The sequence below is a fragment of the Mustelus asterias genome, chromosome 2 (assembly GCF_964213995.1).
Source record: "Mustelus asterias chromosome 2, sMusAst1.hap1.1, whole genome shotgun sequence".
NCBI lineage: Eukaryota > Metazoa > Chordata > Chondrichthyes > Carcharhiniformes > Triakidae > Mustelus > Mustelus asterias.
This window is the reverse complement of record NC_135802.1, coordinates 6,195,095-6,254,805: the sequence shown is the minus strand read 5'-3', so window position 1 is coordinate 6,254,805 and position 59,711 is coordinate 6,195,095. Positions and strand designations below refer to the sequence as shown.

Sequence of the window (59,711 nt, the reverse complement as noted above, 5' to 3'; positions counted from 1 at the left end):
GCAGGCGTTACCACCACAGTCGGACCAGCCATGATCTTATTAAATGGTGGAGCAGGTTCAAAGGGTCAAGTCTCCCACTCCTATTTATTATGATTGTATCAAAACAGAAAATGCTGGAAATATTTAACAAGTCAGGCACCATCTTTGGAAAGAGAAACAGAGCTACATTCCCTTGAAACATTTTATTACATTAAGGTCATTATATAAATATAATTTGATCACATTTCAGGTCAATCAACCTCCAATGTTAACACTATTTCTCTCTCCACTGATGCTGCCTGACCAGCTGAATATTTCCAGCAATTTCTGCTTTCATAGAATCTACAGTGCAGAAGGAGGTCATTTGGCCTATCGAGTCGGCACCGACAACAATCCTACCCAGGTCCTTTCCCCGTAATCCCACATATTTACCCTTCTAATCCCTCTGACACTAAGGGGCAATTAAGCATGGCCAGTCAACCTAACCGGGCCATCTTTGGACTATGGGCGGAAACCGGAGCACCCGGAGGAAACGAACGCAGATACAGGGAGAATGTGCAAACTCCACACCGACAGTGACCCGAGGCCGGAATTGAACCCAGATCCCTGGTGCTGTGAGGCAGCAGTGCTAACCACTGTGCCACTGTGTCAATTCAGATCTCCAGTATCTGCAGTATTTTGCTTTTCTATTTAGCCTATACTGGTTAACCTTTCACCCACCTTATTTTAATTTGTGTTCACCCAGATCATAAAAATCTAATAACTTTTATCTTAATACTTTAAATATTTTAATTAAATAATAATTTTCCAGCGCCACCGTGCTGTAAAAAGGCCCAATTGTACCAGTGGGCCTATACTCATTCCCCAAATCCACCCTTTCCAACCCACTTTCTTTCACACTATCACCATATCCTTTTCCTCTCCCAATTCATCCCAAAGGTGTCTTTGCTATTCACATTTATTAATGAAATGACAACTCATTAAAACATAAAGACCAATACAGGCATTAAGAATCAGGTAATAGTACATTTGGACACGCCTTAATTGTATTAACTGGACGCTAAGTTAACCAAGATAAAAAGGGTGGGGTTGTGAGAAATCTCATGTATTATTAAACAATTATTTCACAAATATTGTCTTAAAGGCTGCACTTTACTCCCTGTTACTGAGCTCACCCTGCCTATTAGTTTCTTCTGGATGTTTGAGTTCACTGAGAGAGGTACAACATAATTGTTGTACCTACTGTGCAGAAGGAGGCCATTCAGCCCATTGAGTCTACACTGACCACAATCCCACCCAGGCCCTATCCCCATAACTCCATGCATTTACCCTAGATTATCCCCCTGACACTAAGGGGCAATTTAGCATGGCCAAATCCATCCAATGAGCATATCCTTGGACTGTGGGAGAAAACCGGAACACCCGGAGGAAACCCATGCAGACACGGGGAAAATGTGCATAGATGGCGACCCAAGCTGGGAATCGAACCCGGGTCCCTGGTGCTGTGAGGCAGCAATGCTAACCACTGTGCCACCATACTGCCCCCTCAAATACCCTTAAATGATCTAGAAGAAGGAGTAACTGGGGTGATCAGTAAGTTTGCGGACGACACAAAACTGGCAGGACTTGCAGATAGTGAGGAACATTGTCAGAGGCTACAGAAGGATATAGATAGGCTGGAAATTTGGGCAAGGAAATGGCAGATGGAGTTCAATCCTGATAAATGCGAAGTGATGCATTTTGGTGGGAATAATGTAGGGAGGAGCTACACGATAAATGGAAGAACCATAAAGGGTGTAGAGACGCAGAGGGACCTGGGTGTGCAAGTCCACAGATCTTTGAAGGTGACGTCACAGGTGGAGAAGGTGGTGAAGAAGGCATATGGCATGCTTGCCTTTATAGGACGGGGCATAGAGTATAAGAGTTGGGGTCTGATGTTGCAGATGTATAGAACGTTGGTTCGGCCGCATTTGGAATACTGCGTCCAGTTCTGGTCGCCACACTACCAGAAGGACGTGGAGGCTTTGGAGAGAGTACAGAGGAGGTTTACCAGGATGTTGCCTGGTATGGAGGGGCTTGGTTATGAGGAGAGATTGGGGAAACTGGGGTTGTTCTCCTTGGAAAGACGGAGGATGAGGGGAGACTTAATAGAGGTGTATAAAATTATGAAAGGCATAGATAGGGTGAACGGTGGGAAGCTTTTCCCCGGGTCGGTGGTGACGTTCACGAGGGGTCATAGGTTCAAGGTGAAGGGGGGGAGGTTTAACACAGATATCAGAAGGACATATTTCACACAGAGGGTCGTGGGGGCCTGGAATGTGTTGCCGGGCAAGGTGGTGGAGGCGGACACACTGGGAACGTTTAAGACTTATCTAGACAGCTATATGAACGGAGTGGGAATGGAGGGATACAAAAGAGTGGTCTAGTCTGGACCAGGGAGCGGCGCGGGCTAATTGTTCCTTGTTTCTCGTTTCAAGGCTTCATTCTATGATCATCTTGCTGGTGCCAGTACAGAGCGAGACTGCGGATAGTTGGGAACCTGTCTCGGGGGCAGGGAATTCATATGGTGTTCGTGGAAGTGGAAATGACTAGGGTTGGGAAGCATTTCCCGATCAGGGCCATTGTGATCTCCTGGTCTCGTTTCGATCGCCTCAGGGGGTCGGAGAGGAATTTCCCAGATTTTTTTTCCCCATATTGGCCCTGGGGTTTTTCACTCTGGGTTTTCGCCTCTCCCTGGAGATCACATGGTCTGGAATGGGGGGGTGGGGGTGAGTTAATAGGTTGTAATGAACAAAGCATCGTAGCTGTGAGGGACAGCTCGGTGGATAGGATATTGGTATGTAGATAGGCTGGAAAATTGGGCGGGGATCCTGGATTCAGGATTCAATCCTGGACCGGGGAGCGGCGCGGGCTTGGAGGGCCGAAGGGCCTGCTCCTGTGCTGTATTGTTCTTTGTTCTTAAACAACTCATGTAAAAGACAGCACTTCCAAGTGCGCAGTTCTGGAGCACCAGCCTAGGTTTTGTATTCAACAACTATCATCACTCAAAGAAAAGGGTGCTACCAACTGAGCTAACACCAAGTTCCAGCCCGGTTTGTGATGCAATTTCATACTTACTGTGTATTATATATTTTATGTACCAACGTATTGCTACTAACTGCTGGAGGGCCTATTAGCAAAAATGACATATTTTGCCATTTTTCTCTGAATATATTCATTGGAGTTTAGAAGAGTGAGGGGGATCTCATAGAATCTTAGTACATTCTAACAGGTTTAAACAGGGTACACTCAGAAAGAATATTCCGAATGGTGGGGGAGTCCAGAACTAGGGGTCATAGTTTGAGGATAAGGGGTAAACCTTTTAGAACTGAGGTGAAGGGAAATTTCTTCACCCAGAGGGTGGTGAATGTGTGGAATTCACTCTCACAGAAAGCAGTTGAGGCCAAAACATTGTCTAATTTCAAGAAGAAATTAGATATAGCTCTTGGGGCTAAAGGGATCAAGGGATATGGGGGGAATGAGGGATCAGGATATTGAATTTGATGATCAGCCATGATCAAAATGAATGGCTTAGCAGGCTCATAGAGCCAAATGGCCTCCTCCTGCTTCTATTTTCTATGATTCTATGCTTCTATAAATTTCTTCATTCAGAGAGTGGTGAACCTGTGGAATTCTCAACCACATAAGGCTGTGGAGGCCTACTCCTGCTTCTAGTTTCTATGTTTCCATGTTTTGTACTGTCCTCAAATAGTGAAGTTCTCGTCAGTATTGCATCACTGACTGTGCAGTACTTACTCAGTACTGATCTTCTGGTCGTGGAACACTCCTCATTACTGCCACTCTGACAAGAGCAGCACTCCCTCGGCACTGCCTCACAGACAGTGCAGTGCTCCCTCAATACAGTGCCACTCCAACATTAATGGGTGTTCCTACAACACAGGGACAGCAGTTCAACAATAAATGTAGAAGCCAGTAGAACCCACATCCCATTAATGAATAAGAAAGAAACAAGCCACTTAGCCAGTCACAGTAAGACTTCAAGCAGAAAGCCGATGATAGCAGAAATGGTCAGGGAATAAATGAAATCATTTCTCGAACACTTGTCCCAAATCCCAGACCATACATTCTACAATTTATTCTCCTATTCCACACATTCTCCTCCATGAATGATACTGTAGTTCCCTTCAACTGTCCTCTCCTGGTGCCGTAACTCTGGGGTAAGGCTGTGGATTCAAGGGCCACTTAAAGCCTGAGTGCAGTGCTGAGAGTATACTGCATTGTCAGATGTCACATTTTCAGTACCATTCACAACTCCACAGATACTGAAGCAGTCTGTGTCAATATGCAGCAAGACATTGACAACATTCAGGCTTGGAATGATAAGTGACAAGTAAGATTAATGCTACACAAGTGGCAGGCAATGACCATCTCCCACAGAAGAGAATCTAACCATTGCTCCTTGACATTACCATTGCTGAATCCCCCATTATCAATATCCTGGGGGTTACCACTGAACAGAAATTGAATTGGACTAGCCATATAAATACAGTGGCTACAAGAGCAGGTCAGAGGCTGGGAATCCTGTGGCGAGTAACTCACCTCCTGACTCTCCAAAGCCTGTTAACAGGGCTCTCCGCTCGCCTGGATGAGTGCAGCTCCAGCAACATTCAAGATGCTCAGCACCATCCAGCCGAAAACAGTCTGCTTGATTGGTACCTCACCCCACCTTAAACATCTAATCCCTCCACCACCGATTCATGGTGGCAGCAGTGTGCACCACCTGCAAGATGCACTGTAGCAACTCATCAAGACTACTTCAACAGCACCCTCTAAGCTTTCAACTTCGACCACCTAGAAGGACAAAGGCAGCAGATGCATGGGAACACCGCCACCCGCCAGTTCCCCTCCTGACTTGGAAATGTATCGCTGTTCCTTCACTGTTACTGAGTTAAAACTCCTTTCCCAGCACCACTGGGGGTGTTTCTACACCACAGAGACTGCAGCAGTACAAGAAGGCAGCTCACCATCACCTTCTTAAGGGGCAATTAGGGATGGGCAACAAATGCTGATCTTGCCGGCGACATCCACATCCCATGATAGAATTTTTAAAATGCCTGTTCAGTTAGAACCATAGAACCATAGAAAATTACAGCTCAGAAATAGGCCTTTTGGCCCTTCTTGTCTGTGACTAACCATTTTTTGCCTAGTCCCACTGACCTGCACTTGGACCATATCCCTCCACACCCCTCTCATCCATGAACCCGTCCAAGTTTTTCTTAAATGTTAAAAGTGACCCCGCATTTACCACTTTATCCGGCAGCTCATTCCACACTCCCACCACTCTCTGCGTGAAGAAGCCCCCCACTAATATTCCCTTTAAACTTTTCTCCTTTCACCCTTAACCCATGCCCTCTGGTTTTTTTCTCCCCTAGCCTCAGCGGAAAAAGCCTGCTTGCATTCACTCTATCTATACCAATCAAAATCTTATACACCTCTATCAAATCTCCCCTCAATCTTCTGCGCTCCAGGGAATAAAGTCCCAACCTATTCAATCTCTCTCTGTAACTCAGCTTCTCAAGTCCCGGCAACATCCTTGTGAACCTTCTCTGCACTCTTTCAACCTTATTTACATCCTTCCTGTAACTAGGTGACCAAAACTGTACTCAATACTCCAAATTCGGCCTCACCAATGCCTTATATAACCTTACCATAACACTCCAACTTTTATACTCGATATTCCAATTTATAAAGGCCAATGTACCAAAGGCACTCTTTACGACCCTATCCACCTGTGACGTCACTTTTAGGGAATTCTGTACCTGTATTCCCAGATCCCTCTGTTCAACTGCACTCTTCAGAGTCCTACCATTTACCCTGTACGTTCTACTTTGGTTTGTCCTTCCAAAGTGCAATATCTCACACTTGTCTGCGTTAAATTCCATTTGCCATTTTTCAGCCCATTTTTCTAGTTGGTCCAAATCCCTCTGCAAGCTTTGAAAACCTTCCTCACTGTCCACGACACCTCCAATCTTTGTATCATCAGCAAACTTGCTGATCCAATTTACCACATTATCATCCAGATCATTGATATAGATGACAAACAACAATGGACCCAACACCGATCCCTGCGGCACACCACTAGTCACAGGCCTCCACTCAGAGAAGCAATCCTCCACAACCACAACCAGTTGAATGCAAAATATCTCCATAGAGGATTTGATTTGATATTCAGTATTCAGAATTCAGCAGAGTTTTATCTATATGCTGGCCAACAATCCTCCCTGAATCAGTTAATATAGAATGGATTAACTAATTATGTATGCCCTTTTTTCTGCGTCTGCAAAATGATGACTGCATTTTCCGACATAACACCCATGATTACACTGCAGAAGACTCTCAGTACTGACCCTCCAACAGTGCAGCACTCTCTCATTAATGACCCTCCAACTGTGCAGCACTCCCTCATTAATGACCCCTGATAGTGCAGCACTCCCACAGTACTGCCCTCAAGCAATGCAGTTCTTCTTTCGGACTCACCCTCTGACAGTGCGGCACTCCCTCAGTACTGACCTTCTAATAGTGCAGTATTCCTTCTTTACTGACCCTCCAATAGTACAGCACCTCCTCAGTGCTGATCCATCAAGAATATTGCTCCCTCAGTACAAAGAACAAAGGATAGGAACAGGTCCTGCCGCCCACCAAGCCTGCATTGACACATGACACCTTTCTAAACTGAAGACCTTTTGCCTCTACATGGTCATTATCCCTCTATTCCCTGCTTATTCATATATCTGTCAAGATATCTCCTAAACATCGCTATTGTATCTGTACCTCAGTACTGACCTTCTGACGCAGAGCTCCCTCAGCACTGACCCTCTGACAGTGCGGTACTCCCTCAGTACTGACCCTCTGTCAGTGCGGCATTCCCTCAGTACTGACCCTCTGACAGTGCGGCACTCCCTCAGTACTGACCCTCTGACAGTGCAGCAATCCCTCAGTACTGACCCTCTGACAGTGCGGCACTCCCTCAGTACTGACCCTCTGTCAGTGCGGCACTCCCTCAGTACTGACCCTCTCACAGTGCAGCACTCCCTCAGTACTGACCATCTGACAGTGCAGCACTCCCTCAGTACTGACCCTCAGACAGTGCGGCACTCCCTCAGTACTGACCCTCTGACACTGCAGCACTCCCTCAGTACTGACCATCTGACAGTGCAGCACTCCCTCAGTACTGACCCTCAGACAGTGCAGCACTCCCTCAGTACTGACCCTCTGACAGTGCAGCACCCCCTCAGTACTGACCCTGTGACAGTGCAGCATGCTCTCAGTATTGACCCTCTGACAGTGTAGCACGCCCTCAGTACTGACCCTCAGACAGTGAAGCACGCCGCCCTCAGTACTGACCCTCTGACAGTGCGGCACTCCCTCAGTACTGACCCTCTGACAGTGCGGCACTCCCTCAGTACTGACCCTCTGACAGTGCGGCACTCCCTCAGCACTGACCCTCTGACAGTGCGGCACTCCCTCAGTACTGACCCTCTGACAGTGCGGCACTCCCTCAGTACTGACCCTCTGACAGTGCGGCACTCCCTCAGTACTGACCCTCTGACAGTGCGGCACTCCCTCAGTACTGACCCTCTGACAGTGCGGCACTCCCTCAGTACTGACACTCAGACAGTGAAGCACGCCGCCCTCAGTACTGACCCTCTGACAGTGCAGCACTCCCTCAGTACTGACCCTCTGACAGTGCGGCACTCCCTCAGTACTGACCCTCTGACAGTGCGGCAGTCCCTCAGCACTGACCCTCTGACAGTGCGGCACTCCCTCAGTACTGACCCTCTGACAGTGCAGCACTCCCTCAGCACTGACCCTCTGACAGTGCGGCACTCCCTCAGTACTGACCCTCTGACAGTGCGGCACTCCCTCAGTACTGACCCTCTGACTGCGTGGCACTCCGTCAGTACTGACCATCTGACAGTGCGGCACTCCCTCAGCACTGACCCTCTGACAGTGCGGCATGCACTCAGTACTGACCGTCTGACAGTGCAGCACTCCCTCAGTAATGACCCTCTGACAGTGCAGCACGCCCTCAGCACTGACCGTCTGACAGTGCAGCAGTCCCTCAGTACTGACTCTCTGACAGTGCGGCACTCCCTCAGTACTGACCCTCTGACAGTGCGGCACTCCCTCAGTACTGACCCTCTGACAGTGCGGCACGCCCTCAGTACTGTCCCTCTGACAGTGCAGCACTCCCTCAGTAATGACCCTCAGACAGTGAAGCACTCCCTCAGTAATGACCCTCAGACAGTGAAGCACTCCCTCAGCACTGACCCTCTGACAGTGCAGCACTCCCTCAGTAATGACCCTCAGACAGTGAAGCATGCCGCCCTCAGTACAGACCATCTGATAGTGCGGCATGCCTTCAGTACTGTCCCTCTGACAGTGCGGCACTCCCTCAGTACTGACCCTCTGACAGTGCGGCACTCCCTCAGTACTGACCCTCTGACAGTGCGGCACTCCCTCAGTACTGACCCTCTGACAGTGCGGCACTCCCTCAGTACTGACCCTCTGACAGTGAAGCACGCCGCCCTCAGTACTGACCCTCTGACAGTGCGGCACTCCCTCTGTACTGACCCTCTGACAGTGCGGCACTCCCTCAGTACTGACCCTCTGACAGTGCGGCACTCCCTCTGTACTGACCTTCTGACAGTGTAGCTATGAGCTGCACTATGAGCTAGCTCCTATGCTGCTCTGTGGTGGGACAGTTCCTGGACCCATTATGTTCTGAGATAAGACAGAAGTGAAGTTGGACATTGAAATATGATGAGAGTATAAGAAGGGAATATATTTATACAATGTGGTGTTTGTATAAACACCAACACCACCGTTGGGACTGAGAAGCCAGTCTGTATCCTGCCTGTCTCTGTATCCTGTGGTTTCTCTCTGCAGCAACTGCTTGCAAAATATTAGAAAGTTTCCTCTTGTGAAACTTTCTGTTACTAATCCTGCTCATAATCAGATTTCTACATCTACAATTTTTCGAAACAGGACTGATAATAACTGCTTTTGTTTGATATTGATATTTCCGTGTTTCAGGGTGAGGTATGGTGGAGTGGCACAGGGTGGAGGTTAAACAACACACTTTCTCTGAACGTGATTCCCCCATATTCTCTGAAACTTTGTGTCTGAGGAAGAAAATAACCATCCCCTTAAGGAGAAGGTGCCCCTTTAAGAGAAGCTGCTCCACGATTGGATGGTATAAATAACACAAGCCCAATCCGTATGCTTTTTATTGAAGAGTCCTGTGTATTTGCATTGATGTGTTGAGGTGATGGGAGTTTGTTTAATGGGCTTAGGTTTGATCCCTTGCATCTGAGTGAGGAGAACATTTTGGACAGGATACTGTTACTGTTCAGCACTGACCTGGAGAGTACAGCACTGCAGGTGAGAAGAGTAAAGTACTCTCACAAAGTTGTCTACTTGCTTCCTAAGTTGCTGGCTCATTAGTAAAGGTGCAACATGTCTGCTGGATGCCTTCATTAGACAAGGTCACTGACCAGGGGCATAACCATAAAACCCTAGCTGACCTGCTGAAGGGTGTTATTAGGAAACACTTGTTTCCCAAGAATATAAATGGGAACTGCAACTCCCTTCCTCAGAGACTGAAGTCAGTTAAAAATGAATTCGGATTGATAGAGTTTTACAAAAGCAAAGTACTATAAAGCTAAAATACCAACAACATTGAATATACCTCAGGCAATGTCAGTTAATGTTTAAGAATGATTTTTTGATTTTCTTTTTGTTCAGTGCTTGTAAGTTTTTTTTTAGAGGATGATGGGTTGCTTGTTGCTGGGGGAGATAGTGGAAGCAGATACAATAATGACTTTCAAGGGGCGTCTGGACAAATACATGACTAGGATGAGAATGGAGGGATATAGTCCCCGGAAGGGTAGGGGGTATTAGTTAAGTCGGACAGCATGGTCGGTGCAGGCTTGGAGAGCCGAAGGGCCTGTTCCTGTGCTGTAATTTTCTTTGTTTAGTAAGGGGTATGGAGCCAAGTTTGCACAGTGCTGGCTTAGGATTGTTACTGAAGCAAAATGCTGGAACTCACTGTCTAACAGCACTATTATGGGAGCGCTTTTGCCATCTGGACTGCAGTGGTTCTAGAAAGCCTTTACTTTCCCAATATGTAATGAGGGATGGGCTTCTGATATGCATGATCTATTTTACCTACAGAGACTGTAGTCTGTCTTCAAACTGGTTTATTAACACTAAAGTTTCAGTGGTACATCCTGAGCATTTTTGAAGTCCTGGGGTTTACTGTGTTAAATTGTTCTGTCTGTTAAGGCAGTGTGTGATACGGATGCAAGTAAATTTAATATTGGGAAGTTTATTTTCCTAGGTTGATCCATAGGATGTGGGTGTCACTGGCTGGGCCAGCATTATTGCCTATTCCTAATTGCCCTTGGATTAAGTCCATTTCAGAGGGCATTTTAAGGGTCAACCATATTAAGACCATAAGACATAGGAGCGGAAGTAAGGCCATTCGGCCCATCGAGTCCACTCCACCATTCAATCATGGTTGATTTCAACTCCATTTACCCGCTCTCTCCCCATAGCCCTTAATTCCTCGAGAAATCAAGAATTTATCAATTTCTGTCTTGAAGACACTCAACGTCTCTGCCTCCACAGCCCTCTGTGGCAATGAATTCCACAGACCTACCACTCTCTGGCTGAAGAAATTTCTCCTCATCTCTGTTCTAAAGTGACTCCCTTTTATTCTAAGGCTGTGCCCCCGCGTCCTAGTCTCCCCTGCTAATGGAAACAACTTCCCTACGTCCATCCTATCTAAGCTGTTCATTATCTTGTAAGTTTCTATTAGATCTCCCCTCAACCTCCTAAACTCCAATGAATATAATCCCACGATAGAACATAGAACAGTACAGCACAGAACAGGCCCTTCGGCCCACGATGTTGTGCCGAGCTTTATCTGAAACCAAGATCAAGCTATCCCACTCCCTATCATCCTGGTATGCTCCATGTGCCTATCCAATAACCGCTTAAATGTTCCTAAAGTGTCTGACTCCACTATCACTGCAGGCAGTCCATTCCACACCCCAACCACTCTCTGCGTAAAGAACCTACCTCTGATATCCGTCCTGTATCTCCCACCACGAACCCTATAGTTATGCCCCCTTGTAATAGCTCCATCCACCCGAGGAAATAGTCTTTGAACGTTCACTCTATCTACCCCCTTCATCATTTTATACACCTCTATTAAGTCTCCCCTCAGCCTCCTCCGCTCCAGAGAGAACAGCCCTAGCTCCCTCAACCTTTCCTCATATGACCTACCCTCCAAACCAGGCAGCATCCTGGTAAATCTCCTCTGCACTCTTTCCAGCGCTTCCACATCCTTCTTATAGTGAGGTGACCAGAACTGCACACAATATTCCAAATGTGGTCTCACCAAGGTCCTGTACAGTTGCAGCATAACCCCACGGCTCTTAAACTCCAACCCCCTGTTAATCCTCAGACGTTCATCGTATGTCAGGCCTACCATTCCTGGGATCATCCGTGTGAATCTCCGCTGGACCCGCTCCAGTGCCAGTATGTCCTTCCTGAGGTGTAGAACATAGAACATAGAACATTACAGCGCAGAACAGGCCCTTCGGCCCACGATGTTGCACCGACCAGTTAAAAAAAAAACTGTGACCCTCCAACCTAAACCAATTTCTTTTCGTCCATGAACCTATCTACGGATCTCTTAAACGCCCCCAAACTAGGCGCATTTACTACTGATGCTGGCAGGGCATTCCAATCCCTCACCACCCTCTGGGTAAAGAACCTACCCCTGACATCGGTTCTATAACTACCCCCCCTCAATTTAAAGCCATGCCCCCTCGTGCTGGATATCTCCATCAGAGGAAAAAGGCTATCACTATCCACCCTATCTAAACCTCTAATCATCTTATATGTTTCAATAAGATCCCCTCTTAGCCGCCGCCTTTCCAGCGAAAACAATCCCAAATCCCTCAGCCTCTCCTCATAGGATCTCCCCTCCATACCAGGCAACATCCTGGTAAACCTCCTCTGCACCCTCTCCAAAGCCTCCACATCCTTCCTGTAATGTGGGGACCAGAACTGCACACAGTACTCCAAGTGCGGCCGCACCAGAGTTGTGTACAGTTGCAACATAACGCTACGACTCCTAAATTCAATCCCCCTACCAATAAACGCCAAGACACCATATGCCTTCTTAACAACCTTATCTACTTGATTCCCAACTTTCAGGGATCTATGCACACATACACCTAGATCCCTCTGCTCCTCCACACTATTCAAAGTCCTCCCGTTAGCCCTATACTCAACACATCTGTTATTCCTACCAAAGTGAATTACCTCACACTTCTCCGCATTAAACTCCATCCGCCACCTCTCGGCCCAACTTTGCAACCTGTCTAAGTCTTCCTGCAAACTACGACACCCTTCCTCACTGTCTACCACACCACCGACTTTGGTGTCATCAGCAAATTTGCTAATCCACCCAACTATACCCTCATCCAGATCATTAATAAATATTACAAACAGCAGTGGCCCCAAAACAGATCCCTGAGGTACACCACTTGTAACCGCACTCCATGATGAATATTTACTATCAACCACCACCCTCTGTTTCCTATCCGCTAGCCAATTCCTGATCCAATTTCCTAGATCACCCCCAATCCCATACATCTGCATTTTCTGCAGAAGCCTACCATGGTGAACCTTATCAAACGCCTTACTAAAATCCATATATACCACGTCCACTGCCTTGCCCCCATCCACCTCCTTGGTCACTTTCTCAAAAAACTCAATAAGGTTAGTAAGGCACGACCTACCTGCCACAAAACCATGCTGACTATCACCTATCAATTCATTACTCTCCAAATAACTATAAATCCTATCCCTTATAATTTTTTCCAACATCTTGCCGACAACAGAAGTGAGACTCACCGGTCTATAATTCCCGGGGAAGTCTCTGTTCCCCTTCTTAAACAATGGGACAACATTCGCTAACCTCCAATCTTCTGGTACTATACCAGAGGCCAACGACGACCTGAAGATCAGAGCCAGAGGCTCTGCAATCACTTCTCTTGCCTCCCAGAGAATCCTTGGATAAATCCCATCCGGACCAGGGGATTTATCTATTTTCAGACCCTCCAGAATATCCTGCACATCCTCCTTATCAACTGTAATACTGTCTATTCTACTCCCCTGCAACCCAGTGTCCTCCTCAGCTATATTCATGTCCCCTTGCGTGAACACCGAAGAGAAATATTGGTTCAATGCTTCACCAATCTCCTCCGGTTCCACACATAACTTCCCTCTGCCATCTATAACTGGCCCTAAACTTGCCCTAACCAACCTTCTGTTCTTGACATACCTATAGAACGCCTTAGGATTCTCTTTAACCCTATCCGCCAAAGTCTTCTCATGTCCCCTTTTAGCCCTTCTAAGCTCGCTCTTCAACTCCCTCTTAGCCAATCTAAAGCTTTCTAGTGCACTACCCGAGTGCTCACGTCTCATCCGAACATAAGCCTCCTTTTTCTTTTTAACCAACAAAGAAACTTTTTTGGTGCACCACGGTTCCCTAGCCCTACCAATTCCTCCTTGCCTGACAGGGACATACCTATCACAGACTCGCAGTAGCTGCTCCTTGAAAAAACTCCACATGTCGGACGTTCCCAGTCCCTGTAATCTCCTAGTCCAACCTATGTTTCCTAATTCTCTCCTAATAGCCTCATAATTACCCTTCCCCCAGCTAAAACCACTGGCCCGAGGTTCATGCCTATCCCTTTCCATCACTAAGGTGAACGTAACCGAATTGTGGTCACTATCACCAAAATGCACACCAACTTCCAAGTCTAGCACCTGGTCTGGCTCATTTCCCAGCACCAGATCCAATATAGCCTCACCTCTAGTTGGCCTGTCTACATACTGAGTCAAAAAACCTTCCTGCACGCTTTGAACAAAAACTGACCCCTCTAACGAGCTAGAGCTATAACAATTCCAGTCAATATTAGTCAAGTTAAAATCCCCCATAACAATTGCCCTATTACTTTCACTCCTAAGCAGGATTGACTCCGCAATCCTTTCCTCAACCTCTCTAGAACTTTTAGGAGGTCTATAAAAGACTCCCAACAGGGTGACCTCTCCTCTCCTATTTCTAATCTCCGCCCATACTACCTCAACAGATAAGTCCTCATCAAACCTCCTCTCTGACACTGTGATACAATCTCTGACCAATAATGCTACCCCCTCCCCCTCTTCTACCTCCTTCCCTACTTCGACTAAAACATTTGAACCCCGGGACCTGCAGCATCCATTCCTGCCCCTGCTCTATCCATGTCTCTGAAATAGCCACAACATCGAAGTCCCAGGTACTGATCCACGCTGCAAGTTCACCCACTTTATTGCGAATACTCCTGGCATTGAAGTATACACATTTTAAACCCTGCTCCACCCCACCTCTGCAATGCCGTGCATTGCAGTCCCCATCCATGCATCCCTCACTTTCAGCCCCACTACTCAGGATCCCTCCCCCCCCCCCCCCCGAATCAGGGGCCCAAAATTGCTCACAGTACTCCAAATGGGGCCTAACCAGTGCTTTATAAAGCCTCAGAAGTACATCCCTGCTTTTGTATTCCAAGCCTCTTGAGATAAATGACAACATTACATTTGCTTTCTTAATTACGGACTCAACCTGCAAGTTTACCTTTAGAGAATCCTGGACTAGGACTCCCAAGTCCCTTTGCACTTTAGCATTATGAATTTTGTCACCGTTTAGAAAATAGTCCATGCCTCTATTCTTTTTTCCAAAGTGCAAGACCTCGCACTTGCCCACGTTGAATTTCATCAGCCACTTCTTGGACCACTCTCCTAAACTGTCTAAATCTTTCTGCAGCCTCCCCACCTCCTCAATACTACCTGCCCCTCCACCTATCTTTGTATCATCGGCAAACTTGGCCAGAATGCCCCCAGTCCCGTCATCTAGATCGTTAATGTATAAAGAGAACAGCTGTGGCCCCAACACTGAACCCTGCGGGACACCACTTGTCACCGGTTGCCATTCTGAGAAAGAACCTTTTATCCCAACTCTCTGCCTTCTGTCTGACAGCCAATCGTCAATCCATGTTAGTACCTTGCCTCGAATACCATGGGCCCTTATTTTACTCAGCAGCCTCCCGTGAGGCACCTTGTCAAAGGCCTTTTGGAAGTCAAGATAGATAACATCCATTGGCTCTCCTTGGTCTAACCTATTTGTTATCTCTTCAAAGAACTCTAACAGGTTTGTCAGGCACGACCTCCCCTTACTAAATCCATGCTGACTTGTCCTAATCCGACCCTGCACTTCCAAGAATTTAGAAATCTCATCCTTAACGATGGATTCTAGAATTTTGCCAACAACTGAGGTTAGGCTAATTGGCCTATAATTTTCCATCTTTTTTCTTGTTCCCTTCTTGAACAGTGGGGTTACAACAGCGATTTTCCAATCCTCTGGGACTTTCCCTGACTCCAGTGACTTTTGAAAGATCATAACTAACGCCTCCACTATTTCTTCAGCTATCTCCTTTAGAACTCTAGGATGTAGCCCATCTGGGCCCGGAGATTTATCAATTTTCAGACCTTTTAGTTTCTCTAGCACTTTCTCCTTTGTGATGGCAACCATATTCAACTCTGCCCCCTGACTTTCCTGAATTGTTGGGATATTACTCGTGTCTTCTACTGTGAAGACTGACGCAAAGTACTTATTAAGTTCCTCAGCTATTTCCTTGTCTCCCATCACTAGATTACCAGCGTCATTTTGGAGCGGCCCAATGTCTACTTTTGCCTCCCGTTTGTTTTTAATGTATTTAAAGAAACTTTTACTATCATTCCTAATGTTACTGGCTCGCCTACCTTCATATTTGATCCTCTCCTTCCTTATTTCTCTCTTTGTTATCCTCTGTTTGTTTTTATAGCCTTCCCAATCTTCTGACTTCCCACTACTCTTTGCCACATTATAGGCTCTCTCTTTTGCCTTGATGCATTCCCTGACTTCCTTTGTCAGCCATGGCTGCCTAATCCCCCCTCTGATAACCTTTCTTTTGTTTGGGATGAACCTCTGCACTGTGTCCTCAATTACTCCCAGAAACTCCTGCCATTGCTGTTCTACTGTCTTTCCCACTAGGCTCTGCTTCCAGTCGATTTTTGTCAGTTCCTCCCTCATGCGCCTGTAATTACCTTTATTTAACTGTAGAACCTTCACATCTGATTCTGCCTTCCTTCTTTCAAATTGCAGACTGAATTCTACCATATTATGATCACTGCTTCCTAAGTGTTCCCTTACTTTAAGATCTTTTATCACGTCTGGCTCATTACATAACACTAAGTCCAGAATAGCCTGTTCCCTCGTGGGCTCCATCACAAGCTGTTCCAAAAAGCCATCCTGTAAACATTCAATGAATTCCCTTTCTTTGGGTCCACTGGCAACATTATTTACCCAGTCCACCTGCATATTGAAATCCCCCATGATCACTGTGACCTTGCCTTTCTGACATGCCCTTTCTATTTCGTGGTGCATTTTGTGCCCCTGGTCCTGACCACTGTCAGGAGGCCTGTACATAACTCCCATTATGGTTTTTTTGCCTTTGTGGTTCCTCAACTCTACCCACACAGACTCCACATCGTCTGACCCTATGTCGTTTAGTGCTATTGATTTAATTTCATTTCTAATTAACAAGGCAACCCCGCCCCCTCTACCCACCCCTCTGTCTTTTCGATAGGTTGTGAATCCCTGGATGTTTAACTGCCAGTCCTGAACCCCCTGCAACCACGTCTCTGTGATGCCTACCACATCATACCTGCCAGTCACAATCTGGGCCACAAGCTCATCTACCTTGTTCCGGACACTGCGGGCATTTAAATATAGCACCTTTAATTCCCTATTGACCGTCCCTTTTTGTTTTCGTAGTGTGGTGGACCTTGGTTTACTGAGCCTTTCCAGACACTGTCATATTTTGTGAGATGGGGACTATCGTAACCTCTCCTGAGCGCTGTCTTTTCGTGATTTTTTGTAATCCTAAGCAGCTACGCTTCCCACTGATTCCTTCACCTCTTGGTTCCCTGACTTTCCCTTCCCCCCCAATCTCTAGTTTATTGCTGTGGGTCTGGAGTCATAAGTAGGCCAGACTGGTGAAGGATGGCAGGTTTCCTTCCCTCAGTACAAAAGGAAGTACTCTGGCCCAGTACAGAGCCAGATGGGTTTTTATGACCATTGACTGGTTTTATGGTCTTCAGATTTTTTTTAAAAAATTGAATTCAAATGTTGCCATGGTGGGATTCAAACCCGGCTTTCTAGAGCATACCTTGGGTTTCTGGATTGCTAGTCCAGTGAAAACACCATTTTGCCACTACCTCCCCTGTAATCCCAGTGGTGGGTTGGGGATGTAAACTCTGGCTTTGTTTAGCAATCCATTGGATGCTGTTTGTGGGGAATATGTTGGAGCGCTGTGAAGCAGCAGTGCTTGCCACTGTGCCATCCCAAGGAAAGACTTGCATTTGTATAGCTGCATTCCATACCTGGGGGTGCTGGTCTCTAGCCGGCACACTCCCAATGTCCATTGCAGCTTATTAAGTAGCATTCTGAAGTAATTATTTTAGGATTTGTATTTAAGAAAGATGAGGGAAAACCATGGAATTCTGGAGCAGTCAGTGTAACACTGGCTGGTCAAAAAATGACTGGAGTCTAAGGTCGAGGATAGTAACTGATAAATCAGAATCCCTCCAGTGCAGATGTAGGCCATTTGGTCCATTGAGCCCTCACTGTTAACAATCCCACCCAGGCCTTGTCACGTCTGATGAACCTGTGGGAGGATATTTCTCTTGGATGTAACTTTTATCATGGGGATCTATGTTGGGGGTCATTAACTTTTTAACTATGTATTAATCAATGGAGAGTCTGAGAAACATGTTCAAAGTGCTCAGAATAGATTGAGTAAAAATCTAGCAGATGAATTGTTAATTTGAGCAAATGTAAGGTCCCAAAAAAAGCATGGACTTTACTACTTTTTAAAAATTGAGAAACCAGAAGGTGTGAAAGTTCAAACAGACTTGGGGCTCCATCTCACTGAGTCAGCAGTTGCTGGGCCAAAATCCTGGAATTCCTTGAGGACAGCCTCAAACGGGATCTTGGGTTCATGTCCCACTCGACATGGACACCGCTCGACAATCACCAGGCAGGAGTGTTCTCTTCCTGTGGGGGAGCACTTCAGCAGTCACAGACATTCAGCCTCTGATCTTCTGGTAAGCGTTCTCCAAGGCGACCTTCACGACAACGCAGAATTGCCGAGCAGAAACTGATAGCCAAGTTCCGCACACATGAGGACGGCCTCAACCGGGATCTTGGGTTCATGTCACACTATCTGTAACCCCCATGACTTGCCTGGGCTTGCAAAATCTCACTAACTGTCCTGTCTGGAGACAATACTCATCTCTTTAACCTGTGCTTAATCCTCTCTCCACTCTCATTGTCTGCACCTGGTAAGGACTTGATTACCTGTTAAGACACTCATCCAACCATTATCTTGTAATTGAGTCACCTGGACTCTCAACGTCAGCTCTTTTCTCTCCTTGCAGATGCTGCCAGACCTGTTGAGATTTTCCAGCATTTTCTCTTTTGGTCGTCTATATATGCTCTGGAGGAATTAGATTCACAAACACTCACCTGATGAAGGGGCAGCGCTCCAAAAGCTCATGCTCCCATATAAACTTGTTGGACTTTACCCTGGTGTTGTGAGCCTTCTTACTGTGCCCACCCAGGCCAACGCCGGCATCTCCACATCATCCCTCCCCAACGGCATTGTGGGTCAACTCATAACACATGGACTGCAGTGATTTAGGAAGGCAGCTCACCACACCTTCTCAAGGGCAACTAGGGATGGGCAATAAATACTGGCCAGGCAGCGACGCTGATGTCCCACGAATGAATAAAAAATGTTATGAAGTACTAACACTGGTCAGAAAGGTGAATGAAGTGCTTACCTTTAACTTGGACTAGAATACAGGGGAATAAAGTCATGTTTGAACTTCACAAAGCCCTGGCTGGACCACACATAGAGTATCATAGTTTACTGCATAAAAAGAGGCTATTTGACCCATTGTTTCTGTGATCAGTTTTGGGCACGGCACCTTGAGATATACTTCGAGCGGTAGATTTACTAAGAATGAAAGTTGGATTCTCAAAGAATTGAGGAGAGATTTCACAATAGGGTTATATTGCTGCAGTTTGGGGAATCTAGGACTTGAGGATATAGTTAGACCTTGCACCAATGAGATTAGGCAACATTCCTGCACTGTTTAGAAGTATTAACTTTTCCATAAATCACAGTTGATTAATTATTTACTTTCAAATCCTGGGATTGGTGGATTTTTGTGGGTGTAATGGAAATGGGATGAAGTATTTGGAGTTATGTGATCGTAATGAATGGTGCAACAGCCCCAAGGGACTGAATGGCCTCCTATTCATCTGTTGCAAATTTGAATGCATTTTTTGTCATGTGGGTGCAATCTATTGTTAGCCCTCTAGAGGATGCTGTTCCCATTTTAATATACAATAAATGAGGTTGGTAATTAATCTTGTTTGAGTTGTTTTGATAGGGAGGGTGGGTGATGTTAGTCTGAAAGTTACATAGAAATAGGAGCAGGAGGAAGTCATTTGGCCCTTCAAGCCTACTCTGCCATTCGTTATGATCATGGCTGATCATACAATTGATTCCACCCTCCCCCATACCCTTTTATCCCCCTTTGCCCCAGGTGCTATATCTAACTGCTTCTTGAAAACATACAATGTTTTGGCCTCGACTACTTTGTGGTAGTGAATTCCACAGGCTGACCACTCTCTCTGGATGAAGACATTTCTCCTCATCGCTGCCCTAAACAGTCTACCCTGTATCCTCAGACTGTGACCCCCACCATCAGAAATATCCTTCTTGCATCTACCTTGTCTGGTCCTGTTATAGGTTTCAGAGATTCCCCCCATATTCTTGATTCCAGTGAATCTAGTCCTAACCGACTCAATCTCCTCGCGTCTGTCCCACCATCCCAGGAATTAGTTTAGTAAACCTTCGCTGCACTCCCTCTAGAGCAAGAACATCTTTCCTTAGATAAGGAGACCAAAACTACACACACTATTTCAAGTGTGGCTGCACCAAGGCCCTGTATAATTGCATCAGACATCCCTGCTCCTGTACTCGAATCCTCTCGCTATGAAGGCCAATATACCATTTGCATTTTTTGTTTAACCATCTGCGCACTTGTCTTCAGTGACTGGTGTACAAGGACACTCGGGTCTTGTTACACATTCCCCTCTCCTAATTTATGGTAATTCAGATCAAAATTCCTGTTTTTTTTCTACCAAAGTGGATAACCTCACAATCCACATTCATTTGCCCACACACTCAGCCTGTCCAAATCACACTGAAGGGTCTCTGTATCCTCCTTGCAGCTCATCCTCCCACCCAGCTTTGTATCATCTGCAAACTTTGAATAGCTGGGGTCTCGGCACTGATCCCTGAGCTACCCCACACTTGGGACCAAACTCATCCTGTGGTGCATGTCTTTATCTCAACAATACTTATGTTTTCAAGGAAAACCAGCCACCTTTCCCCACATGATGTCCACTCCAGATTTGAGAAGCACACTCTTCACCCACTTACTTGTGGCCATGTTTGGGATGGGGTCATGGGTCGCAGTGAACTCCTTATGGGTGGAGCTTCCAGTGGTGACAAAGATCCTTCCTGAAGGTGAGTCCCAGAGAATGAACGGTAATTTATACTTATCTAACATTCCTGATGATTCAAAGTGCAATCAACAGGTGAATAACTTGGAGATGTATGAATTTAAAAGATTCCAGGTTTGATTTCTCAGGTTTCCTATGAGTTAGCTAACCGTGGCCTGAGTGGTGTAACTGTGGGTAAAAGTAAACTCTTCCACCATGCCCCTGCAGTTGAATAGCTCATTATTGTGATGTCTCATCCTGTCTGCTGCCTAGTCTTGTGTGTGAGGGATTTCCCATATTAGACTGGAAGGAATCATAACTTGGCAAAGAACCAATGCTTTTGCTTTAGCTGGGTTGGGGATAGGAATCTGAAACTAGGTGTACATTGACATTCCTTTGTCAATGCCAATGCAACATTGGGGTCTGGTTTTATTATTCTTCCGACTCCTCGGGTTGTTCACCACATCTCTGGGCATTACACAAGTCCCACTCCGTCTACAATGATACTCCAAGGCTATACTGTTGGAGGTGCTGTCATTCAGTAGAGACATTCAGTCTGCTTGCTTGGGTGAGCATTAGAGCCAGGAGAAGTTCTCTCCACTGTCCTGGTCGATATTTATTCCTTGGCCAACATCCCTAAAATCAGATTGTCTGATGGGGTTTTTTTTTCAGTCTGTTTAAGAACTTGCCATGAACAATTTGCACACTGCACTTCCCACATCATAACATCAGCTACCCATTGGTTAGCTGTGCAGTGCTTTGGGGAGACCTGAGGCTGTGAAAGTGCAATTGAAGTTCCGAAGCTGGAAGGTGCTGCGCTGACTGTCTCTATCTGTCTGTGTTACTGATTGCTGCCCTGGATCTCTCCTGATGTTAGTCCAGCCCCTTATCTTGAAATCTCACAGCACTGAAGAAGGCCATTTGGCCCATCGTGCCTGAGCTGCTTAGATCTAAACTAGCAAAAAGACCTGCAGTATTCCTGGGATAATGTTTCCTTGTGGAATGGGGAGGGCTAGGGAGAATTGTTATTTCGGACTTCTAACTATTTAATAATCTACTGTTTTTAAATTTTCCCCATTCTCTAGGGTGGAATCTGCCAGCCTATTTGACAGTACTGATCGCCTTATCAAATGTTGGCCCCTTATCTGTCACCCTCGCTCACAAGTTCTTCCCAGGCCTGCTGAATGACCGTTGTGTTATCTATGCCATCCAAGTACTGGGTGTAATCTCCTCAATTGCCTTAGCCCTCTCCTGGGATCGGACTGTACAGATTGGTGAGGAGCAGCACAGTGTTGCCTTCTTGACCCTGGCTTTTGTTCTGGCCTTTGTCTGCTGTACCTCCAATGTTACCTTGCTGCCCTTCATGTTCAGCCTCCCACCCAAGTACCTCAGGACCTTCTTTGTAGGTCAGGGTCTCAGTGCCTTCTTCCCATGCATGGCAGCACTGGCACAGGGGGTCGGCCAGCTGGAGTGCCGCAACAGCTCAAATGCCAATGGCTCCCACTCCCTTCAGCCACACTACCTTGAGGAGAACTTCACAGCTAGCACCTTCTTCTGGTTCCTGGGGGGACTAATGTTTGTCTCCATGTTGTCCTTCATTGGACTTGACCGAAAAGGCAACAGCAAGCAACGTGAACCCAGCAGTGCCAAGGAATCGTGCCACCTGACCACTGAGAGTGAGCAGGCCCTCAAACCACCAGCTCCATTTTGCACGAAACGTAACATCTACCTGCTGATCTTGCTGGCTGTCTCCAATGCCCTAACTAATGGGGTGCTGCCATCCATACAGACTTACTCGTGCCTGCCCTATGGGAGCACCACCTTTCATCTGGCTGTGGTGCTTGGGAACCTCGCTAATCCATTGGCTTGCTTCATTGCCATGTTTGCACTCTGGAGGTGAGATCATTTTTTAGTTATAAGTTACTGTTGTATCTGTTTCCACCACTAATCCAGCTCTCTCTGCTGCATTTATTTAATATTGTAAATCTCTCATATTGGCTTTTTTGCCAGTTATCTGACTGTCTGGTTATTAATCTCCTACCAGTGAAAAGAATTTCTCATTAAGTCCATCTCAAATCTTCATTATTTTCCTTAGAGCAAAGAAGGCTAGCTCCAGCTCCAGTCTCCACATCCACTCTCTCATCCCTGGTATCTTTCTAGTAAATATCTGCAATTCAGCACCTTTATTTGGTTTATCTTTCATCTACTTTCCTGTCTGTCTTGTAGTATGAACCTAGTTGGGCCGAATGGTCTGTTTCTAGTGTGGGCTGTCTAAGTTTTTTGCACTGTGCAGTCTCTGCTCCAGTTTCCTCCCACAGTCTGAGATGGGCTGGTTAGGTGCATTGGCCATGCTAAATTCTTCCTCTATGTTCCTGAACAGGTGAGTGTGGCGATTAGGGGATTTTCACTAACTTCATTGCACTGTTAATGTAAGACTACTTGTGACTAATAAATAAATAAACTTTTTTACTGGGCTGTGGACTGTCAGCTGTTGCTTCACCTTATCTGTGACTGCAGAATCGCTGGTTCTATGTTCAACAATCTGAGCTCTGTTTTTGTTTTGTACAGATCCAGTGCTGGACTGGGAGCCCTGGCATTGCTAGGGTTGCTGTTTGGAGTCTACATTTTAACACTGGCAGCATTCAGTCCATGTCCCCCGCTGCTGGGGACGTCTATGGGAATTGCTTTGGTGGTAAGTACAGTGCAGCAGATAGATGGTACTATGGACCCCTGTTCATATCATTGCTTAAAACACTGGCAAAACTGGCTATTAAGCTGTGTGGCAGATACATCTTTCATCTGGTATTACATAGAATTTATAGGAATGAGCCACTTGACCCAATGTGTCCATGCTGGTATTGATGCTCCATGCAAGCATCCTCCTGTCCCCCCTATGTTGATAGGTTAAATATCATTCTATTCCTTTTTCCTTTCATGCATTGAAGAGGAACCTTGATTAAATGCACCCAGGCTATTTGCCTGCACTATTCCTTGTGTTTCTCCTCAATTCACTATTGGTTTATTGGTTTCTGGCTTTTACTCATGGCCCTCGGGTTCTCATCTGCCTGAAAGTTGAAGCATTTTCTCTACATCTGTGGAATTGTATCCCAATAAACCTGTTAAATTATAAAGCCATTTCTTTCAGCACATCCCAAAGTGCCTTGCAGCCAATGAGATGCTTTGGAAATATAGTCACTGCAGGAATTATGGCAGTCAATTTGCACACTCATTCCCTGAAGCAACAATGATGGGTGGCATAGTGGTTAGCACTGCTGCCTCACAGCGTTAGGGACCTGGGTTCGATTCCCGGCTCAGGTCACTGTCTGTGTCTGGAGTCTGTGTGTTCTCCCCATGTCTGCGTGGGTTTCTTCTGAGTGCTCCGGTTTCCTCCCACTTTCTGAAAGACTTGCTGGTTGGGTGCATTGGTTATATTAAATTCTCCCTCAGTGTACCCAAACAGACACCAGCGTGTGGCGACTAGGGGATTTTCACAGTAACTTCATTGCAGTGTTAATGTAAGCCAGCTTGTGACGGTAATAAACTTAAATTATCTGGCCATTCACATTTATTGTCCTGTTAGCAGAGGAATAAGCATTAGCCAGGTCACTGGGGGGTTGAGATGGGGCATGTTGTTGCATTTGGTACTGTCTATTGACTTGTGGCCATGGCATTGCCTCATTTATCCAGTTCTCTCTCTCTCGTAGGTGATTGCATGGATGCTGTTCACTGGGTTGTTCTCCTACCTGAAGGTGGTGATTGGCAGCATTCTCCATGAAGCGGGTCACTTGGCTCTGGTCTGGTGTGGCGCAACCATCCAACTGGGTTCACTGATTGGCGCCTTGGTCATGTTTCCACTGGTTAGCATCTACCAACTCTTCACATTTGCGCAGGCGTGTGTGGATACCTGTGGGCAGTGATGGTCAGAAAGACATTGCAATGGATTGAACCAACTCTGTCTCTGAATCGCAAAGACCAATTGCACTGACGGTGGAGCCTCTGGCACGTTCTCCTTGGAATGGAAAATCTGATGGTTAAACACTGTTGGAAAGAGCAATGTTTTTCCTATTCTGCATTTGGGCCTGGATGCCCCACAAACCCCTCCCCTAAAATGTTATATTCCAACCCTCTATCCTCCCAGGCTGTGTTCAGCACTGCTGTTTTATTCCAACCCCATCCTCAATCCACCTGTGAGTTAGCAGTCATTTGAAGACTGGCATTGGCTCTGTGGACATTGAGACAGGAAGGATTGAAGCCGATTGGCTCTTGCAAGCCTGCTTAAAGGGAGCTTGTCATTGTTTTTAAATGTAGACCTTGGGGTGGTATCACTTTGTTTTTTTCACTTTTCAATGTAAATGATTTATTTTAAACCATTAATACTGCTGGAGGAAGGTGCTTGATTCCGAGAAACCAGGGGAACAAAGTGATGTTCCACAACCAGGTACCTGCCCCCAGACCAGTAATAGACCACATGCTGCAGTATTAAAATGTCTGGCTTGAGGCCTTCCTGTGCTTGAGGTTAGCAGCACCTCAGCCAGTCGAGCTTCATTTCCCCAGAGCAAGGGGTTCCTGCTCACATCTGAGCATACTCCACTGGGGGGAATGGTAAGGGTGGTGATGGGTTTCCTGTAATGCATTCCAAAGTTCACTAATCTCATCTTCTAACACTTGGAAAGAGGGGAGGGTAGGTCTCCTACTCAGGAGGAAAGAGGCTGTGATGTAAGGAATGGAAGAAAGAAACCGTAACTTGAAGGCTCCGTGTTGCCTTTTCAGTGTGGATTATCTTTTTAATAAATAAATGTATTTCACTATTAAAATGCCATTTCTTCTGGTTTTGCTACAAATTGTATGCTTTCAGATGAGAAGTCAGTGGTTAGCACTGCTGCCTCACAGCACCAGGGACACAGATTCAATTCCGGCCTCGGGTCACTGTCTGTGTGGAGTCTGCACATTCTCTCCATATCTGCGTGGGTTTCCTCCAACATTCAAGATGTGCAGATTGGGTGCATTGGCCATGCTGAATTGCCCCTTAGTGTCAGGGGGACTGTCGAGGTGAATATGTGGAGCTATGGGGATCCTTGGTGGGATTATGGTGGCTGTAGGTTCGATGGGCTGAATAGAATCCCTGCAGTGCAGAAGGAGGCCATAAGCTGCCTGGATTCTTGATTCTGAAGCTATCCTCTGCTCCTATCTCCTTACTTGTGCAGATTAGAGGAAATGGGGCTCATACTTGGCTGTAATACCACCTTTGGGGTGGTTGTAGGAACATTGACAATAACTTGTTTTGGTGCAAAGCTTTTAATGTAAGAACAGTCCCCAGATGTTCCTCAGGAGCACTGTAATTTACCATGAGGTGACATTAAGACAGATGATCAAAATTTTGGTCAGAAATGGGTTTAACAAGGAGGCAAGCGGGGACAGTTAGGAAAGAAATTCCAGTGCTTCGGGCCATGGCAGTTGAAGGCATAGTCGTCACAGTGGAACAGTTAACATCAGAGCTGCTGGAAACTAGAAATCTGAGGATTGTGAATTTTAGAAGTAGAGAGGGAAAGATTTGAAAATAAAGATGGGAATTTTAACATTGTGTTGCTTAAGCAGGAGCTAATGTAGCTCAGCAAGCACAGGGCTGCTAGATAAAAGGGTCAAGAGAATGGATGTAGGGTCAAAACAACAATAGGCCCCAGTGCACCAGTCTTGGCATTCGTGGTGCTCTGCTTGTAGTCAGGATGTGAGTGCAAGGAATGGGTATTGATAGTTACTGTGAAGGCCATTGGTGGACAACCAACACCGGGCTGACTGTGGCTCATAGGACTTGGGACTACTGGCCCTTATGAAGACCCTCATTGCAATTGCACAGCCATGGCTGAGGGGAAAGTTCAGCCACCCATCATCCAGCAAGGGGTGGCCTTGGTATGTGATCTGCAAACTGAGGGGAAAGTCAATGACTGGAAACTGCATTTTTGCCTTGGTTACAGAGGGAGACCATTCTGTGGGAACTACCATTGATTGTTCAGTTGTATGAGTTCATGGTGAATGCAGCCTGCCTTGATATCTTTGATTAGAATGAGAAGAAGAAAGGCACGTCACTAATGAGCCAGCAGGGCCCCAGGAAGATCAGGTGCCAACAAAGTGTGGGCCAGATCCATGAAAATGTTTGGCATAACCGAGTGTCTACAGAACACACAGTTCATTCATGGAAATGAGAAATGAGCAAGAGACAGTGCTGCAGATGCCTTCACTTGTTATGTTGCTCAGATTTGCAACATTCTCTGTGAGGAACTTGTGGCGCATGTAATTGCAGGACATCCAATGTCAGTTACACTGAAGGTTACTGCCCCACTGAACGTTTTTACCTGCGTTCTTTCTGAGGCTCCACAGACCTCTGCAGAATCTCATTGTTGGTGACGTACAGGTACATGAGGGGAGTGACTGTTTCCTTCTTCAATGGAGACAATACATATCTTTTTAGCCTGTCTTGATGCTCTCTCCACTCCCATTGTTTTGTTTCTTAAAGACTGGATTAGCTGTAAGTATTCGCATTCCAACCATTATTCATGTAAATTGAGTCTGTGTCTTTATAAGTTCTGTTTGTGAACAGAATTCCCACTCACCTGAAGAAGGGGCTCAGAGCCTCGAAAGCTTGTGTGGCTTTTGCTACCAAATAAACCTGTTGGACTTTAACCTGGTGTTGTTAAACTTCTTACTGATCATAAAGGAAGCATAAGTCCCATTCAACCTGAATGCTGGGGTCATCTTTGTAGCCTAAGGGACATATGCCCTCTTTGGAATGTGCTTAGCACTCCACTCGCAAGTACCCTTTGCCTGTGTGGCCCAATGATCATCTCCAACACAAAAGCATCTCACCATATCCCCTTGAAATTCAATGGCAATAACATTGCAGAATCCCCCACTACCAGTATCCTGGGGTTGCCGTTGACCAGAAACTGAACTGTGGCTACAGATGCTGGGAATTCTTTGATGAGTAACTCACGTCCTGACCTCCCAATGCCTATTCACCATCTGCAAGGCGCAAGTCATGAGTGTGTTGAAATACTCTCCACTTGCCTGAATGCTCCAAAAATCCTCAAGCTTTACATCATCCAGGACAAAGTAACCTTGCTTGACACCCCATCCACCACTTTTGTTTCCAGAAAAAGTGAGAGGGCATGGGATCCAAGGGGCTGCTGCCCGGTGGATCCAGAACTGGCTTGCACAAAGGAGGCAGAGAGTGGGTATGGCTGGGTCTTTTTCTAAATGGAGGTCGGTCACCAGTGGTGTGCCCCAGGGATCTGTTCTGGGACCCTTGCTGTTTGTCATTTTCATAAATGACCTGGATGAGGAAGCGGAGGGATGGGTTGGTAAGTTTGCTGACGACACGAAGGTTGGTGGGGTTGTGGATAGTCTGGAGGGATGTCAGAAGTTACAGAGGGACATAGATAGGATGCAAGACTGGGCGGAGAAGTGGCAGATGGACTTCAACCCAGATAAATGCGTAGTCCATTTTGGTAGGTCAAATGGGATGAAGGAGTACAATATAAAGGGAAAGACTCTTAGTACTGTAGAGGATCAGAAGAACCTTGGGGTCTGGGTCCATAAGACTCTAAAATCGGCCCTGCAGGTGGAGGAGGTGGTTAAGAAGGCGTAAGGTGTGCTGGCCTTTATCAATCGAGGGATTGAGTTTAGGAGTCCGGGGATAATGATGCAGCTATATAAGACCCTCGTCAGACCCCACTTAGAGTAGTGCTCAGTTCTGGTCGCCTCACTATAGGAAGGGTGTGGAAAAGATTGAAAGGGTGCAGAGGAGATTTACAAAGATGTTGCCTGGATTGAGTGGCATGCCTTATGAGGATAGGCTGAGGGAGCTCGGTCTTTTCTCCTTGGAGAGACGAGGGATGAGAGGAGACCTAATAGAGGTGTATAAGATGTTGAGAGGCATAGATCGGGTGGACTCTCAGAGGCTTTTTCCCAGGGTGGAAATGTCTGCTACGAGAGGACACGGGTTTAAGGTGCTGGGGGGTAGGCACAGGGGAGATGTTAGGGGTAAGTTTTTCACACAGAGGGTGGTGGGCGAGTGGAATCGGCTGCCGTCAGAGATGGTGGAGGCGAACTCAATAGGGTCTTTTAAGAGACTCCTGGATGAGTACATGGAGCTTAATAGGATGGAGGGTTATAGGTAGGTCTAGAAGGTAGGGATGTGTTCGGCACAACTTGTGGGCCGAAGGGCCTGTTTGTGCTGTAGTTTTTCTATGTTTCTATGTTTAACACTCACTCCCTTTACCAATATACCATGGCAGCAGTGTGTACCATAAATACAAAACACTGCAGCAACTTGCCAAAGATTCTGTATCAGCTGTTATGATCCCTGTAGAAGGCTTCAAAAGGTTAGTCATGGCATGAATCAATTCCAGCCTCCCAGATTTCCTGGTGCCACTGCAGTTCTCCTATCGCCGCAACAGGTCCACAGCAGACGCCATCTCCCCGGCCCTGCACTCAGCCCTGGAACACCTAAATAACAAAGACACCTATGTCAGACTCCTATTCATAAACTACAGCTCAACCTTCATTATTCCATTATTAGTACAAAACTCATCTCCAAACTTCGTGGCCTGGGGCTTGACTCCTCCCCCTCTGACTGGATCCTAGACTTCCTAACCCACAGACCACAATCAGTAAGGATAGGCAACAACACCTCTTCCACGATCATCCTCAACACTGGTGCCCCACAAGGCTGTGTTCTCAGCCCCCTACTATACTCCTTGTACACCTATGACTATGTGGCCAAATTCCCCTCCAATTCGATTTTCAAGTTTGCTGACGACACCACCGTAGCGGTCGGATTTCAAACAATGATGAGACAGAGTACAGGAATGAGATAGAGAATCTGGTGAACTGGTGCGGCAACAATAATCTCTCCCTCAGTATCAACAAAACGAAGAAGATAGCCATCAACTTCAGGAAGTGTAGTGGAGGACATGCCCCTGTCTAGATCAATGGGGATGAAGTAGAAAGGGTCGAGAGCTTCAAGTTTCTAGATGTCCAGATCATCCACAACCTGTCCTGGTCCCTCTGTGCCGATGCTATAGTTAAGAAACCGCATCAATGCCTCTACTTTCTCCGGAGACTAAGGAAATTTGGCATGTCCGCTACAACTCTCACCAACTTTTACAGATACACCATAGAAAGCGTTCTTTCCGGTTATATCACAGCTTGGTATGGCTCTGTCCAAGACTGCAAGAAACTACAAAGGGTCATGAACAAAGCCCAGTCCATCACTCAAACCAGCCTCCCACCCATTGACTCTGTCTACACCTCAGAAAAGCAGCCAGCATAATCAAGGACCCCACGCACCCCGGACATTCTCTCTTCCACCTTCTTTTGTCGGGAAAAAGATACAAAAGTTTGAGGATATGTATCAATCCATTCAAAAACAGCTTCTTCCCTGCTGCCACCAGACTTTTGAATGGACCTACCTTGCATTAAGTTGATCTTTCTCTACACCCTAGCTATGACTGTAACACTACATTCTACACTCTCTCCTTTCCTTCTCTATGAACGGTATGCTTTGTCTGTATAGCGCGCAAGAAACAATACTTTTCACTGTATACCAATACATGTGACAATAAAATCAAATCGAGATCAATAACTATTAGAGAAATTAAACCTTTCACTTGATAATTGAAAGAATGACTTGTTAATATTTAATGTTTACAACCTTCACTGTAACAGCTGATTTAAAAAAAACAGTGAACCAAAAATGATTTTCTTTTTGAAGGCAACTTATATATTAAAATACAGATAATAAATCCCCCATTTAATTTTTAACAAAATCTCCCATTATGGATACACTGTCCCTTGAGTAGACGTTTCATCCTCCTCGAACCTATCTCATTCCTGTACTCCGTCTCATCATTGTTTGAGATCCGACCATTACGGTGGTGTCATCAGCAAACTTGAAAATCGAATTGGAGGGGCATTTGGCCACATAGTCATAGGTGAGCTTGACGTCCGTGGTCGGGAAGTTGTTGGAGAGGATTCTTAGAGACAGGATGTATGCGCATTTAGAATGGAACAATCCCATTAGTGACAGACAGCATGGTTTTGTAAGAGGGAGGTCGTGCCTTACAAATTTGGTGGAGTTTTTTGAGGAAGTGACAAAAACGGTTGACGAAGGAAGGGCTGTGGATGTTGTCTGTATGGATTTCAGTACGGCATTTGACAAAGTCCCACATGGCAGGCTGGTTAAAAAGGTTAAGGCTCATGGGGTACAAGGAGAAGTGGCTAGATGGGTGGAGAACTGGCTTGGCCATAGGAGACAGAGGGTAGCGGTTGAAGGGTCTTTTTCCGGCTGGAGGTCTGTGACCAGTGGTGTTCACAGTAAGAAGTTTAACAACACCAGGTTAAAGTCCAACAGGTTTATTTGGTAGCAAAAGCCACACAAGCTTTTGGAGCTGCAAGCCCCTTCTTCAGGTGAGTGGGAATTCTGTTCACAAACAGAGCATATAAAGACACAAACTCAATTTACATGAATAATGGTTGGAATGCGAATACTTACAACTAATCAAGTGGTGTTCCGCAGGGCTCTGTACTGGGACCTCTGCTATTTGTGATATATATAAATGATTTGGAAGAAGGTGTAACTGGTGTTATCAGCAAGTTTGCGGATGACACGAAGATGGCTGGACTTGCGGATAGTGATGAGCATTGTTGGGCAATACAGCAGGATATAGATAGGCTGGAAAATTGGGCGGAGAGGTGGCAGATGGAATTTAATCCAGATAAATGCGAAGTGATGCATTTTGGAAGAAATAATGTAGGGAGGAGTTATACAATAAATGGAAGAGCCATCAAGAGTATAGAAACACAGAGGGACCTAGGTGTGCAAGTCCACAAATCCTTGAAGGTGGCAACACAGGTGGAGAAGGTGGTGAAGAAGGCATATGGTATGCTTGCCTTTATAGGACGGGGTATAGAGTATAAAAGCTGGAGTCTGATGATGCAGCTGTATAGAACACTGGTTAGGCCACATTTGGAGTACTGCGTCCAGTTCTGGTCGCCGCACTACCAGAAGAACGTGGAGGCGTTAGAGAGAGTGCAGAGAAGGTTTACCAGGATGTTGCCTGGTATGGAGCGTCTTAGCTAGGAGGAGAGATTGGGTAAACTGGGGTTGTTCTCCCTGGAAAGGCGGAGAATGAGGGGGGAACTAATAGAGGTGTACAAGATTATGAAGGGGATAGATAGGCTGAACGGTGGGAAGCTTTTTCCCAGATCAGAACTGACCATCACGAGGGGTCACGGGCTCAAGGTGAGAGGAGCGAAGTATAACTCAGATATTAGAGGGATGTTTTTTACACAGAGGGTGGTGGGGGCCTGGAATGCGCTGCCAAGTAGGGTGGTGGAGGCAGACATGCTGACATCGTTTAAGACTTACCTGGATAGTCACATGAGCAGCCTGGGAATGGAGGGATACAAACGATTGGTCTAGTTGGACCAAGGAGCGGCACAGGCTTGGAGGGCCGAAGGGCCTGTTTCCTGTGCTGTACAGTTCTTTGTTCTTTGAACCAGTCTGAAATTATTCCAAGTTCCCATTACCTTGCTTCCTTTTCACTTTCCCAACCAGGTAACATTTATTAGCAGAACTGCCTTTCCTTGTAAGGGTTATGCTATAGATCCTTTCCTCTAGCTCCAAAATAGATAAACCATAGAATACCTATACTGCAGAAGGAGGCCGTTCCACCCATCGAGTCTACACTGATTCTCTGTCAGAACGTCTTGCCCAGGCCCACCCACAACCCCATAAATCTTCCAGCCTCCTTTAAATCCTCACAAACTCAGTTTTATTCTGAGCTAAAGCTCCCATCTATGTGTGTTGAAGAATATTGAGTAACCATTTTCTCTGTTTAAGGTGCAGGCCTGTCTGCATCTATTCCTCAGGTGTCTGCAAACCACACAAGACAGAACTGCAAATTGCTGTCTCTGATATTCATGGGTTTATAGAGAAGTCTGTAACCTAATCTCAAAAATGGCACCTTCTTCCCTCTTCCACATGGTAATGAGAAACACATTGGACGGGATTTTATGGCTTGCTCGTCCCAAAACCGTGAAATCCCGCCTAGGTCAATGGACCTTTCCATGGTCCACCCCTCGCCCGCTACGATTCCCGTGGCGGGCAGAACGTAAAATTCTGGCCATTAGTATCTAAGTAGGAATGCTAATTAGCTATCTTTGATCCCAAATTCCTTTGATCTTGGGAATAAATGGACAGTTTACACAACTGTTTACAACTTGCGACCCATATCTTTCTGGGACTTTGGAAAACTTGAGGTTTATTCATGGTATATTCAGAGACTGTGGTCATTGTCCCCAAGTGTAAATATCTTGCATCTTCTCAGTAAAAATAATCCAACACTTTCTTTTATCTCTAACAATCAACTGCCCAAGTTTACTTTCAGGCAGACACTGGAATAGGTCCTTCTTTTACCCTTAATTTAGAGCTCCAGTCCCAAGATATAACCACCTTATAAACCAAAAGATACAGTCCTAAAGCATAATAATTTTTTAAACCTCCCAATTATAAGATAGTATCTTCCAACCCATGATCTCTAATGCCTGGAAGACAACAGATACATTAGAACACCACCCGGGGGCTCACTATCCTGACTGAAACTTCATTGACAGTCCTTCAGTTTCACTGGGTTGAAGTGCTGCAACTCCCATTTCACCAGCACTGTGAGTGTACCTGCACCACATGGACTGCCGAGGTTCAAGAAGGTGGTGGTGGGGGCAATTAGAGATGGGCAATCAATGCTGGTTTTACTAACAACACTCGTTGAAAGAGCAAATAATTAAAAATGAATCAAATTGGGCCAAATGGCTTTACTCAACTGTAATGTTTTCTGAAACTTGCTCCCTCCACATCCAAGATTCAGTTTGGTCCCAGCATATTTAATCTCCTGAGGAAAATTTCTCGACACTGTATCTGTGACTGTAACACTATGGCCGGAATGTTACCGCCATGCCCGCCCCGATTGCTCATAGAACAGAATTCTCTGTTGGCCTCAGGCAGGATTTTACGAGCCTCACCAAGCAAGGTCATAAAATACCGGCCTATATTCTGCACACTCTCCTTTCTTCCTCCCCTATGCTATGTACTATATGAATGGTATGTTTTGTCTGTATAAGTGCGCAAGAAACAATACTTTTCACTCTATCCCAATACATATGACATATCAAAAACAAAAATCAAATCAAAAATTCATTTCAATTCTCAAATGATCGCCAAAAAACATCAGAAACAGAAGGTGGCCATTCAGCCCCTTAAACATGTTTGGCCATTCAGTTAGATTATGGCTAGTATATAACTCAACTCCAACTTGCTCTTGTTTCATCTCACTTGATGCCTTGTATCCAATTGTCACTGCCTATTCAGAAGGGTAAGGGTTACTCATTGTGACTGTATAGAGTAATTGTTTATTAAAAGTTAATCCCTGTGTAACCACTGTTATTTAATTCCAAAAAAGGATTGCTCGCTAACTCTACAAGGTTACTGTTTATTGATCAAGGTAAAGATGATTGCCTATGGTATCTGTATAGAGTCACTCGTTCTGTCACTGTGTGTTTCTCTGTCTCTGTTTTTCTGTCTATAAGGGCATTTTTCCGAGCCGAATTCAGCTAACACAAAGACTTGTGAAAGACAGTATGCAGTTAAAGACGTTCTTTATTTGACCAACACATATTGGGAGAGAGACAGTCAGAGGATTCCAACTTCTGTTTGACGTTACATCACAATGAGCACAACAGATATACATTTCCAAAGATTCAATCTTCCTGCCCAACCTGTCATCCAAACTGGACGGTCCAATTACATTAATATACCTTATTTATTTTGGCCAATAGCATTCTACCTTCCAGTAGAATTAGGAATTAATTGGTCAACCAAACCCAGAGGTTCTTTCCCCTGTTGCCTAGTACCCGCAGCTACACAAATCCGGTAGATTCAAGGGTCACTCCTAACACCTGCAGTCCTGAGAACTAGAAGGGAATCATCTCTCCTGTCTGTTTTCTGTCCCCTCTATCAGTGGAGGCTGAATACATCTATTCATTGTAGCTAGAAGCTGAATCCTTTATTCATTTCAAAAACCTTGGTTGCTTGTAGCTGTCTGGCCTGCCCCTGGTAATGTGGCATATGCTCTATGCTGGAGCATTTTCTATTATCTATTATCTTTGTTCCAAAAGAATGTGGTCTATCTAATTAAGCTTATTTCCCATTATGCCTCGAGGTAAATTGCTTGTTGACCAAAGCTCACAAGAAAATACAAAAATACAGTTTAAATCTATGTTCAAAAATGATTATATATGTGCTTATACAGACAATACCTTCATATATCAGTAGGCAGATTGTGATACCTTTGGTATATATAAGGCACACTGTGGTCCCTATTTTAAACTGATCTACTTTGTTTCAGTCTCAAAAAGCAGGGATTTCTGTACCCCCTGCTCCACTGTCTGTCTTTCTCGCTATGCCTTATTCTCTCAATCTGTCAGTCACTTTGTTTCTCTCTCCAGCTTTGTCTCTCACTTGTTCTCACTCTCAATATATATAAGCTTCTTTCTTTCTCAATCTGTATCTTTAACTTTGTTTCTAGTTCTCTCTCTCCATCTCTCTCTCTCCTGGTCTCTTTCTCTCTCAATTGATTTGTTCACATGTTTCTTACTCCAGTTCTCCCTCTCTCCCTCTCTCTCTCTCTCTATATATATATGTTATAAATATGCTCCCCTCTGTACCTCTGTTGTCCTGTATCTTTTCTCTCTGTCTCTCAAGTGCTATGAATGGGTCTTGCTATCTTTCCATAGAGTTAACAAAATTATTATTTTGTTTCTTCACTTCTTCCTCTCAACCCTCTCTCTCCATTTCTTTATTCCGTCCCTATCTTCCCCATTCATTCTTTTTGCACATTCTTTTCTCTTATTTTCTCCTCTCTCCTCCTTTGCTACTTTCTTTCCCACACTTGCCATAATTACCTGAAGGATAGAATTCCTGTAGACATCGGACCAGCCCTTTCATTTTGTACATTGTAGCAACAGACTTCCAAGAATAACCCAGCTAAAATCTTATCAAATACCAGAAACCAGCAGTCTGCACGGATTGCAGTCTGGACTCAGTACTGTTGAACTCAGCTTGCTAGAACAAGTTGGTGACCTTTCCTCCAATCATTTCCTTGTTTTAAGTATGTGATGTGTCCTGGTTTGTCTTTCTGCACATTCCAGCAGGATCTTGCATTGATAAACTGCCTTTAACCTAGTAAAACAGCAATGTTATGTCAAAATTTGACACTGAATCAAAGAAAGGCGTTAGGACGGGCGGTCAAAAGCTTGGTTAAAGAGGTAAGATTTAAGAAAGGTGAGGCAACAGGGATTCCAGAGCTTGGAGCCTGTAGGCCCAGAGGCCCAGTCACTGATGGAAAGCTGGGTGGGTGATGGGTGAAGGTTGAGCTGTATGAATTGGATTAATGCAAAGTTCTCAAAGAGTTGTGGGGTGGGGGGCGGGTGGCAGGTGCTTCAGGAGGTTGTGTAATGGTGTTGTCATTAGACTAGTAACCCAGGGTCCCAGGTTAATGCTCTGGGGACCTAGGTACAAATCCCACCATGGCAGATGGTTAAATTTGACTTCAATAAAAATCTGGGATTAAAGGTCTAATGATGACCACGACAACATTGTTGATTGTTGTAAATCCCACCAATCCATTAATTTTCTTTAGGGAAGGAAATCTGCCATTCCTATCTGGTCTGGCCTACATGTGACTCCAAAGCCACAGCAATGTGATTAACTTTGAAATGCCCCCTGAAATGACCTAGCAAGCCACTCAGTTCAAGGGCAATTAGCGTAGGAATCATTGACTGAGTGGCTCAGGGAGCCCTAAATTATTGCGAACAAAAGAAACATAGGGAGGGTTGAGGCCATGAAAGGATTTGTACACAAGGGTGAATATTTTAAATTTGGCTCCCAATCCAGCAATGCCTCAGCATAGGTCAGCAAGCACTGGGGGATAGATGAAGAAGACTTGATGCAAATTAGAAATGGAAGCAGATCCTGGGTTAGGTTAAGTTTATGCAGGGTGAAAAGCAGGCGATCAGGCTGAAGAGCATTGGAATAATTATGCCTGAAAGCAACAAAAACATAGATGAAGTTTCAGCAGCAAATGAGCTCAGGCAGGAGTGGAGACAGGTGCCTCCACAGGTGAACTCCCAAGGGTGAAGTGAGAGAGACTGTTTTAGACATCAAGGAATCATTGACTGAGTGGCTCAGGAAGCCCTAGCAAAACTGGAGTCAATGGGAATCAGGGGGAAAACTCTACGCTTCTTGGAATCATACCTGGCACAAAGGAAGATGGCTGTAGTGATCTCGGCTCCAGAACATCTCTGCTTAGTCCCTCAGGGTAGTGTCCTAGGCCTAAACATCTTCAGCTGCTTCATCAATGACCTTCCCTCCATCATAAGGTCAAGAATGGGCATGTCCACAGATGAGTGCACAATGTTCAGTATCATTTGCAACTCCTCAGAAACTGAAGCAAACTGTCCAAAAGCAGCAAGACCTGGACAATATCCAGGCTTGGGTTCATAGAATTCCTACAGTGCAGAAGGAGGCCATTTGGCCCATCGAGTCTGCACCCATCACAATCCCACCCAGGCCCTATCTCCATAAATCCATGCATCTACCCTCTGCTGAGTTCTGCTGACACTAAGGGGCAATTTAGCATGGCGAATCCACCTAACCAGCACATCTTTGGACTGTGGGAGGAAACCAAAGCACCCGGAGGAAACCCACGCAGACATGGGGAGAATGTGCAAACTCCACACAAACAGTGACCCAAGCCGAGAATCGAACTCGGGTCCCTGGCGCTGTAATAACCACTGTGCCACCGTGCCACAAGTGGCAAGCAATATTTACACCACACAAATGCCAGATAATGACCATTTCCAACCAAAGGGAATCTCACATCGCCCCTTGACATTCAACGGCATTACGATCGCTGAATCCCCAATATCAACATCCTGGGATTTATCATTGACCAGAGACTGAACTGGACTAGCCATACAACTAATGTGGCTACAAGATCAGAGTCTGGGAATCCTGCAGCAAGTAACTCACCTGCCAACTCCCCAAAGCCTATCCACTATTTACAAGGCACAAGTCAGGAGGGTGATGGAATACTCTCCACTTGATTGGATGAGTGCGGCTCCAACAACACTCAAAAGCTCAACAGCTTCCAGGGCAAAGCAGCTCATTTGTTTGGCACTCTGTGCACAAATATTCATGCCCTTCAGTACCAACAGACATTGGCAGCAATGTGTATGTACCCTCTACAAGAAACACAGTGCATTAGAGGGGAGATGGTGATATGGAGGTAATATCACTAGACTGGGAAAGCAGAGTCCCAGCCTAATGTTCTGGGGGGACATGGGCTCAAATATCACCACGGCAATTAATGAATCTGGAATTGAAAGCTGATCTCAGTAATGGTGATCATGAAACTATCACTGGTTGATGTAAAAACTCACCTGGTTCACTAATATCCTTTAGGGAAGGAAATCTGCCACACTTACCTGGTCTGGCCTACTGACGATTGCAGAGCCACAGCAATGTGGTTGACTCAGGAATGGGCAACAAGTACTGGCGTTGTCATCAACGCCCTCATTCCATGAAAAATAATTAAGAAAAAAGCTCACCAAAACACCTTAGACATCACCTTCCAAATTCACGACTACTACCATCTAGAAGGATAAGGGCAGCAGACACATTAGAAAACCAGTATCTGGCAGTCCCCTCCAAGCTACTCAAACATCCTGACTTGGAAATATATCGCCGTTCTTTCACTGTCGCTGGGTCAAAATCCTGGAACTTCCTCCCGAACAGCTCTGTGGGTGCTACACCACAAGGACTGCAGTGGTTCAAGGCAACCATTCACCACCACCTTCTCAAAGGCATTAGGGATGGACAATAAATGCTGACCTAGCCAACAACACGCACATCTCATTAATAAATTAAAAGAAAGTGGTGACAGAGGGAATACAGGATTGGAATTTCAACTCGGATGAAATCGCACCACAAGGTTGCAGACAATCTGATTTAACCTGAGATATTGGCCAGAAAGGATTGAAATTGGTGGTAAAGTTAGAGATTTAGGTGGGGGCACAGCTTTGGTCTTCCCTGGTGTTTAACTACAGGAACTTTATGCTCCAGGGTTTTGCCGATGAGTCCCTGTTGCACTGACTGACTTGTCTGCCTAATTTTGATTTCTTTATTGGGATATAATTTCCACTAATCGCACAGCAAACCTGAAGCCAGTCAGTGTCAATGAGTTTTCAGCTTTATGGTGCCAACTTTGCCCGATTCTGCCTTTGAGGTGCACTACAGGTAAGAGTTGCTGGATAGCAATCAGGTACGAGAGCCTCAGTTGATTTTCCCTCTCCGTAATCTGGGATCCTTACTTTCTTGTTAATTAGCTGCAGTTAACTCAAGAGGGGAAAGAATGAGATTAACCAGTAACTCTGGATGCTGAAACGGGGTATACTTTAGGATAGGGGTGGCACAGTGGTTACCGCTGTTGCCTCACAGCTCCAGGGACCTGGATTCGACTCCCGGCTTGAGTAACTGTGTGGAGTTTCCACGTTCTCTCTGTGTTTGTGTGGGTTTCCGCCAGGTGCTCTGGTTTCCTCCCAAAGTCCAAAGATGTGCGGGTTAGGTGCATTGGCAATGCTAAATTGCCCCTTAATGTCCCGGAATGTGTAAATTAGAGGGATCAGCGGGGTAAATATGTGGGGTTACAGGAATAGGGTCTGGGTGGGATTGTTGTCGGTGCAGACTCGATAGGCCGAATGGCCTCCTTCTGCACTGTAGGGATTCTAGGAGAAACATAGAAACTAGAAGCAGGAGTAGGCCAGAAGTAAGATCTTCCTGGGTGTATCACTTAAGATCATTGCTGGATCAAAACTCAGGAACTCTCTATCGAACAACACCTCATGCACTGCAGCAATCCAAGAGGACCTGTCACTTCCTTCAAGGATGGGCAATAAATGGTGACTTTGTCAATAATGACCACATCCTGCAAATTAATAATAAAGATAGACCAAAGGGCCTTTCTCGCACATAATTGTCTTCATAGAAGCCCTACAGTGGAGAAGGAGGCCATTCAGCCCATCGAGTCTGCACCGACCACAATCCCACCCAGACCCTACCCCCATATCCCTACATATTTACCCCCTAATCCCTCAAACCTACACATCTCAGGACTCTAAGGGGCAATTTTTTAGCATGACCAATCAACCTAACCCGCACATCTTTGGACTGTGGGAGGAAACCGGAGCACCCGGAGGAAACCCACGCAGACACGAGGAGAATATGCAAACTCCACACAGACAGTGACCCAAGCCGGGAATCGAACCCAGGTCCCTGGAGCTGTGAAGCAGCAGTGCTAACCACTGCGCCACCGTGCCGCCCCCGTCTTGTGAGAACTTTGCCCATCTATACGCTCCACTGAAGCGATTGACTTCTGTTCGCACTTTGCTAAGTTTAATAAGTTTCTAATATTTCAATGGAACCACCACAAACCCTATCTCAGTGAAAACTGGGGTCAAACAAGGCTGTGGCATCTGCACCAACTTCAGTAAATTATCCACCGGCCTGGAGATAATCCGCAGAGCAGGCAAGAAATTGTTCAACCTTTAATCCAAAAGCAGTCCAACCTCTGTCACTGAGCTTCAGAAGATCACGCTGTGTGTGCACTCACTCAGAAACTGGGCTCCACATCACTGTCAACTCCTTCCCTGAGACATAACAAACTAAATACCCGGAAAACTAAAGTCCTCTCCCAATCAGTTTCTACAGTAAAATTCTTCCTGTCAACTAAGATCAATGACAAGATCCTGGAAAATGTGGACAATTTTCTATATCGTGGCAGTCTCCTCTTGACAAAGACAGACAAAGATGATGAAATTCATTATCTTCTCCATTGTGTCTGCTCAACCTTTGGCTTAGTAAGTAGTCTCGCAACACCAGGTTAAAGTCCAACAGGTTTATTTGGAATCACGATCACCTTCACCTCCATCACCTGATGAAGGAGCAGCACTCCGAAATTCGTGATTCCAAATAAACCTGTTGGACTGGCGTTGTGAGACTTCTTACTGTGCCCACCCCAGTCCAACACCGACATCTCCACATCATGGCAACCTTTCCTTCGTCACAGGCTGACTGAGGAAAAGAGCATTTGAGAACCAGGATCAGGAGACTGAGACTAAGGTCATGGTTTACTGGGCAGCAGTAATCTCCGCATTCCTATTTGCATCGGAGACGTAGGTACTTCAAAACACTGCCAGTGCCTTTGGAGATGCTCCAAATCCAGTCTCAAGAAAGCAATCCCAACAGTAGCGTCTTCTCCCAGGTCAACATTGCATGCCTGATACCAGATTCCTGAAGCTATTTCTATACTCTGAAGCTGGGCATTGCAGGAGACTTCCAGGAGGACAGGAAAATGGGATGCAATGTCTTCAAAGGAAAAAAGAATCATAGAATCCCTACAGTGCAGAAAGAGGTCATACAGCCCATTTAGCCTACACCAACAACAATCCCACCCAGGCCCTATTCCCATAACCCCACATATTTACCCTGAGGTCAAACATACTCACTGATTCATGGGAAACACAGTCATATGATGACCAAAATGGATACGGCTCATTCAGGAAGATCGGGACCGTGCAGAGGCAAAGTCAATGGATCAGAGGGAGTGCACAAACGTCCAAAGAACCCATGAATCCAACCCTTCAAACATCACCTGCCCAGCCCCACATGTGACAATGCGCAGAATGCACATTGGACTTACCAGCCAGTTCAGATCCCATCAAACCAGAGTGGGAACAAATCATCCTCCATCCCGAGGGACTGCATAAGAAGGAGAAGCTTCTCATGGGCACAAAGTGCAATGGGACATGAGGGAAGATTTGTCATTCACTGATGTCAGCTTCTTCCCTAAATGTTGATGACCATGGATCTCCATCTCCGTCTGTCCTGTGCTGTCCTCACACATTCCACATCAGACAACTGCATCCAGTCCATTTTATCCATCATCCATTTTTTCCTCTAGTTCCTCCTCCAACATTTTAGGTGGATCTTTTTTTTTCCAATGATTGTCACCATGAATATATCTTTCTCTCTCTGCTATTAGGTGCTAATTTCTTCCTTTCTCCAGCCATTTCCAGCACTTCCTCATTTGGCTAGGCCATTTTCAGAGGGCATTTAAGAGTCAACCATTTTGCTGTGGATCTAGAGTCATATGTGGGTCAGGTAAGGATTTCCTCAGTGAACCAGATGGGTTATTACAACAATCGACAGTCACCATTACTGAGACCCGTTTTATATTTCAGATTTAGCAATTTATTGAATTTAACTTACACCAGCTGCCATGCCCCTAGAGCATGATCCTGGATTACTAGTCTCGGATATTACCATGGTACCACAGAAAGCTAGCACACAGGCACAGCAGTTAATCAGAAAGGCTAATGGAATGTTGGCCCTTATTTCCAGGGAGCTTGGAGTATAAGAGTAGGGAAGTCTTGCTGCAACTGTACAAGGTACTGGTGAGACCACATCTGGAGCACTGTGAGCAGTTTTGGTCCCCCAATTTAAGGAAAGATATTATTTCATTGGAGGCAGTTCACAGAAGGTTCACTTGGATGATCCCCGGTATGGAAGGATTGCCTTTTGGGCAAAGGTTAAACAGGTTGATGTTAACTTGCCTTTCATCTGGTCTTGGCTATCTCAATTCTCTTTCAAATCTCACAATCACATCAACAGATAATCTGCCCAAGCTATGTGCACCTTTTCACCTGTTCAAGGACTTATCCATTTATTTCATTTTTCACTTCTGGGATTAGGTTTCTGCTTCTTCTGACTCTAAAATCATTTGATTTGATTTGATCTGATTTGATTTATTATTGTCACATGTATTGGAATACAGTGAAAAGTATTGTTTCTTGTGCGCTATACAGACAAAGCATACCATTCATAGAGAAGGAAAGGAGAGGGTGCAGAATGTAGTGTTACAGTCATAGCCAGGGTGTAGAGAAAGATCAACTTAATGCGAGGTAGGTCCATTCAAAAGTCTGATGGTAGCAGGGAAGAAATTGTTCTTGAGTCAGTTGGTACGTGACCTCAGACTTTTGTATCTTTTTCCCAACGGAAGAAGGTGGAAGAGAGAATGTCCGGGGTGCATGGGGGTCCTTAATTATGCTGGCTGCTTTTCCAAGGCAGCAGGAAACGTAAACAGAGTCAATGGGTGGGAGTACACTGTCCTCTGTGTATCTCAAGTTCTTGACATTCAACCTACCAATGTTGCAACCTGGTCGATTGCCTATGTCTCTGAAGATAGGTTCAGCATACAGGTTGAACAGTTTTGGAGATGTAACACATCCCCATCACAGTCCTCTATTGACAGGGAAGCTGTCTGACAAGCTCCTTTCAAGTTTTGTCACAGCTGATTAATTTTGATTTAGATTCTGAATTATTCTTTGATCATTTCTGTCAATTTCAGTTTGTTTAAGCACTCCGTTATTCTTTGATGGTAAACTCTATCAAATGCCTTCTCCCAGTCTATTAAGCATACATGCACAGGTTTTTGCACTGCCAGGTATCTGTAATATCGTGGATAGAGTGACGACCACCAAACGGAGTAGCTAAAGAACTATTTATTAACAGGAATAACAATATACAGAGAGTGAGAAAGATGCTACTGATTACTATTATTCATTCGTGGGACATGGGCGTCGCTGGCTGGCCAGCATTTATTGCCCATCCCTAGTTGCCCTTGAAAAGGTGGTGGTGAGCTGCCTTCTTGAATCGCTGCAGTCCATGTGCTGTGGGTTGACCCACAATTCCATTAGGGAGAGAATTCCAGGATTTTGACCCAGCGACAATGAAGGAATGGCGATATATTTCCAAATCAAGATGGCGAGTGACTAGGAGGGGAACTTGCAGATGGTGCTGTGCCCTTGTCCTTTTTAGATGGAAGTGGTCGTGGGTTTGGAAGGTGCTGTCTAAGGATCTTTGGTGAATTGCTGCAGAGCACCTTGTAGATGGTACACGCTGCTGCAACTGAGCGTCGGTGGTAGAGAGAGTGGATGTTTGTAGATGTGGTGCCAATCACGGGGGCTGCTTTGTCCTGGATGGTGTCAAGTTTCTTGAGTGTTGTTGGGGCTGTACCCATCCAGGCAAGTGGGGAGTATTCCACCACACTCCTGACTTATACCTTGTAGATGGTGGACAGGCTTTGGGGAGTCAGGAGGTGAGTTACTCACCACAGTATTCTTAGCCTCTGACCTGCTCATGTAGCCACTTCGACACCAGTCTCAGACTGCCTGGGAGAGCCTGCGCTCAGTCCAGGATTTGCACACTTTGGCCCGATTATCCAAATGGGTCACATATCCCTCTGCAACCTCACCCCTTAAAAGGGCTCGTTACCACAGTATCATTCAATAATTACTCACATATTAAAAATGCCCTTTTTTAATCATTTCTTTGGTCTGAATCCTAACTGGCTATTATTATCTCTGCTTGTATAGACTGGTCATTTCTTTCCAAAATGATTATTAAAATAATTTTCACCACACGGCTTATGAGGCTTATTGTCCTATGTTTTGTGCACTCTAGGGCTTTTAGTTTCTTTGCGAGTTTGATGAACACTGACTGCGTAATATCCTCAAGTTGGAATGCTGTAAATTTTGTTGCAGAGGTCTGTCAGTATCCCAGCGTTGGCATCATTCAGGGCCTTCAGCCATTCTGTTGGCATTTCATTAAGCCCACCTTTCCTTGCCTCCATCTTTTTGATCACCAAGCTGAGTTCTGTGGATTGGTGCCAATTTCTCATTGATAATTCTCCTGTGAACTGGTATAAGGAATGTTGTGTTCTTAGAATCAGGAAATCTCTAACTGAAGAGATTAAACGGTTTTGTAAGTAACAAAATAAGTTATGCCAATATGTACCAATCTTTAACTTAGAGCTTTTTTTATTCATTTATGGGATGTGGGTGTTGATGGCTAAGCCAGCATTTATTGCCTATCCCGAGTTGCCTTCAAGGAGGTGGTGGTGAGCTGCCGTCTTGAATCGCTGCAGTCCCTGACGTGCAGGTACACCCACAGTGCTGTTAGGGAGAGAGTTCCTGTATATGATGTTTTCTGACTGGAATATTCGAACTGGAGTAGAATCATTATGAAATAGCCCGATGTCATTAGGTTATTTGAGACCCTGTTCACTCTCCATACTGCAATCCAGTAAATCCTATTCACCTGTAGTCCTCCAACTTCATTTCCCTCAAACAATGATTTAATTTTTTTCCAAAATCATTGATTGTCTCCATTTCCCGGTCATTACCACCCAATGTTTAAAAAAGACTCTTCCTCATAGCCCACTTTTTTCTCTAGCCCGAAGTGTTAAATTTACGGCCGCGAGTCTTGTACCATCAGATAAAAACAACGTTTCTTTGTCTGCCTTATCCAAACTCACCTGAAGAAGGGGCTTGCAGCTCCAAAAGCTTGTGTGGCTTTTGCTACCAAATAAACCTGTTGGACTTTAACCTGGTGTTGTTAAACTTCTTACTGTGTTTACCCCAGTCCAACGCCGGCATCTCCACATCATGATTATCCAAACCTATCATAACCTTGTATACCTCTATTGGATTTCCCTTCAACCCCTCCTGTGCTCCAAGGAGAACAACCCCAGTTTCTCTTCTCCAACCTAACATTGTAGCTAAGATCCCTCAACCCCGGAATCATTTGGATAAATCTCCTCTGCATCCTCTCAAGGACTTTTACATCTTTCCTAAAACATGTTGGCTAGAATTGGATTCAAATACTCCAATTGTTGCCTAACCTGAGCTTTAGAGAAATTTGAAATAACTACCTTCCTTTTGTACTCTGGGATAGGGTTCAAGTCAGTGCAGGACAGTGGGGTGGAAGAACATTGAGCAGTAACATTATCTCCTGATATGGTGGGTCCCACAGAACAGTATATTAAGCTCCTAGAATCATAGAAAGCCTGCAGTGCAGAAGGAAGCCATTCGGCCCGCCAGGTCTGTACCAACTCTCTAACAGAGCAATCCAGCCAAGCTCTTTCCCCAAAGCCCCATGTATTTACCATGCTAATTCCACTTCACCGAAATACTAAGGGACTATTTAGCATGGCCAATCCACCTAACTGCATATCTTTGGACTGTGGGAGGAAACCGGAGCACCCGGAGGAAACCCACGCAGACATAGGAAGAATGTGCAAACAGACAGTGACCTAAGGCTGGAATTGAACCCGGGTCCCTGGCACTGTGAAGCAACTGTGCTGACCACTGTGCCACCATGTCACCTGCTCCTGCCAGTGGATCTTTTGCCAATTATATTTAATCTGTGTCCTCTGGTTACCAATGCACCTACTAATGGAGAAAAAGAGGCTCAGAATATATGAGGAAGGAAAGTTGCCATAACTTTTTAAATTAATGGTTAGGCCTCATCTGGAGTATTGTATTCAATTATGGGTACAGTATTTAGGATGGATGTCAATTGGAGAGGGTATTCCAATTATCTTCCCACAGCTAATGGTGCACTAAGCAGACTTCTGGCTGTTTCCACAGCTAATAATTCTTGGAACAGGTTGCTAGTGTGTTGCCAGATCCTTATAGCTTGAGGGGTGCCACTGCACATCAAACCTGGCTGACCAGGAGTCTCTCCTGCTTTTACTGTCAACCATTGACTTGTTGGGAAGATTTGCAGGTTGACACTCAAGCTGTTTGACCATGTTTTAAACATACCTTCCTTGGCTATCAAGTCCTGGGATAGAACTCAAACATGGAAGAAGATAGGAGCAGGAGGAGGCCATTTGGCCCTTCGAGTCTGCTCTGTCATTCACCACGATCATGGCTGATCATCCAACTCAATAGCCTAATCCTGCTTTCTCCCCATAATCTTTGATCCCAATAGAAATAACCTTTGATCCCAATAGAAAACCTGGATCTTCTGGCTCAGAGGCAGGGACACTACCCATTTTGCCACAAGAGGATATAGAAAAGGTTTATTAGAATGGGACCAGTGACTCAGTCATGTGGAAGGACAGGAGAAGCTGGATTATGGGTCCGTGAAGGGCATGGGTTCATGAAGGGCAGGTCATGTTTGACTTAATTGGTGGAATTCTTTGAGAACATTACGTGCATAGTGGACAATGGGGAACCTGTGGATGTGGTGTATCTGGATTTCCAGAAGGCATTTGACAAGGTGCCGCACCAAAGACTGCTGCATTAGATAAAGGTGCACAGTGTTACGGGTAATGTATTAGCATGGATAGAGGATTGGTTAACCAACAGAAAGCAAAGAGTGGGGGTAAATGGGTGTTTTTCTGGTTGGTGATCAGTGACTAGTGGTGTGTCTCAGGGATCAGTGTTGGGACCGCAATTATTTATGATTTACATAGATGATTTGGAGTTGGGGACTAAGTGGAGTGTGTCAAAATTCGCAGATGACGCTAAGATGGGTGGAAGAGCAAAGTGTGCAGAGGACGCTGAAAGTCTGCACAGGGATATAGATAATCTAAGTGAGTGGGCGAGGGTCTGGCAGATGGAGTGCAATGTTGGTAAATGTGAGGTCATCCATTTTGGTAGGAATAGCAGCAAAATGGACTATTATTTAAATGGTAAAAAATTGCAGCATGCTGCTGTTCAGAGGGACCTGGGTGTCCTTGTGCAGGAATCTCAAGGAGTTTGGTTTGCAGGTGCAGCAGGTAATTAAGAAGGCAAATAGAATTTTGTCTTTCATTGCTAGAGGGATGGAGTTTAAAAACAGCGAGGTTATGTTGCAGCTGTATAAGGTGCTGGTGAGGCCACACCTGGAGTACTGTGTACAGTTTTGGTCTCCTTACTTGAGGAAGGATAGACTGGCACTGGAGGAGGTGCAGAGGAGATTCACTAGGTTGATTCCGGAGTTGAGAGGGTTGGCTTATGAGGAGAGACTGAGTAGACTGGGGCTATACTCATTGGAATTCAGAAGAATGAGGGGAGATCTTATAGAAACATATAAGATTATGGAGGGAATAGATAAGATAGAAGCACGGAAGTTGTTTCCACTGGCGGGTGAAACTAGAACTAGGGGGCATAGCCTCAAAATAAGGGGAAGCAGATTTGGGACTGAGTTGAGGAGGAACTTCTTCACCCAAAAGGTTGTGAATCTGTGGAATTCCCTGCCCAGTGAAGCAGTTGAGGCTACCTCATTGAATGTTTTTAAGACAAGGATAAATACATTTTTGAACAGTAAAGGAATTAAGGGTTATGGTGAGCGGGCGGGGAAGTGGAGCTGAGTCCACAAAAAGATCAGCCATGATCTTATTGAATGGCAGAGCAGGCTCGAGGGGCCAGATGGCCTACTCCTGCTCCGAGTTCTTATGTTCTTATGTTCTTATTCGTCAAAGAGCAAAGCAGGTTAAGAGATTTGATGGAGGTGTTTGGGACCATGAAAGATTTTGATGGAGTGAAGGGGAAACTCTTTCTGCTGGTTGGAGATAACCAGAGGACACAGATTTAAGGTGATTGGCAAAAGAATTACATATTTTACATGAATTATTGTGATCTGGAATGCCATGCCTGAAAATATAGTGGTTTTCAAAAGAAAATTGGATAAATAGGATTTGAAAGGATTTATTCAGGTGTAGGGAAAGAGCAGAGAATGGGATTAATTGGATAGAGAAGAGTTAGCAGGCACATCACAAAATCACTGAATTCTTACAACACATGGGAGGCCATTTAGCCCATCGTGTCTGCACCAGCTCTCCAAATGAGCACCAGTTCCATTCTCCTGCCTTCTCCCCATAACCCTGCACATTCTTCCTTTTCGAATACGTCTAATTTATTTTTGGGATACTTCAAGTTAACCTGCCTCCACTACACTCACAGTCAGCACATTCCAGATCCTAACCACTCATTTCTTTAGCTTCTTTTATTAATTCCTTTAAATATGTGCCCTTCATTGCAGTGTTAATGTAAGCCTTACTTGTGACTAATAAATAAACTTTACTTTAACATGACTTTACTTTTTTTGATCTCAAACCTTTTCATGAGTGGTGACAGATTCTCCCCATTTGCTCTGTCCAGATCCCTCATGATTTTGAATACCTCTATTGAATCGCCATTCAGCTTTCTCTTCTCTAACGAGATCAATCTCAACTTCTCCAATCTGTTCGCATAATTGAAGTATCTCATCACTGGAACCATGCTGGTGAATCTTTTCTGCACTCTCTCCAATGCTTTCATATCCTTCCTAAAGTGCAGTGTTCAGAATATTTGATTTGATTTGATTTGATTTATTATTGTCACATGTATTTAGTATACAGTGAAAAGTATTGTTTCTTGCACGCTATACAGACAAAGCATACCATTCATAGAGAAGGAAAGGAGAGAGTGCAGAATGTAGTGTTGCAGTCATAGCTAGGGTGTAGAGAAAGCTGTTCTCTACATGTGGGATCTTAGCTACAATGTTAGGTTGGAGAAGAGAAACTGGGGTTGTTCTCCTTGGAGCACAGGAGGGGTTGGAGGGAAATCCAATAGAGGTATACAAGGTTATGATAGGTTTGGATAATCATGATGTGGAGATGCCGGTGTTGGACTGGGGTAAACACAGTAAGAAGTTTAACAACACCAGGTTAAAGTCCAACAGGTTTATTTGGTAGCAAAAGCCACACAAGCTTTCGGAGCTGCAAGCCCCTTCTTCAGGTGAGTTTGGATAAGGCAGACAAAGAAACGTTGTTTTTATCTGATGGTACAAGACTCGCGGCCATAAATTTAACACTTCGGGCTAGAGAAAAAAGTGGGCTATGAGGAAGAGTCTTTTTTAGACATTGGGTGGTAATGACCGGGAAATGGAGACAATCAATGATTTTGGAAAAAAATTAAATCATTGTTTGAGGGAAATGAAGTTGGAGGACTACAGGTGAATAGGATTTACTGGATTGCAGTATGGAGAGTGAACAGGGTCTCAAATAACCTGATGACATCGGGCTATTTCATAATGATTCTACTCCAGTTCGAATATTCCAGTCAGAAAACATCATATACAGGAACTCTCTCCCTAACAGCACTGTGGGTGTACCTGCACGTCAGGGACTGCAGCGATTCAAGATGGCAGCTCACCACCACCTCCTCGAAGGCAACTCGGGATAGGCAATAAATGCTGGCTTAGCCATCAACACCCACATCCCATAAATGAATAAAAAAAGCTCTAAGTTAAAGATTGGTACATATTGGCATAACTTATTTTGTTACTTACAAAACCGTTTAATCTCTTCATTTAGAGATTTCCTGATTCTAAGAACACAACATTCCTTATACCAGTTCACAGGAGAATTATCAATGAGAAATTGGCACCAATCCACAGTAGCACAATGGTTAGCACTGTTGCTTCACAGTGCCAGGGACCCGGGTTCGATTCCTGGCTTGGGTTTCTGGTTGTGTGGAATCTGCACATTCTCCCCGTGTCTGCGTGGGTTTCCTCCGGGTGCTCCGGTTTCCTCCCACTTTCTGAAATACATGCAGGTTAGGTGCATTGACCCGAACAGGCCCTGGGCGGTGGTGACTAGGGGAATTTCGCAGTCACTTCATTGCAGTGTTAATGTAAGCATTACTTGTGACTAATAAATAAACTTTAAGACTTTTGAATGGACCTACCTTGCATTAAGGTGATCTTTCTCTACACATGTAGAGAAAGCTGTTCTTGAGTCGGTTGGTATGTGACCTCAGACTTCTGTATCTTTTTCCCGAAGGAAGAAGGTGAAAGAGAGAATATCCGGAGTGCGTGGGGTCCTTAATTATGCTGGCTATTCTGCCGAGGCAGTGGGAAGTGTAGACAGAGTCAATGGATAGGAAGCTGGTTTGCGTGATGGGTTGGGCTACATTCACGACCTTTTGTAGTTCCTTGCGGTCTTGGGCAGAGCAGGAGCCATACCCAGCTGTGATACAACCAGAAAGAATGCTCTCTATGGTGCATCTTTACATGTTGGTGAGAATCGTAGCTGATATGCCAAATTTCCTTAGTCATCTGAGAAAGTAGAGTGTTGATGGGCTTTCTTAACTATAGTGTCAGCATGGGGGGACTAGGACAGGTTGTTGGTGATCTGGACACCTAAAAACTTGAAGTTTTTGACCATTTCTACTTCATCCCCGTTGATGTATACAGGGGTATGTTCTCCACTACACTTCCTGAAGTCGATGACAATCTCCTTCATTTTGTTGACATTGAGGGAGAGATTATTGGCATTGCACCATGATGCACCATCAATTATGATATGAGGACTCCAGCGAGTGAGTGAAATAACAGGCCTTTAATCGCAAAGAACTGGAGCACACCCTTGTAGCTAACCTGGCCCAGACTGAGGCAAGGAGGAGGAACCATCACCTTTATCCGTCCCTCAGGTGGAAAGGGAGGAGTCTCAGGCGGAAAGGGAGGAGTCTCAGGTGGAAAGGGAGGAGTCTCAGGCCAGGTGCAGCAGGGGTGTGTCCAGGCATACAACATGTAATTACAGTGGGTCACCACATTCACCCCCCTCTTTAAAAAAAGAGTCCGGCGGGGGTGAGATGGGTGGAACAATATATACAGAGGCAGGAAGATATATATACAAGAATCACGAAGCTGAAGTAAGGCGTCGTCCCCTCACAGGTTCAGCCTGTTGGGCGCCTTGATCAGTCGCTGTGACCGCCGCAGTACCAGTTGAGGTGTTGTTTCCGATGGCAGGGTGGAACCGCTCGAGTCCGCCGTCGTCCCTTCTGGTCGGGTCCTGCGTGGTGACTCCGGGGGCTCAGGCGAGCTACATACAGGGGACAAAGACGTAAGCGGACCTGGTGCTACCTGAACAACAGAGGGGTCTAGCGGTGTGGGGTGGGGGGTCATAGTGGGCTCCGGGGCACCCGCAGGCGCCAGGTTCCGGATAGAGACCGTGTCCTCCCGCCCATCGGGATACGCCACATAGGCATATTGGGGGTTGGCGTGGAGGAGCTGGACCTTTTCGACCAGGGGGTCCGACTTATGGGGTCGTACATGCCTCCGGAGCAGAACGGGGCCTGGGTATGCCAGCCATGACGGTAGTGAGATTCCCGAGGAGGACTTCCTAGGGAAAGCAAACATCCGCTCATGGGGGGTAGCATTGGTGGCCGTACACAGGAGGGACCTAATTGAATGCAGTGCATCGGGGAGTACTTCTTGCCAGGGGGAGACTGGAAGGCCTTTAGACCGTAGCGCTAGTAAAACAGCTTTCCAGACTGTCGCGTTCTCCCTCTCTACCTGCCCGTTTCCCCTGGGGTTATAGCTGGTAGTCCTACTCGAGGCTATGCCCTTAGAGAGCAGGTACTGACGCAGCTCATCACTCATGAAGGTGGATCGCCGGTCGCTGTGGATGTAGTTAGGGTAACCGAACAGGGTGAAAAGGCCGTGCAGGGCCTTGACGACCGTGGTTGAAGTCATGTCCGAGCAGGGGATGGCAAAAGGGAATCGGGAGTACTCATCTATCACGTTGAGGAAATAGATGTTGCGGTCAGAAGAAGGAAGGGGCCCTTTGAAATCAATGGTGAGGCGTTCAAAGGGGCGGGTGGCTTTTATGAGGTGTGCCCTGTCCGGCCGATAGAAGTGCAGCTTACACTCCGCGCAGACCGGGCAGTGTCTGGTTATAGACCGGACATCCTCAACAGAATAGGGCAGGCTACGGGCCTTAATAAAGTAGTAGAGCCTGGTGACTCCCAGGTGACAGAGGTCATTGTGGAGAGTCTGTAGTTGGTTCAGCTGTGCGCTGGCACATGTTCCGCGAGACAGAGCGTCCGGAGGCTCGTTGAGCTTCCCGGGCCGGTATAAGATATCATAATTGTAGGTGGAGAGCTCAATCCTCCACCTCAGTATCTTATCATTCTTAATCTTGCCCCTCTGCGCGTTGTTGAACAGAAAAGCCACCGATTGTTGGTCCGTGAGCAAGGTGAACCGTCGGCCAGCTAGGTAGTGGTGCCAGTGTCGCACTGCTTCGACGGTGGCCTGAGCCTCTTTCTCGACAGAGGAGTGTCGAATTTCCGAGCCTTGGAGGGTTCATGAGAAGAAGGCTACGGGTCTGCCCGCCTGGTTAAGGGTGGCGACCAGGGCGAAGTCAGACGCATCACTCTCCACTTGGAAGGGGATTGACTCGTCCACAGCATGCATCGTGGCCTTTGCGATGTCCGCTTTGATGCAGTCGAAGGCCAAGCGGGCCTCTCCCGACAGGGGAAAAAGGGTGGATTTGATAAGCGGACGTGCCTTATCCGCGTAATTAGGGACCCACTGGGCGTAGTATGAGAAGAAGCCCAGACATCTCCTCAGTGCTTTAAGATTGGTGGGAAGGGGAAGTTCCATGAGGGGGGTGCATGCGGTCAGGATCGGGGCCGATGACCCCGTTCTCCACTACATACCCCAGGATGGCGAGGCGGTGAGTGCGGAAGACACACTTCTCCTTCTTGTAGGTCAGATTTAGGAGAGCGGCCGTGCGAAGGAATTTATTGAGGTTTGCGCCGTGGTCCTGCTGATCATGGCCGCAGGTGGTGACGTTATCCAGGTACGGGAAGGTGGCCCGCAGCCCGTTCTGGTCCCATTCGGTCCATTTCGCGCTGGAAGACCGAGACCCCATTGGTGACGCCGAAGGGAACCCTAAGAAAGTGGTAGAGGCGGCCATCCGCCTCGAAAGCCGTATATTTGCGGTCCTCCGGGCGGATGGGGAGCTGGTGGTAGGCCGATTTGAGGTCAATCGTGGAGAACACCCGGTATTGCGCAATCCGATTGACCATATCGGATATGCGCGGAAGGGGATACGCATCCAGCTGCGTGTACCGGTTGAAGGTCTGGCTGTAATCGATGACCATCCGGTGTTTCTCCCCAGTTTTGACCACTACCACCTGCGTTCTCCAGGGGCTGGTGCTAGCCTCAATGATCCCTTCCTTCAGGAGCCGCTGGACCTCGGACCTAATGAAGGTCCAGTCCCCCGCACTGTACCGTCTGCTCTTGGTGGCAATGGGCTTACACTCGGGGGTGAGGTGTTCGAATAGCGAGGGAGGGGTGACTTGAAGAGTTGAAAGGCTGCAAGTGGTGCGCGGTGGGCTGTCTAGGAACTGTGGGTTGCAGACGGAGATCGGGGGAAGAGGCCCGTTGTACTGCAACGTGACACTCCTAAGATGGGTCAGGAAATCGAGCCCTAGGAGTACGGGAGCGCAGAGGTGTGGCAGCACCAGGAGCTTAAAATTTTCGTACTCGGTCCCCCGAACCGTAAGGGTCACCACACAATACCCGAGGACATCCACCGAGCGGGACTTTGAGGCCAAGGAAATGGTTTGTTTGACTGGCTGCACAGAAAGGGCATAGCGGCGCACTGTGTCGGGGTGGATGAAACTCTCCGTACTCCCGCAGTCAAACAAACAATTTCCCACGTGGCCGTTTCCCTGGATGCCCATCATGGACCTGGCGAGTTGATGCGGACGAGACTGGTCTAGCTGGACCGCTGCCACCGTGGATCCTGGAGAATGATCGACCGGCATCCAAAATGGCGGCTCCCTTGTCTCACACGCGGCCGATGGCGTCCAAAATGGCGGTTCCCTTGACTCACATGCGGCTGATGGCGTCTGAATTTGCGGTTCCCTCGGGTCGCACGCTGCGCTGTTTGGCTTCGAGGACGACTTTGCCCGGCAGACTTTAGCGTAGTGGCCTTTCTTTCCGCACCCAGAGCAGAACACTTCCCTTGCCGGGCAGCGTTGTCGGGGATGCTTCCCCAGACCGCAAAAATAGCACTTCGGACCTGCAACAGCCGCAGCAGTCGAGTTGTTGGTGGGGCGCGGTGTGGCGTAGGTCTGTGGCCCTCCTAGATACTGGGGTGGTAGTGGCCGTGAGGCCCACAATGTAACTGCGAGGTCGGGTGCGTACGCCTCGAGGTTACGGGAGGCCACTTCCAGGGATTCAGCGAGCGTCACTGTTTTTGGTAGGTCCAGCCCACCTTGCTCTAGCAGTCGCTGCCGAATGTAGTTAGATGCGATGCCCGTAACGTAGGCATCGCGGATTAAGTCCTCCGTGTACTGCGCGGCGGGTACAGCCTTGCAGTTACAGGCCCTGCCGAGTACCCGTAGTTCGCGGAGAAACTGTGCGCTCGATTCTCCAGGCCGCTGTCTTCGAGGAGCCAGAAGGTGCCTGACGTAGACTTCATTTGTCCATTTACTGTACTGGCTCTTTAGGAGCTCTAGCGCGTCCCTGTATGTCTCTGCGTCACGGATGGTGGCATAAACCACATCGCTTACCCGGGCGTGGAGCACGTGCAGCTTGTCTGAATCGGACTGGACGGCAGCGGAGGCTTCGAGGAAGGCTTCAAAGCACTTCAGCCAGTGATCGAAGCTGTTGGCAACTCCCACAGCTTGCGGATCCAGGTTTAATTTATCGGGCTTTAGAATTTGCTCCATTCTGGGTTTTTTTCTTTCTTTGCGATTAAAATTGATGCACCATCAATTACGAGGACTCCAGCGAGTGAGTGAAATAACAGGCTTTTAATCGCAAAGAACAGGTGCACACCCTTGTAGCTAACCTGGCCCAGACTGAGGCAAGGAGGAGGAACCATCACCTTTATACGTCGCTCAGGTGGAAAGGGAGGAGTCTCAGGTGGAAAGGGAGGAGTCTCAGGCCAGGTGCAGCAGGGGTGTGTCCAGGCATACAACATGTAATTACAGTGGGTCACCACACACCAGTTCACCAGATTTTCTATCTCATTCCTGTACTCTGTCTCATCATTGTTTGAGATCTGACCCACTACGGTGGTGTCATCAGCAACGTGAAAATCGAGTTGGAGGGAAATTTGGCCGCACAGTCATAGGTGTATAAGGAATATAGTGGGGAACTGTACGCAATATTCCATCTGAGGTCTAACTTATACAAGTTCAGCATAACTTCCTTGTCTTGTTCTCTATTCCCCTATTAATAAAGCTCAGGATACAGTTTTGTTAGTTATTAACCATGCTCTCTCAACCTGTCTTGCAGACATTAATGATTTATGTCTCCTACACCCCCTTTAGAATCATAGAATCCTATAGTGCAGAAGGAAGCCCCATTCAGCCCATCAAGTCTGCACCGACCACAATCACACGCACTATCCCCATAACCCCACACATTTACTCCAGCTAATTCCCCTGACACTAAGGGGCAATTTAACATGGCCAATCCACCTAACCCACACATCTATGGACTGTGGGAGGAATGGCAGATCTCCCACTCCACCTGACGAAGGAGCAGTGCTCCGAAAACTAGTGGCGTTTGCTACCAAATAAACCTGTTGGACTTTAACCGGGTGTTGTTAGACTTCTTACTGTGGGAGGAAACCAGAGCACCCGGGGGAAACTCACACAGACATAGGGAGAAAGTGTAAACTCCACACAGTGACCCTAGCCGGGAATCGAACCTGGGTCCCTGGCGCTGTGAGGCAGCAGTGCTAACCACTGTGCCACCATGCTATCCTTTAGTGTTCTACCCTTCATTTTATATTGTCTCTCCATGTTCTTTCGACCAATCACTTCACATTTCTCTGCATTGAACTTCACCGGCCACTTGTCCGCCCATTTCACCAACTTGTCAATGTCCTTTTGCTGTTCTGCACTATCCTCCTCACAGTTCACAATGCTTCCCAGTTTTGTGTAATCTGCAAATTTTGAAGTTGTGTCCTGTACACCAAGGTCTAGGTTACTGATATATAGTAGGAATCTGCGATGAAGTGAAAAGCTCCCTCTGTGCTGTCGCTGGCATCAGGCAGCATTCGTGAGTTTCTTCCTTCGAACTGAATCATTTAAAAAAAATTTATTCCTTCTTCCTGCCCTGGATTATGAAATACCAGTTACTCTACCCACATGTGACCTGTAATCCGCCCTAATGAGAAAGGGTGCGCCTATTGTTTACATTGCAATAGGATTTTGCAAAGTAGCTTCACTGAAGGTTTGGGGAACTTGCCCAATTAATTGGCATTGATACATTTCCTGGCAGTTTCAGAATGACTGCTTTCTCCACCCATTGTGGGAATGCTTCCTGCTGACTCCTGATGTGAAAGCCAAATTGTCCATTATTGTCCAGATTAGCCGGACTCTCCAGGAAGTAAAGCTGAATTTCCTGGGTGCTGCCGCAGAGCAACCCAGGAGAAACATAAGTTCATTGAATGTAATACCTTATTAATTCTAATTACGGTGGCACAGTGGTTAGCACCGCTGCCTCACAGCGCCAAGGACCTGGGTTCGATTCCTGGCTTCGGTCACTGTCTGTGTGGAGTTTGCACATTCTCCTCATGTCTGCGTGGGTTTCCTCCGGGTGCTCTGGTTTCCTCCCACACTCCAAAGATGTGTGGGTTAGGTTGATTGGCCGTGCTACAATGCCCCTTAGTGTCAGGGGGATTAGCAGGGTAAATACAGGGGTTACAGGGATAGGGCCTGGGTTGTCAATGCAGGTTAATGGGCCAAATGGCCTCCTTCTACAGGGTAGGGATTCTATGATTCTAATTATAAAATGGAAGGTGGGGTGGGGCCCGGCAGATTGAGACAGGAGGCAATATGATGAAAAGTTGGGAATAGAATACAGCTAACTAGAGTCGGTAACTCAGACACGATGGGCTGAAGGGCTTCCCTGTGCTGTGAAACTACAGCTCAAACACACAGGAGAGATGTAGGAAAAGCTTCAAGAAAGAACGTGTCATGGTCGGTAGGAGTACAAGAGAAGACAAAAAATAAATTGGGTACTTTAATGACACCAAACTTGTATTGTACAGACTTTCAGACCAATAGAGGAGGTAGGGGGCAGTTATATAACGCCCCAATTTCCGAGCCAATTTCTTTTCCCTTATGAATGACATCTGGCCAGGCTTGGATTGGACAGCAGAGTTTTTTTGAGCCTTACACCCAGAAAACTTTAAAGTTAGAAACTAGAGTCCCAATATCTTAAATATAATCAAAATACTGCTAGAAATCTGAAATAAAAACAGAAAATGCTGGATAAACTCAGCAGGTCTGGAAGCAACAGCCATCTAGATCCAAAATGTTAATTCTGTTTCTCTCTCCACAGATCCTGTTCCAGTATCCTTCTCCTAATCATCAAATCATAGAATCCCTACAGTACAGAAGGAGGCCATTCGGCCCATCGCATCTGCACCGACCACAATCCCACCCAGGTCCTATTCCCGTAACCCCACATATTTACCCTGCTAATCCCTCAGAGGAAACCCACGCAGACACAAGGAGAATGTGCAAACTCCACACAGACATTCTCCTTTTTTCCTTGTGGGTTTCCTCCGGGTGCTCCGGTTTCCTCTTACAGTCTAAAGATGTGCGGGTTAGGTTGATAGGCCATGATAAATTGACCCTAGTGTCAGGGGTATTGGCAGGGTAAATATGTGGGGTTATGGGAATAGGGCCTGGGTGGGATTGTGGTCAGTGCAGACTCGGTGGTCCGATTGGCCTCCTTCTGCACTGTAGGGATTCTATGACAGTGACCCAAGGCTGGGTCCCTGGCACTGTGAGGCAGCAGTGCTAACCACTGTACCACTGTGCTGTCCATGGGAAACGTGAAGGGGTTAGTTGTGTAATGTTCTCGCTAACAGCACTGTGGGAGCATCTGCTCCACTCAAGTGGAGAACCCAACATCTCCAGCAGTGCTAGAGGTGGCAAGAGATGCTGCCCCTTGCAAATGAAGGATCAGAGGGAATATTTACAGCAGTCGGCCAGGGAGCCCCTGAAGCTGCTCCACTGATCAATAAAAGTTCCAGTTGAGGTTATTCTCAGCCTTGAGCTGTGGTGACCCTTGGGTTCAATCACCACCAGTCAGCTCTCCCCTTTGAGCTTATGGTCATCTGGGACGATGGTGACTTTACCATAGCTCCAGACTAAAACTGTGAGGACATGGGTTCAAATCCCACCACAGCAAGTTTTGGCGGCACGGTAGCACAGTGGTTAGCACTGCTGCTTCACAGCTCCAGGGACCTGGGTTCGATTCCTGGCTTGGGTCACTGTCTGTGTGGAGTTTGCACATTCTCCTCGTGTCTGCGTGGGTTTCCTCCGGGTGCTCCGGTTTCCTCCCACAGTCCAAAGATGTGCGGGTTAGGTTGATTGGCCGTGCTAAAATTGCCCTTCGTGTCCTGGGATGCGTAGGTTAGAGGGATTAGTGGGTAAATATGTAGGGATATGGGGATCGGGCCTGGGTGGGATTGTGGTCGGTGCAGACTCGATGGGCCGAATGGCCTCTTTCTGTGCTGTAGGGTTTCTAAGATTCTAAGATTCAAAGCGTGGCTGATTTGCGTTCTCACTCCATTATGGAGGTGGACAGAGTGGTGAAGAAGGCATTCAGCATGCTTGGTTTCATTGGCCAGAACATTGAATACAGGAGTTGGGACATCTTGTTGAAGTTGTACAATACATTGGTAAGGCCACACTTGGAGTGCTGTGTACAATTCTGGTCACCCTATTATAGAAAAGTTATTATTAAACTAGAAAGAGTGCAGAAAAGATTTACTAGGATGCTACCGGGACTTGATGGCTTGAGTTATAAGGAGACGCTGGATAGTCTGGGACTTTTTTCTCTGGAGCGTAGAAGGCTGAGGGGTGATCTTATAGAGGTCTATAAAATAATGAGGGGCATCGATCAGCTAGATAGTCAATATCTTTTCCCAAAGGTAGTGGAGTCTAAAACGAGAGGGCATAGGTTTAAGGTGAGAGGGGAGAGATACAAAAGTGTCCAGAGTGGCAATTGTTTTCACACAGAGGGTTGTAAGTGTCTGGAACAAGTTGCCAGAAGTAGTAGAGGCGGGTACAATTTTGTCCTTTGAAAAGCATTTTGGCAGTTACGTGGGTAAAATGGGTATAGAGG

The 59,711-nt window shown here is 46.2% G+C and overlaps 1 protein-coding gene across 1 annotated transcript; it reads left to right on the top strand.

Moving 5' to 3' along the window:
* Positions 1 to 9,234: 9,234 nt before the first annotated feature.
* Positions 9,235 to 27,451, top strand: slc52a2 (solute carrier family 52 member 2). The gene is made up of 5 exons (XM_078230534.1): positions 9,235 to 9,423; positions 20,646 to 20,801; positions 21,862 to 22,672; positions 23,345 to 23,468; positions 24,481 to 27,451. The coding sequence occupies exons 2-5, from the start codon at positions 20,669 to 20,671 to the stop codon at positions 24,691 to 24,693; spliced, it is 1,281 nt and encodes a 426-aa protein (XP_078086660.1). The 5' UTR covers positions 9,235 to 9,423; positions 20,646 to 20,668; the 3' UTR covers positions 24,694 to 27,451.
* Positions 27,452 to 59,711: the final 32,260 nt, after the last annotated feature.

Excerpts from the sequence above, each read along its gene's own strand:
- slc52a2 (XM_078230534.1), top strand. The coding sequence starts at position 20,669 with ATGATGTCCACTCCAGATTTGAGAAGCACACTCTTCACCCACTTACTT. Across the intron at positions 22,673-23,344 it reads GCCATGTTTGCACTCTGGAG|ATCCAGTGCTGGACTGGGAG; the intron begins GTGAGATCATTT and ends TGTTTTGTACAG. Across the intron at positions 23,469-24,480 it reads CTATGGGAATTGCTTTGGTG|GTGATTGCATGGATGCTGTT; the intron begins GTAAGTACAGTG and ends TCTCTCTCGTAG.